This window comes from Miniopterus schreibersii, assembly GCF_964146895.1.
Source record: "Miniopterus schreibersii genome assembly, chromosome: 12".
In the NCBI taxonomy this organism is placed as follows: Eukaryota; Metazoa; Chordata; class Mammalia; order Chiroptera; family Miniopteridae; genus Miniopterus; species Miniopterus schreibersii.
In genome coordinates, this window is record NC_138112.1 from 10,208,746 (window position 1) to 10,280,834 (window position 72,089).

General features: G+C 41.3%; 1 protein-coding gene across 1 annotated transcript; it reads right to left on the reverse strand.

Annotated features, from left to right (window-relative positions):
* Nucleotides 1–14,355: 14,355 nt before the first annotated feature.
* Nucleotides 14,356–44,134, reverse strand: FDX1 (ferredoxin 1). Its single transcript, XM_081154781.1, has 4 exons — nt 43,754–44,134; nt 38,257–38,381; nt 22,248–22,377; nt 14,356–17,435 (listed from the first exon to the last, which is right to left on the reverse strand). Exons 1-4 carry the CDS (start codon nt 43,936–43,938, stop codon nt 17,321–17,323), a joined length of 555 nt encoding a protein of 184 aa, XP_081010907.1. The 5' UTR covers nt 43,939–44,134; the 3' UTR covers nt 14,356–17,320.
* Nucleotides 44,135–72,089: the final 27,955 nt, after the last annotated feature.

Below are 72,089 nucleotides of genomic sequence, written 5' to 3' on the forward strand. Positions count from 1 at the left end.
GTCACCTTATTTTACTTAATAATGGCCCCAAAGCATAAGAGTAGTGATGCCGGCAATTCGGATATGCCAAAGAGAGGTTGTAAATGCTTCCTTTAGGTGAAAAGGTATGTATAACACAATATTTTGAGAGAGAAAGAGACCACATTCACATAACTTTTATTACAGGATTATGTAATAATTGCCTGTTTTATTATTAGTTGTTGTTAATCTCTTAATTGTGACTAATTTATAAATTAAATTTTTTCATAGATATGAATATATAGGAAAAAACAGTCTATATGTAGTGTTCGGTACAATCCGCAATTTCAGGCATCCACTGGGAGTCTTGGAATATATCCCCCTTGGATAAGGGGGAACCACTGTAATTCTGCTTAAGGAAGGAATTGTCTGAACTTAGAAAAATGCTTGTGAGTCCTGGAAGCAATAACAGCTAACACGAATTGGATACTGACTACATGCCAAGATTACTCCGAGTTTTCTGTATTTATTTGCTCACAGCAAATCTTATAAGAAGGGTGTGCACCGTTGATTTCGCCCATTCGTGGGTAAGGAGACTTGGTTATAGAGATTATGAATAACCTGCTGGAGCTCTTAGCTGGAAAGTGGGCGAGCAGAGCTTGTGACTCCGTGCACTTTGGCTCCAGAATTTGGGCCTGAACCACCATGAGATGGGTGGTAAGGCCAAGGCTGAGGGCTGAGCTGGAGAGGCAGGTCAGAGTTCAGGGATGAGGGCAGAACTGCCCAGCATGAGACAGGGAAGAAATTTATGGTTGAAGCAAGAGAACGCGGTGGGGAGAAAGACTGGAGAAGAGAACAGTCAAGGGATCATGTGAGAAAGGCCAGGAGAAGACCGTCCCCATGGGGGCAAGCCTAAAATACAACTTGGGAGAACATTTCTACAAGGAATGGATTTTTTAAAATATATATATATATATCTTTATTGATTTCAGAGAGAGGAAGGGAGAGGGAGAGATAGAAACATCAATGATGAGAGAGTCATTGATCGGCTGCCTCCTGCACGCCCCCGAATGGGGATCCAGCCCACAACCCAGGGATGTGCCCTGACCGGGAATCAAACCTCGATCTCCTGAGTCCTAGGTGAAGGCTCAACTGCTGAGCCACACTGGCCAGACTACAATGAATGTATTTTTAACAACAGTTTTATTAAGGTATAATTGGCAAACTGTGCATATTTAAAGTGCTCTATTTGATAAGTTGAAACCATCACCACAATCAAGTTAGCAAAAAATGCCATCACCCCCAAAGTGTCCTCATGCACTTTATATTCCCCCAGGCAACCGCCAATCTTCTTTCTGTCACTTATAGGCTAGTTAGCATTTTCTAGAATTTCATATATGTGAAATTATACAGGATGTACTCTTTTTCTGTCTGGTGTCTTTCACTCAGTGTAATTATTTTAAGCTTCATTCATGTTTTAGTGTGTATCAATAGTTTATTCCTTCTCATTTCTGAGAAGCATTCCATTGTATCAATATATCAAAGTTTGTTTATCCATTCACCTGTTGATGGACATTTGGGTTGCTTCCAGTTTGTAGCTATTACAAATAAAGCTGCTCTGAACAGTCCTGTTTGTCTTTGTATGAAAAAAAAAAATGCTCTCATTCCAGTAGGAGTAGGATGGCTGTGTCATATTTTAAGTTTATGTTTGACTTTTTAGGAAATTGTTTTCCAAAATGTTTGTAGCAAAAATGTATGAGATTTCCCATTCCTGCACATCCTTGCTAACACTTGTATCATCAGTCTTTTTAATTTTTAACATTATAAAGGTGTAGTAGTATTTTGTTATGATTTTAATTGGTATTTCTCTAATAACAAATTATAGTTGAGCATCTTTTCATGCACTTATTTACCATGCATGTTCACTAAAATATTTTTCCATTTTTCTTCTTGAGTTGCTTTATTGAGTTTTGAGAGTTATTTATATATTTGGACACAAGTCCTTTATCAGATGTCATTTGCAAGTATTTTCTGTGACTTTTCCTTCTATTAACAGCGTCTTTTGAGGCAGAAGTCCTAAATTTTGATAAAGTCCAATTTATCCATTTTTTTCTACTATGGACCATGCTTTTGGTGTCATCACTGGAGAAAAAAAAATCTTTGCCTAACTCAAGGTCACAAAAATATTATCCTATCTTTTCTTCTAGAAGTTTTACTGAGCTCACAAACCCCTCTCAGACAACTGTGACGGCAGGGAGTGGGGGCAGCCTTGCTGTAAATACATATATTAATAACACCTTTTTTACTGAATTTATTGGGGCGACATTGGTATTCATGACATCTTGAAACAGGCATTTCAGTAACCCACCTAAATGAGAACTCGATCGTTTACTTGTTTAATGTGCTTTGAACTGTGGGCACAGAGGTGGAGAAACCTCTGCTAGCACTTGGCAGAGCCCAGAGGGCACTGCTGCCCAGTGGTGCCAAGGGCTGGCGTCAGAACTTCTCTGCCATGAAGAGCAAGCGGTGTGGCGCTTGCCTGTTCACCACTGGCAACCTCCCCGTCATTATCAAGGAGGAGAGAAGCCCCCCCAGCGAAAAGCCCAGAGGTGGGTTTTATCTGATGTAGTGGTCACATAATACTGCTGATCTCCCTCGGAAGTTCTATTGCAATGGGAACACTGCGGCATCACCAAAAGTAAGTAAATGAATAAAACTCTGGCTCTGAGCTTCCCTTCGATTTGCTTAGAGATGCCGCAGAGATTCCGCCAGGCTCAGAATCCTGTCCCGGAGGAACAGACACGAATCCGCGGAGAGAACTGGGAAGTTGCTGTTACCACGTTTCCTTTTACACAAGGAGGGCTTTGTTTGCGAGCAGTGGAGAACCACCCTGTCGAGAGCCAATTGCTTCAGTAGCAAAGCGAGCCACGAGAGGAGAGAAAAGGAACTTTTAAGCAGCACCCTGGCCTCAGGATGGCAAGGCATCCACGTCTAAGAGAAGGGGAAATACTCGGCACAGTGCTCTGCTCGCCAGAGGGCTGGGGATGTGAGAATCCTTCCCCATGGGGATGTGAAGAACCTCTGACAAGTTAGCAGGATGTGACAGGATTAAGGGACAGTGCAGTCCCTTTTTTTTTTCTGTTTTTGTGTTTTGGGGAGTTTGTTTGTTGCTTGTCCGCCTATGCAGCTTAAAAGCTCTGAAAGAAAACCGGCTCTAAAGAGGTCTCAGTGGCCTGGGAACATCCCAGAAGAGCCTCCTGGTTCTTCTGGGCAATGCGCTGTGTGGACAGAGCTTTGGGCCTGGGGCAGGATTCTACGTGGAGACTCGGGCTGTGGCCTGGAACCGTCGCCCCAGGCTCTCTTACCCAGTTTATCTGCACAAGGCCAAGCAAAAGAGAGAATTTCCTGTTACGCCCCATCTGGCGCGGGCCTTGGCCCCTGGCGGGCAGGGTCCCGAGCCTCGCCTGTTTCTAACTCCAGCGCCGCCTGCAGCCCAAGCGCCAGCGCGCAGTGGGCTGGGGAGGGAGGTTCAGAAGCTGAAAGACAAGCCTGGCAACAGCAGGCAAGGTGTTCAGCTGCGTTTCCTGCCCAGGACCAAGACTGTTTACTTAGATTAGAACAAGTCCAGATGTGGTGAAGCTACCAAAGTGCTGTAAAAACACTGACAGGCGAAGCGCAGTTCTATCTGGGGTTTGCTCCAAAATAACCCAGCGTGTGGGCAGGAGGTAGGATGGGGCTGGGGGGCGGGGGGGAGCCGTTACAGATAAAACAGTGATTGCAGGAGTTAATACTTGTTGGAACTGGGTATATGAGGGTAATATTCTTCTTATAGAATGGGTGTGTGGCTCATACAAGCTAATGGGTGCAAAGTACTTGGCATACAGTAAGCGCTTACTAAAGAGGAGTTATTTCCCTCACTTTACACTTGGAGGTCAGAGAAGTAACTCGCTCGAGGTCACAGTCCTAGGAAGCGGTACAGCAGGGTCTCTAAACTACTCTTATCTTACTCCAGAGCCTGTGCTCTGCGCCACTCTCCTGTTTAGTAGATACTGTACCCAATGCCCAGCACAGACTACAACTATTTTTCCAGGTGCCACCCACGGTATTAAGTACTTTGTATGAATTACCATCTTTAATTATTGCAGCAGCCCTATGATGAAGGATATTAGCATAGACATTTTACAAATGAGGAGACTGAAAGCACAGAACGTTTGAGCAATCTGCCCAGGAAAAAGGTCGGGAGGGCGGAACCAGACATGGGGCCCTGGCACTGGCTCGGAACCCACCCTCCTGACCAGGGGAGTGTCGATGCTCGCTCTGGGTTAGGTTGTGTGCAGAGCCATAAGGGGGGTGGATAGTGGAGGAGGCCCTGGTGACCCCTGGGCTGTTTTGGAAACTACCAACAAAAACTGTGTTGTTTAGAAACATTCAGCCCTTATTTCCTTCTCAACACTTTTCTCACCCCCCTCACTACGGCAACCTCCCCGTATTCGCCCTGTACGGCTCTCTTTCCTCTACCCTTTTTCGGTTTCCATGGCTCTCCCCTACTTGGCTCTTCTTTGACCTTCAAAACTGTGTTTGCTTAATTCTCCCTCCACGAAGAGCCCTGAGTGGACCCAGGCCTGGTCATGAAGTCAACTTTCTCAGTGATTCATTCAGCTAACGTTTGATGACTGACACTGAATGAGGTGCTAGAGGTGGCAGGGATGCGGGACCCAGCTCTCCAGGGGTTCAGTCCAGTGTTTGCAGACAGCGGTTAGTCAACAGTTACAGGACACCTGCCACGTGCCCTGCAGGTCTTCCAGACCCTGGCGTGGAGCATGCACAAATGAAAAGCACGCAAGGGCCCTTGCATTCAAACTGAGGAGTGTGAGGTACAGGTGAATTAGAGAAACCGGTAACTAATAAATGTGGGTGGGTGCTGCTCCTGTGTTAGAGGCAAGAGCAGGGCACTCCACAAACACAAGAAAGCCAGACCCGGGTTGCATCTGAAAGCACAGGAAGCCTGGTGAGGAGGGTGTGCGGCCACAGGGTGTGTGGGGCCGCAAGCAAAGGCCTGGGGTCGTGCAACAGGGTGGTACATATGGATGTTCCGCCTGAGCCAAAGGTGTGAGCGAGAAAAGGTGGGGTTAGAAAGCAGTGAGGCCACAGGAAGCCTTGTGTGCAGCCCTGAGGCTCCCGGGCTCTGTCTACCTTGTTGGCCTGCGTGCGTGTTTGCTAAACTTGCCTAATGAGAATCACCCAGGGCGCTTGTTAAAAGCTGCTTTCCAAGTTCTGCGCCAAGCCTGCTGCATGCGGCTTCAGGCGAGAGAGAGGCTTTGAATGACTTGGTTTAAGAGGCCTCAGGTGGGCCTTAGGATCAGGCGAGTCTGCGGACAGCCTGGAGGTGATGCGGGGCAGTGGGAGCTGCTCCCAGGCCAGTTCTTGCCTGAGCCTGAGTGTCTTCATCTCTCCCCTTGCAGAACAAGTCCTTGAACTTCCACAGAGTCTGAACAGTGAGTAGGGGCCGGGACTGACCTGGCCTTCTGACTTCTGGACTCCTGAACTAATAAGACGGTGTGTGGCCTTTGCCGCCAGGGGCATCGCTGCAAAGCAGTGTATTTCCACAGGCAGAGATCAAGCAGCAGACACGAGAGAAACGGGATCTGTTCCGCTTCTCCTTCCAGCTTCCCTTCCTTGTCATTAGGTTCCGAGGGCTTGTGTTTGCAGCATGCGCTCGGGGCGCAGACGGACTGGACGTGGCAGCGATAAAAGGTAGGAGGAAGCGAGAGGCTGGGTCCTGAAGAGGGGTTAGGGTGGTGAAGAGAAATGTTTATGGGTCAGAAAATTATGTTTGTAGCTACTTGGCAAATGGTACGAGAACAGGCCTTGATGAAGAGACAAACAGTGTCTCCTTCCAGCGTTCTCGGCAGTGCTGGCAATAGCTGCCTCAGAGAGAGCGTGGTGAGGGACTCGACAGCACAGATTCTCTACATGCTGCACACGAGTGGGCTAGGGATTCGGTTTCATAACCCAGTTAGTGTTGCTAGCACTCCCCAGGATGGAAACATGCTCTCGATGTTCAGGGTCTTGGCTTCGAACTGTTCAGAAAGGATTAGTGAGAAATTCTCTTGCAATTCATGGTTGATACAAAGAAGAGGTGGGGGGAGGAGGGAAGAGAGAGAGAGACAATGCCAAAAAATGAAAACTCATTTTAGCTCTTCTATTAAAGCCAGATGTATTTTAGGCCCTGTTTCTAGGCAACGCATAATGGCAATATTCTTGAATCCCTCTTTTAAAGACCCACAACTGTCAGAGTCAGTAAAGGTCAGAAGGTAATTAGAGAGGCAGTGTCACTCCAGCCGAGCTCGGGAAGCAGCATCGTTTTGTCTTTTCCATTCTTTTTCAGAAACTCTAAGATCTTCCTCGGGGCCCTTAGCCGTGGCCCTTGGGTAAGACCGGACGTCTACAAGCCATCCTGATCGCGACATTGACGTTTAATCTGAGCATCCTATGATCGCACCTCTCGGGTCATCCTTTGGGGCCTGGTGACGCTCCCCAGTGTGTACACCCCTCCACTGGTTGAGGGGCATGACAGAGACCTAGGACAATGTAGAACCAATAAAGAACTTTCTAACTGGTAGCTGCCTTAGAGGGCGGCCCAACAGGCTCGGTACCCAAACAGGGAAACTGAACGGGAAGACAGCAGGGGGAAGAAGAGAGCAGGAAACTAAAGTCTACGCCGCGAGTGATGTGCCTGGTTTAGGCCCTAAGGTGGGGGCCGTTGTCTCTAGTGTTGACTTTGTCATTGCATGTATGACCTGTGACAAAGAAGACAATGAACACTTATTGAGTCCCTCAAGCACTCTGGCAGGCCCTTTTTTACCATTTGATTTTCACAATAACTGTAAACAGTTTACAGGTATCACTCCTACACAGAGGTTGTCTTCCTGACTCCCACACTCGCTGCATACCTAACCCTGGAGAAGGGTCATGGAGTCCTCACCTGCAGTGACATTGCACAACCTGCAGGGCACTTTATAGGATTAAATGAGGTTGTTTATATGAATACCTAGCACAAAAAGCTGTGCCTATGGGTCAGAGCATCGCACTGCTTTTCTCAAACCTTCCAGGGGCTTCCAAGGGCCAAGTCCTTGCTGTGCCTGCAAGGACTGATTGCCTGGATCCCAGGTCGACGCTCAACCGCTGAGCCTCGCCCGGCCGGGCTGCTGCTGTTGTTTTTAGTGTTCACATGGCTTATCCCCCTAGCATGAAGGCGCCCACTCCCTGCTTTCTGACATTTTAGTACCAGCATCTATGGACTGCCTAGTGTGTCAGGCACAGGGTGTGCTGATGGCTTAGTGGCAGAGACAAACACCACAGCCCATCTCAATACGCTAAATGCTAAGATGAAAGTGTATCGTGGGGGCCTAGAAAGGGGACATTTAGCACCAGCTGGGAGTTTGGAGAAGACTTCCCAGAGACGTCTGAAAGAGCATCAAGAGTTAGCCAGGCCCAGGAAGGGCAGGAGGGTGCTCCAGGGACCAGCCTAAGCACCTGCAGTCATGAAACCGCTCGATGGGCGCAGGGAACTGCAGGGGCTCTGTTACCGGGACGCCACGTCCGAGGCTCGAGGTCTCTTCCATTCTGTACGGAGGAGCTTGGACTGCACTTGTGGAACGTGGAATGATCCCCTTTGTTCTTAAATTGACCGCCCTAATGGACGGTACTTCTAATCCAGGCTTATTAAAGGTTTCTTAGGTCTGTTAAAGCAAGACTTGGTGAAATCCTGGATGACACACCTGGCCCTTTTCACATAGTGACCGGAGAGAACACAGACCTGTCAGAAACCTGTCAGGCAGACAGCCTAGACGGGCCAGGTGATCTACTCTAGTCCGTGGTCAGCCTACATGCTCACCCCAGGTCAGGCCAGCAGGTGAATCCGTTTAGAGGTTCCTTAAAAATCAAATTCACTGAGAGAGAGCCATGTTGACACTGCAAAGGCTTCTGAGTGTAACGAAAATCCTAGTAATTAGGGCTCAACCTACCCACTTCTTAGGGGTTCTGTAGACAGGGTGTTGAAGGTGGCAGCCCACTGTATCTGCTCGTGGCTATTTTAGTCACCCCATAGATTAACAAACTAAAAGTACCTAAAGTTGTCTTACACAACTTTGCAAACATACAACCACCATATTTCACAGAAAATTTTGGGTCCTAACTTCTCTGGGGGGAAAAAAAATCTGAAAAACCCTGGTCTGCCTTCATGTTTGGCAACTGGCTGGCATGAGGCAGCTGTCGCCACCCTGGTGGCCTCCTCCGTGGGGCATGATGTCACTTGCCAGTCCCAACACGGGGCCTTAGAGGCAACTCCTGAGTCTTCAGACTGACCCTAAACATCCTGGGTGTCTCTTCCTTACTCAAAATCATAGCCCCTCATCTCCAGTCCAGGTTTCTCAACTGACCAAACTGAGTCAAGTCCTAAGGAGTCCTACCAATAAGCTTTTCCCAACTGCTCGGGGCTAGTATCGGAGGGGAAGATACCTTGGAAAGGAGGAAACACCAGGCACCCCGCTACACAAAGGGGAGGGCAGACTAGGGCAGGGGCAGGTGGGGAGTGGGCGTAGGTGGACCGCCACCCGGAGACTCAGACCAGGGGGCTTGAGGAGCTGGGTCAATAGAGAAAGGAAAGACCTGGAAGGGGGAGTGGGCCGGCCAGCGGAGGAGATCGAGTAGAATTAGTATCTCGGCAGGACTTGTGAGCGCCAAGGGACCACGAGGGATTCCTCTCCTTTCCAGGCCTCATGGACAAATGTTTAGAAGAAAAATGTTAATAGCCATGCACTTCTAAGTTTTATTGCTAATTAGAACTTAACGTGCTTGGGAGTTTTGAAAGAGGTGTTAAGTGCTAAGTATGTTAACTTGGGCAGGGATGAGCTTTTTCCAGTTCAAAATTAATGCCCCTACAGAAAAATAAGACTAATGGAATGCTTCGCCCAGATGGTTTGGCTCTTTGATATCTACAAACATTTTGAAAACACTTAAAATATTTTCAACTTTTCTGCGCAGTTGCATTAGGTGATGACTGTTGGCTTACTTATTTCCTGTTTGGTTTTCCCTTTGCTCTCTCTCCAAATAACTTTTGGTTTGGAGGCTGCAGTCAGTCCACAGAGCTGGACTTGTGGCCTAGAAAAGTTGTGTAATAATGGAGACACGAGTGCCAACAGGTGGTTTCATAACCTAATGGCTTATGATAAGCTCTGTTATCCTGCCGCTTGGCGCGAGTTCTGAGCTTGGCGATGGCCATTGTGAGGTGCGCGCATTAACCATGGCAGGACGAGGCTCTGACCCGAGGACGGGCTTTCGCTGGGCTGTGGAAGGGCCCACGCCTGTGCGTGGCTGCTGTGGAAATGCAGCCGGCCGGCGGCCGAGAGCTGCTGCCAGTCAGGCAAGCGTTTCAATCCCTGGTGGAGGAAGGAAAACGCAGGCAAGTCAGCTTCCTGGGGCCACCCCCCCCTTGTCCCCTCAGTACCAGAAGCCTCCCCGCACACCCCAAGGCCTGATCACTCGGCGGGGCACCAGCACACGCGCGGAGAGAGGCTGCAGAGGCGGGTGCCGGGTCAGAGCCCGTCCACGCCACTGCGGACGTGAACACCGTTCAGTCAGTTCCGGCAGCGTCCCTAAAAGGAATCATCATTTTGTCTTCCTGAAGAGTTCCACTGTCTGGCAAAAGCAACAAAAGTTAAAAAGCACTTCAAAGTTTGTCTCCTTGTCATCCTGGTAAGAGTTATAACCCCAGGCTTTAACCTCAGCAGCTGTCGTTGGCACCTAATCTTTCTGCTTTTCTTTGCTTGGTTTAGCAGACTCATTTAACATAATTACACTTATTTATTTAATCTAAAGCTCTAACTTGAGATTTTCTCCTCCCGGGCCTCTGCTTTTTTACCCCCAAATCCTTTCAGGGCACAGAGCTGGGCAAAGGAAGGAGGTCTTTTCATAGGAGCTTTGCTTAACAAATTCACCCAATACTGATTAACCACCTATTATGTGCCAGACACTCCTCGAGGCATTTGGAGTATAACAGTGAATACGAGATTGGAGTTTTCAAAAAGACCCAGGAGCTGTCACTTCTGATTTTGTAATTCACATCTGATCTCAGGTAGCCCACATCACTTGAAATCACTGTACACCTGAGAATCTTACTGGCAATTTCGCAGCACACAGCTCAAAACGGAATGGCCAGAGCATGCACCTCCCCAAACAGGTTGGAGGGAAAACCCTCCTGGGATTATTACAACTTTCTCCAGTGTTTTAGCTTCTGCTCAAAAAAGGCTTATCTATCATGCAAGATGTATCCAATGATCATAGTTTTAAAAAATTAGGTTGAGCTGTCAAGAAATGTTTAAAATATTTTTGAGCTTGATTAAAATATATTTTTTAACTCTTGTATATGCTTCAATTTAGTGGGTGCGGAGTAAGCTGATCACCAGTAGAGTAGTCATCTCTTTCAAAACAGGTTTCTACACAGCCACTTGTTTGGGATATCGAAAGGAGCTGTGTGGCTTGGAAGAACTGATGCTGCTCTAAAAAGTAAATAGTCCTATCTCCACCTCAGCAGCACACACTTCTCTCTTGGGTTTACTGGAAGTATCACCTCTTACTTTTTCTTTCAGTACAAAGGCAGAGTTAGCTCCAGTCCGCATACGCAGCTATATTCTGGTGCTTGCTTCCTTTTGTAGTTACTATAGCCTAGAACTTTTCAATTCATAACTTCTTGAGGAACTGATATATGTGGTTATCAATGGAATATTCCTCTAACATAAAGTATTATAATAAAGCACTTCCATTTTTAGTGCATTCATCAGATGGGTAGACTTAAAATTAATCCCTTTCCACATTTGCTTTTTAGAAATAACTATTCTAGATGTAAAAGTTAAAGAATCAAGCCTCAGTTTGCAATTCATATGTACCAGGACTTCTACGTGTGCTTTAATGCCTAAGGGCTAGATTCCGTTCAGAAGCAACCACCAGCATCACGTAGTGCTTTGCAGTTAACAAATGCAGCGCACATCATCTTTTCACTTCAATAACTACAAAACTCTGTCCAGTGGATATTACTGTAAGGGTGAGAGTAGTCTGGCTGAGGTGTGGGTATAATTATCTCTTCTTAGATAACCAGAGGCTGAGCAGGATTAAGTGATACCTCAAGACCGAACATAATGAGGAGGCGTAGCCAGGCCTTAAGCCGTCACTGTATAATTTTACATAAATTATAAAGGACTCTCATACAACATAGAGAGTGAGCATGTGCCAAAGATTTAATTCACTAACAAAGGACCAGCAGAAAGACAAAGTCAGTTAAAGGGGAACATGAGGAACTGATACACATGGTGGAAAAAACAAAGCTGTACGTAGTAAGACCCCAGAGACAGACACAAACCTGGACAATGCCTGGCAAGGCAAGGAAACCCCAACTCTTGGAGCTGCCTTCTCTCCCAAACTGAAATCCTGTGCAACGTATCAATCTTCTCTAAGTCATTTCACATCTCACTTTAGAGGCACTGGGTCCTAATCAATAATAAGTACTAAGTCAAAGTTACCTCCCCTGAGTAAGCAAAAAACAAACAACAAAAAAACCTCAGAGACAGACAACAGTAGGGTCATCACCAGAGGGTAACGGGGAGGGGAGGCCGGGGAGTCGGTAAAGGGAAGATAAATGGTGCTGGAAAGAGAGATCACTTGGGTGGTAGGTGGTGAACAAACAATACAACGTACGGATGATGTACTGTAGAGTTGTACACCTTAAACCTGCATAATTTTATTGACCAATGTAACCCCAATAAATTCAATTTTTTTAAAAAAAGTTACCTCCCCTGGAGCAGGGGTCACCAAACTTTCCCTGTATAGGGCCAAATAGCAAATGCAGGGTGGGGCAAAAGCCGGTTTATAGTTGGGAGTACAGGAAACAGTCTATTTTCTATTGTTATTTATCACTATTATTTCCCACAGGAACTGAAAACCTATGTCTGCCCCACCCTGTGTTTCAGGCCTTAGAGGCACGTGATCTCTGTCATGACTACTCAACTCTGCTGTTGTAGATGGAAAGCAGCCACAGGCAGTAAGTAATGAAGGAACAGGGCTGTGTTCCCATAAAACTTTATTTACATACAACAGATGGTGGGCTTGACTTGACCCACAGGATAGAGTTTGCAAAAGCCCCAGTTACACAATCCTCTGAGTACAACTTTGAAGAGACCTGCATTAACCTTTTTGCTTTATTTTCAAGTTTAGGTAATTTTTTAAACAGTACCCAGGTCTTCAAATAACAAATCCCTTGTGCCCCTCCCCCCCCCACACACACACACACACACACACACACACACACACACACACACACACACTCCTAAGAGACCTTACTCTGAGTCTCTCTGAGGCCCATTCAGTCTTTGGAGTTCAGTTAAAAAACAAAATTAGACTCTACTGAAGAGAGAACATTAAAACAAAACTATTAAGAAGAGCATCTCAACATTTCTGTCTTTGGCTCATTGGTTTGGGAAAATACTGTGAGAACAACCTCTCGCTTTTCCACTGCCTTGAGGGATCCTCATCAGGATCAATAGAAAGCCTTATGCTGAGGAAAAATTGGGGGGGGGGGGGCTATCAGAAATACACGATGCCAGATACTTGCAAGATGAAGGAGCACCCATTTGTCACGGTCATGACAGCGTCCCATGATTCCAGAGGATGGAATCCATGAACCACCCATAGGACCTCAGCATTCAGATTTCAAGAATCAACAACCTACAAGATCTAAGACCAGCAGAGGGACCAGCATTCAGCCCATTCAAAAGCTGTTTCACCCACGATACGTTAAAAAAAATTATGGCAAGTTGAATACATTCCTCTTTAATATAGTGGAAATTACATGATCTCTCAAGAAAACACTCCCATGCATCCTGACTCCTGTGAAGTTGGGGTTAGGATGCAGGCTCAGCATATAGGCCTACACTGAGCTCAAGTAGCCTCATCCACAACGGAGCAGTATGCTAGAAGCATATTTCTTATAAGACCAGGTTTTGATTAATTCACATATATACTGTATACCTACCGTGAGCTAAATACTAAGATAGACACTGCAGTTACACAGTTGAACACAACCCAGTCCTCACTCTTAAAAAGCTTAATCTACCAGGGAGAAAATGTAGTAAGTGTGAATTTTGCTTTGTGGAATGTTACGTAACACATGCTGTAAATGCTATGAAGGGCTGTGTGAGGCAGAGCACTGGGACAGGTGAGGGAGCGATGGAGACACTGGGGTAGGTCAGGCCGAGGTAACGGTTTCAGAAACAACTAGTACACAAAGGGAGCCAGAAAGGCACAATGGCTCTGCTTAATTTTATAACACTCAAGTCTAAAAATGAAATGACAAATAATAAATACATCCAGGTAATAAGATAAATAAGTGAGTCTGACCAGTGTGGCTCAGGTGGTTGAGCACTGTCCCATGCACCAGGAGGTCACCAGTTCGATTCCCATCAGGGCACACGCCAGGTTTCACTAGGGGGCATGCAGGAGGCAGCCAATGGATGTTTCTCAGCAATTTTTCTCTCTCTCCTTCTCCCTTCCTCTCTCTTAAATCAATAAAAACACATTTTTAAAAAAGATAAACAAATGAGAGTCAAATAGAGAGAAGTAAGACACTGATTAGATGATTTATTACTAACAGTTTTTGCAGAAGTAGTGCATCTCACTATAAAGATCTTTCCTGTCAACTTCTCTCCTAAGGTGCTTCTGGGAGATTTAAATTATCTTCTAACTCCCAGCCACATTTATTTGTCTTCAAGTGATCATGCCTTCCTTCCTCCAGCTGGTTTTCTAATTCTTCAGTTTCTAGAAACTCATAAACAGAAAAAAAGCTGATAAAAATAACTTGATATCATGTGAAGGGTTGCCGCATTAAAGGAATCCTTTTGTTGCTTAACAAAGATCTTATTTCTATTCTTAAATAGTTCTCTAATAGGAACCGAAATTGATATGTAATGTTTGAACGACTTTGAATGGTTTACACTTAGGTTTCATATGCTATTTTAAATGTACATATAACATATTATTCCTATTTTTTTATTTCACAGAGTTATAAGTTATCCTATGAATAAAAAAGCCATCTAACAAATTCTGATCCAAAATGAAGTTTACCTTATACCTTGGTTTCAGAATGTATAAAGCTTTCGCCTTTTACAAAATGTGGTTAACCACAATATTTCAGGTAGTTTAATGGAAGGAAAAGAAATTAGAAGAGTTGTAAAAAGGAAGAAAAAAATATGGGAAAACGTAATGAATCTAAGTTTCCCTTAGAAAACAACCTTTCAAGTGAAATGTAACAGTTCTAACAAATGCTGAATGACCATTAGAGAAGCCACATGAATTGCCATGAGATCCTTTAATGGTTATAAACAGGAAAACTGTCCTTTAAGACAAAAATTAGATATTTTCACAGTGAAAGTTAGGCAAAGGTCTTGGAAATTTTTAGAATGGTTTGCTTAAAAAACTCATCGAGCAGTTCTGAATTACTTGATTACAGATTGGTTTTCTCTGTGAAAACCACATACAATATGAAGTATTAGCACGTAACCAACAATCACATAGCGTATTATAGCAAAGGGAGACGCCTCTCCTGATGGCAAATGACGAGAAATGTAAACTAGATGGCACGGCATTGAGAGACAGCCCACCATTGTTCCCTGTGATTTAAATCATCTGTCAGGAAGAAAACACTGAGTTCGAATGAAACAAATAAACCGACATAATAAAGACACAGAATCTTTCAAAACACAGTACAACAGTAAAATCTAGCCCTTCTTAAAAATATTAGAACACCGTTAGTTAAAAGGCCAATTTTCACAGGCAATAATATAAGTTAACCTAAAATAACGGTTACTGTGGTGGCTCTAAAACATGTATGCAGCCCAAGCCAGTTCTGCTCAGTGGTTAGAGCATCAGCCTGCGGACTGAAGGATCCCGGGTTCAATTCCAGTCAAAGGTATGTACCTTGCTTGGTTGCAGGCTTGGCTCTGGTTGGGGCTCGAGCAGGAGGCAACCAATTGATGTGTCTCTTTCATGTCAATGTTTCTCTCTCCCCCCCTTCCATTCTCTCTGAAAAAGCAATGCAAAAAAAATATTCTCAGGTGAAGATAAAAAATAAAACATGTATGCAAATTCTCTGACACCCCTCTCTTCAAATGATGGGCCAGGCTTAGTGCCTCACTTCTAGTGAAAAAATGTCAGATGTGAGGCTATGTAACTTCCATGACTAGGTCATTAAAAGGATCCCGCTCCTGCCTGGCATGCAAGCTTTGTCATGTGCTGGCTCTTAGAACCCAGCCATCACATTGTGAGGAAGCCCAGGCCACCAGCATCGACGTGCCAGTCACGTGTGGGAATCACCAGTCTTCAATGACTCCAGCACCCGGCCTTTACATCTCCTAGCTCAGGCCCCAGACACTGTGGAGCAGTGATGAGCGTCCCTGCCAAAGCAGGGAATTCCTGTGAATTCCTGACCCATAGAAATGGAGACGATAAAAGATTATTGTTGTTTGAAGCCACTGTTTTGGGGCAATTTGTTTTGCAGCAATAGAGAACTAAAAGTTACCCGACTGCACACACCATTAAACAAGGAAGAATTTTTTTTCAAAATGAAGAAAATAATCTTTATGCCAACCAATTTAGGATATATCTTCCATTTAATAAGTTTGGTCGGTTTTATTTAATACAATTAAACTTCATTAATATAAACTTTTCTAATTTGAAATCTGAGAAAATTAGAATCTAAATCTTAGAGTGTTTAGGCTGAATGTCATCATAAGGTTCTGGAAAGGAGAGTTGAGGTAACCCACGAAAGACTACAAGGAGAGTACTGAAGCTAATGAAAAGAACCGATTATTTTAAAGTATTTTAAATACTGCGCTCTCCACATAGAAGGCACTTGATAGTTACAAAATGTCTAATAAACATTAGAAGCCCTAAATTCTTCCTAATCACCTTTTACATGTTAGTTTTAAAGTATTCTATTTGGCAAACTGGTCAGCTTAGTTCATGCAAATCTATTTGTACATACAGACATTTTATCTTTTCCTAATAAAAGGGGAGCTCTGTGAGGGCATCCTTACTTTGTTCATCTCTGTGTTCCCCAAAGGACATAACACAATGTTGTAGGTCAAATACTGTGATTAACAAATATTTGTGCAAATGATAAAGCTGCACAGATATGCCAAAGCTAACTCAAGTCTTACAGTTCATTTTTTCTTTCACTTATTTGTTCTGCCCTCCCCATGACCACTCCAAGCGAGTTTTATCATATTTCCAAGAGCATGCTGCACACCTCTTTATATCATCTACTAGCTTACTTAGAGTGGAGATACAGATACAAATGTTTGCCGAGCATAACTGGTCATCCGTGGTGATGAAGCCGTTCCCCACATCTCCGGGACTATGTGCTGCTGAGCTCGCTGCACATGCGCAGCTCCGTCCCGGTGGAGGGGACTGGCCCCCTCCGGGGTGGGCAGTGGGGACGCCTGCTCATCTCCTTCTGCAGCTCGCGACAAGAAAACCTAATCCATAAGATCTCTACTCCATTACAGGCAGAGATTTACAGATCAGCATTATTAAAGTATTACAAAGACACGCCATTCTGCTTAGGATAGAAAAGAATAAAGACTGCTACTTTTTTTTTTATTCGTCCGGCTTAGTCAGAATTGAGACCAAACTTCTGTGACAGGGTTATAGCCCCTGTGCTCAGACTTACACTTTTCACTGAATCAGAATCCTGAAATACTTATTTATAAGGTTACAACTGTCTCTGAAATTAATCAGTTCACAAAGCAATAGTTTTCCCATACACATTCATACTAATTACTAGTATAAATAAGATATTCATAATTTCTGCAGTTTCAATCTGAACAGCTAATCTGTAGTAGCAAGATGGAGGTTCTGGAACAGATTTCCTAATTCATTGTATGGCCCTAGACAAGCCGCCAGATCCCTGCCTTCACCCATATCTCACAGGCATAGGACCATTTAAACCTACTTTATAGACAAGTAGGAACAGAATTCATGTGAAAACATTTTGCTAAAGTTGCTAAACAAACATAAGGTAAAATACGTATCATTTTATCACACTAATTTCTAATATTTTATTTGCTTTTTATAATTTAACCAAAATAAAGATTGCATACTTTCGGACTACAAAACACAGTAATTACACAAGGTGAATTAAAGTCGTAAAGCTGGTCATAATAGTAAACCCATTCATCCATTCTCTCATCTAATTAAGAAATAATAATTATAAAAATAGGTAAAATTTTGTGAAAAGATTCCTATTTATTCTATCTTAGGAGTTCTTGCCCATATCGATGGACTGTCTGGCATCGGACATGGCATCAGGTACTTGAACAGTCATTTTGTCCATAGACTTTGTCAAACAGATTTGGCAGCCCAGCCGGGATCTGTATAAAAAAGGGGGAGGGATGATTTAGTATTAAGCATATATTATTCATAAAACAATGCTGTTGTACAGAACATTTTCTTACCCAAAGAAGTTGAGAATTTATTTACCTTTTACATTTCTATTAAGTTGAAAAAAATACATTCAACCCTCAACTAGAGGGTAACAAAATGTGAACATGAAAAGCAAAAAGCCTAGTGGGCCACAGCTTCCTTTTAGTCTTTCATCTCCGTCATCTACTAATTGTTTCACCAGAACTACTGCTTTTTGGTGAAAGGACTGACAAGCAATAAAATAATCAGAACGCACAACAGTGGAGAAGAGAACTGAGGTTTTAGCAATGCCAAGAAAATGACTAATCAATTCCCAGACAATTAAAACCATACAGACCATATAAGAAAGTATCTAAAACAAGAAATTTGGAATAAACACAGACAGAAGTCCTCAATGATCAAATACATATTTTCCCCATGTTTTTTACATCTCTAAAATCAAGATAAGTCTTAAAATCAATGGCATCTAACAATCACTGCTACACTGGGAGGTGACAGTCACATGAGAGCTGCAAACTTGGTTACAATATTCATATAGGTGTCTCTTCAAATGAGTTATGAGAAGTACGTTACTGCTACATGTGTTGAATTTAACTGCCAGTCAAAATGATACTGTTGTAATTAGCTAGTTATTAACACTAGGAAAGGAGCAAAGGAAGACCAGAAACTATAGGCATGTCATCTGGGCAGCTTCACCAGGAAGCTGCAATTTCATACTCCCCAGGGAACCACCAGCCCATCCCCTGCAGATAACTCGGGGAAGGGACTGGACAAAGGGAAAGCTGGGTGCATACACAGTACAGGGAAGATGCCTGTACTGTGTCAGTCAAACCCGGGAACAGAGACCATTGGCCAGAGAGGGCAGGGCCTATGCAAGCCCACAAAAATTTGGGAATGCATAATCCCGCAGACAAAGGAGCTCTCTCTCTTGGCTCGTGTGGCTCTCTTGTTCCTGCTTCCTTGCATTCGCCTGTGTTCCCTCCATATCCATGTGGTCCTATGGACCCCACACTCAATGGACTAATGGGCTGCAGCTGGAAACCCTTACTAAGCTAGCCTGATGCTGGAATGGACACTGCTCCAACACGGAACAAAAACTCTGGACACTGGCTCTGATCTTAGCCCTGCTGAAAATATAATGGGACTTTTTTTCTTGGCGGGACAAAGGGAAATGGGGCTGTGGAAACTCAGGGGTGTAATTCCACAGAAATAAAGCTTTCTATAATACCTCATCCTCCATGGAGGCCTCTGGAAATTCTTATTCCAGCGGCACCCGAAGAACCTCACTGTTGTTAATAAAATGGGTGCAAAAAGATTACAAAAGAAAAAATTAAGAAAACAAACACAGCAGAGTGTAAATGTGATATCTGTAAAAGTGTAAATTTGATATTTGTAAAGCAATTTGTCATTGGAAGAATAGCTGTAATTCCATTTTTTCAGAATTACTACCAATTTTATTTATATTTTCCTTTTTTAACAGTGACATACAAATCTATGCCTAGGTTAATTCAAAATAGCTCTTTTACTATGCACAAAATAGGTTAAGTGATAAGATAACTTTGTGCCATATTTTTTCTACCAGAACTTTTTTCTTTCTTAGTAGCAAACAAAAATAAATGCCATCTTACAATCAAATCATCTTCGATTTGACTGAATGTGATATGGAGGTCTTGGTTTCATTAACATATTTTCATCAAGCATTTCCTGAGCATCTAAAGGCACAGTACTAAATATCAGTGTGGGTACAAAGAACAGCAACTCATTCAAACAGCCCAGTGGTCCAGAATCCAGCCTGAACGTGGTGTGTCCACTTTCTTAGTGCCCTTCCCCAAACACTCGTTTCCTAATCTCATCCTAAAGATGGATAAGAAACAGGTTCTTCACTGGAATGTGGCAAGGACTAGTTGCTAATATTAGTATTAAGGAGTGCAATCTCAATCAAATAGAAAAGGTGAGACCCATTCGCAGATAATATAACATATGAGCTTGTGAGAAATGCCACAGAGAGTGGAAGCCAAAAGGTCTGAGGAGAAAACACTTACTTCTGTCCAGGGGAGGTGGGGTTTAGAATGGGCTCCAAAGGCTGGGTAGGATTTAATATTTAATAAAAGATAAAGCAGAAAGGCATTTGAGGCAAAGGTAACAGAATTCAAGGCAAGTTTGAGGCACTGTGGGCTTTTAGCTTGGCTGGTAAGCAGAGCAAACAAGGACAGGAGAGTGATGGGCTGGAAAGATGGCTCAGCCACAGACAGCTCTGAACAGCAATAAAGGAGCTCAGGTCTTAATTGGTGAGCAATGAGGAACCACTGGGACGTTTTTGAGTGAGGGAGTAAGTGTAACCATGGGAAATATTGATCGCTAATAGAAAAAGAAATCCCCTTCTACCAACAGTTCCCATTTGCTGAATTAGAAACAGCCTTGACAATACTCAAGCGCACATTAAGCTCCATGTGCCAGAGGGAAAATGAGACAAACCAACGTAGACCAATTCATTAGCGCTGTGGTGAGCCCTGGAGGGACAGCCGCTTATTCTTGGTGTTCATATGAAGACAAGGAGGATAATGCTAGTCTTCAAGGAACTTTTAATTTAGTAAGAGAAATAGCCATCAATGAAATGGGGCACAGTACAGTAAAAAGTGTGTCATGGGAACACAGAGAGGGGTGGCACTGAGCCCCTGCTGGCTCTATGACCCTGGAAGATACGGCCTTGGCAGTTGGAGGCCGTTCTCTCCGTCTCCTACCTCTCCACTTCCTTAAGGTCTCCGGCTTTTAGGTCCACCCAGTGTGGCAAATGTCTTCCCCCTCCAGAGAAGGAGACAGCAGTCTTTTTCCTTGATCTCACTATTAGTCCCACAAAATTTTGACATTTGTGCAAACCTTGGAGATACTTTCTCCAGTCACCCTCGTCATATATACCTGGCAGTGGAAATATACTGGGTGTTGTGTTTACTTCTAAGGGTAGAGAAGCTTGAAAACGTAAAAAATCAAGGGCTTTGGGCCCCAAATAAACTGACTGAAATCCGGACCGTCACTCTGTAGCTGTGAGGCCTTGTGCAAATTTCTGATAACTATGCCTTGTTTTCCAACCTAAAAATGGGGATAACTCTGATGGCTAGAAATAATCTTTAAGTGCCTCTACATTATAGTAAGAATCCGACACATAAACCAATGTGATTATAGCTATAATGCTAACAATGACTATCCAATGAATGCTTTCTCCACAGCGCTTCACACAGCAACCCTATGAGGTAGCTGTTCTTATCTTCATCTTACAAACACGGAGACTGAGGACTCTGTGTAGGATGCCCTTGGAAAAGTGGCAGCAAGTGCTGACAATCATCAAATGCAGTCACAGAGAACTCCTGAACCTCTCTCTATCAACCATTAATTCCACAAGTGGTTGGCGATGCCCTACTGTGAATGCCATAAAAGCCAGTCCTTCCTCTTCACTATCTTGTTCTAAAACTTCTGAATTTTATTATCAAGGTTCTTGGCTAGTTCACATTTACATTAGGTCTTTTGTATCTTTTCACATTTGTGTATCTCTTCTAACTGTGGCTCTCCTCAAATTTTCTTCTTTTCACTTAGAGTACTGTCTGTTCCATGCACGGGCAAATGTTATCGAAATAAAAGGGCAAGCACTTAGCCATGATTTACCCCTCTCCCTCCCATTAGGAGATGAACAATTCTTAGGACCAAATTAACACAGTCTTGAGTGTATGAATTATCTTTATGAAAAGAAGGTGGTGATAGAGACTGGTACCTGAAGACGTGAGGGGGCAGGCAGATGGCAGCCGTAAGCTGCTTTGCTTGGGAGTCTAAGGAGACACTACTTCCCCAGTTTCTCCTCCCAGGTATCAGTCTCACCTCCACCAAGAGGGAAATGAACTACGAAAGGAATAAAGTTATTCTTCACCTCTAAATAAATGCCAATGACCTAAACATTTTTGTGAGCATAAGAAAGTTTATGTTTTTAGATAAGATAGTTTGTTAAGGGTCTAACAAAACTGTAGTTATGTAATACACCTGAAATAAAGCTATTATTATTACTGGTTTTTTTAAAATTATTTTTCATTAGGGTTACCAAATTACAGGTAAACACCAAAGCCAACCTTACATAAGTCCTCATTATCTTGCCCCTTAAAACAGTACATCAACTAGCTACTTCCCCTAACTCCAACCAAAAAATTGGACAATTTTTAAGAATAAGGCATCACTTGATATCACTCACTTGCTACTTTAGATCTCACCACTTTTTAAGAGTAATTCTACCTATTAATTAATAACAAGAATAACCTCTGACTGATGGAGTTTAATGCACACTTAGAAATAGAACTATTCATTTTAACATAATTAGTATTATATATTAAGTTTCTTTAAAAATTCTGTTCTCCAGTAGGTAAAACTTTCCATTTTAATTTCATTCAATTATCAAATCTGTCCTTCAATAATACCATAAAAAGCATTAAATTTAACCCTAATTCACGAAACTGTGATAAATATTTATTCTGGAATAAAAATAGACTAAAAGATTTATTTCTTTACTTTTATAAAAAGGAAACTTTCATAACGGCTAGACTTTAGAATAGTAAAAACAAAGAGAAATGTCATGTATTTTATATTCACAGTTTGTAACTGCTACCTATCTACGCAGGAAGATCACTATTACACACACAGGTCTGGTCTCAGATAGAGGTGAACTAGTGAAACTTGTCTCTTGGCCGACCATCAGTACAACTGAAGTGGCCCTAAGATCTTACCTCTCTGTTAGCCCATACGCCAGATCAAGCATGTCGTTCTCCTCATCAGTGATCGCGTCTAACTGATCGTATATGTGCTTCTCAAAGATGAGGTGGCAGGTAGAGCAGGCCAAGGTTCCCTCACATGCACCTACAAGAGCGACAGACATTGAACACACTCCGCTCTGCATTAAACACAATTCAAACTGGGTCTGAATTAAAGTTAATTATTTCTACATTTTAGAATCGGCATTAGCATACACACATAGGGCTTTATTTCTGAATAATAATGAGAATTAGGGACAACCCCGCCCCCCCACACACAATGTGAAATCACTTTCACATATCGTCTGAAAGAGCCCAGTGAGCAAACCTACGTCTAAACAACGGTTCATATTCCTCCCCCTCGGTCTTTCCTTGTGATCGGGACAGAACCAAGTAAGTTCCCTTCAAGAGTCACATTGATTTTAAATAATGAGAAATTTCTCCTGTCCCATTTTTAAGCTATTAATTTAACAGTTATTACCGAGTGCCTATTATATGCCAGGTACTGTGAAAAGGGGGGAACTGAGAAGTCATCTGGTCCAACCAAACCATGACTGAACCTGCTCTGCATATCCTTTGGCCAGGGCCTAGCCAACCTCTGCTTGAAAGCCTCCTGAGAAAGCAAGCGCGCCTGTGTAGCCGGCCAGCTTGCACTGAGCTTCTACCGAGCTAGTCTGTAAGGCTGACTCCCACCTGCTGGTCCAATACTACCCCATGGAATCCAATCCTCACCCCCCTGCAATTTACTGAGATACAATAGACAAATAAAATTGTAAGATATTTAAAATGTACAATGTGATTTTATATACATATACATTGTAAAACTATTCCTCTCATCTAGTTAACACATCCATTTTATATATAAATTTGGGGAGAACATTTAGGTTCTATTCTCTTAGCAAATGTCAGTTATACAGCAGTGTAGTCACCATGTTATATTTTAGCTCCTCAGACCTTACTCATCTCCTAGCTGAAAGTTTGTACCCTTTTACCAACCTCTTCCTGTTTTTCCCACCTCTAGCCCCTGGCAACTACTTTTCTCCTGTTTCTATGAAAATTTTATAAACTATTTAGTGAATCCTTCTTTTAAACAACAGCTTTTCATATATTTGAGACTGTTCTTCCTTCTCCAGGCTGAGCACACTCAAGTCTTTCCAGTTTTGCTTACGTAACAGTTCTACACCCCTTCTCTCAGCCTGGTTGGGCTCCTCTTAAACTATGGCAGCCAAGGGGGTCTGGCAAAGAAGAATGGTGCAGCATTGTGTTCTCGTTACATTCTACCTTAAAAATTGTTTTTCTGGTTTATTTTTTAATACTAATTTTTAAAAACCATTATACAACTTTGTCCTAGCCTATGTGGCTCAGTGGGTTGAGCATTGTCCTGTGCACCAAAAGGTCATGGGTTCAATTCCCAGTCAGGGCACATACTCAGGTTGCAGGTTCGATCCCTGGTTGGGGTGCGTAGGGGAGGCAACCACTCGATGTATCTCTCTCAAATCAATGTTGCTCTCCTTCTCTCCCCCTCTCCCTTTCTCTCAAATAAAAAATCAGAAAAAAAATAAAGTAAAAGAGCTACTTATTAAATAAATACATAAACAAAAATAAAAGCCATAATACAACTTTGAAGATTACAGACTCCTAGGAGCTACTTCAGTTTGATTTAGATTCTCTTTTGGTCAGTAAACAACATATAAAATACGTAAGAAAACTACTATCAATAACTAGTAACCTTAATTTTCCTCTGAATGGATAATTTTTAACAAGAATGGTTCCCTCATAATTTAAACATTTGTTATTCATATTTTGTTATTTTTAAAAAAATCAAGAAAGAAAAGAGAGGCTTCCTTAAACGTTCATTTTTTAAAATACGTTTTTATTGATTTGAGAGAGAGAGGAAGGGAAAGAGAGAGATAGAAACATCCATGAGAGAGAAACATCAATCAGCTATCTCCTGCACACCCCATACTGGAGATGGAGCCTGCAATCCAGGTCATGTGCCCTGACTGGGAATCTATCTGGTGACCTCTTGGTTCATGGGTCGATGCTCAACCATTGACCCATACTAGACAGACAAAAATGTTCATTTTTATAAAATCTAATTCAAAGACATAATAAGACTAAGTAGAGAGAGAACATATAGTGAAGTACGGGAGTCATAAGTGAGGGCTCTGGAGCCAGACTCCTTGGCTTCAATCCCAGCTCCACTTGTACTACCAGCCATCAACTTGAGCTACTTAACCCTCCATACCTCAGTTTTCTCAAAAGTTCATCTGCACCAACATCACATGTTAGTTGTGAGCATTACATATGAATCTGTACTTCACATATGTACTTGCAACCGACTGGTAGATAGTAAGCACTATGTAAGTGTTGGTAATTATTATTACTTGAAAATTATAAGAAATCTTAGAGTAATTCAACTTTCTTTTTATAAACATATTAAGAATTAAACCCAAGAAGTTAAATAAATACACTAAGGTCATACTACTAGTTAGAGATGAGTCATAACTTTAGCTAAGTTTCCCAAAGCTGAAGACAACTAGATCCTTCGACTCAATAATCTAAGTCACCTGAAGTATTAGATATATAAAAATGTATACATATATATAATACACAAATATACATACACACCAATTGGTTATTTGAACAAGTAGCTTAGTTTTCTATTTTTGTGTAAATTTGAAATATTTCACACAAAAGGTAAATGGATATACTTCGCTTAAAAAGGGCATTCTCTGCTTAAAATACACACACACACACACACACACACACACACACACACCATATATATATATAAAGTTTAGAAACCCTGCAGTAAAGGGAGAACTGGTGTAGTGCAGCCTTGAGGTCGGGGCCAGGCTCTAGATGGACCTACCACACCGTCTGCTGTGTCCTGGGCAAGCCTCTCAGGCCTGTTTTCCTCTCATATTTATAATAAGAGATTGAGGTAGATGATCACTAAGGGCCTGTTGCCTCAAATATTTTATGACTCCACAGAGAAGTATTACCACTCTTAATAGATTTATTCCCTAGTATTCAATAAATATATACTTATCTTGATTTCTATGTTTATCTTATCAATACCCAATGCAGACAAACCCAAAACTAAAATGGCAAATCCCTCTGGAAATATTGCAGCACAAAAGTCAGGAAATCCAACCTCCTTTTGTCTTTAAAATATAAAACAATCCTTACAAAATATTCTCAGCAATTTTCTTCAGATTTGTTATTAAAATAACAAATCCTGAGACGTGCAAGCCAAGTATAACAGAAGATGGAAGGAAAACAAAACTCACAGTCCGGGGCAGGATGAGGTGGGGGGGCTGCAGAGGCAGGGGACCAAGCATGGAGAGTCTCCCATGCTTCCCTAAGGAGCCTGAACTTGTTCTATAAGCCAGTTACTCTCCACCTTGTTTCCCAACACACTGGGTGGGTAACAAAGCTCAGTTAACCATCTTTTATGGTGAGCTGCCACAGATATGACACTGGCCAGGGGCTATGAACACCGGTCCCTCCTCTCCCAGATCCATGTAGTAGGGAACCTCTGCTACAGGTTACAGAAAGCTGCCAAAGCAGTTTGAGCAGGAAAGTGATGTGTCAGCTTTATTTTCGATAGATGTCACTGGTGGTTGTGTGTAAAGGGTGGATTTAAGATAGAAAAGACAGAAGCGAAAGCCAGGAAGTTTTACAAAGGGGGAGGGGGAAAAGAGGGAAGGAAATATCAGAAGCAGAGAGCGCCAAGGTGAGACCCCCCTCCTAGAAAGGGAGTCAAAACAAGAATGTCCCAAATGGTAGAGAGAACCCGAAAAGTACATGTGAGAGCAGCCTGGGGAAGAAGAGAGTGCACACAGTATGGTCCCAATCATCTGGGAATGGAGAGAAAAGTTCACATGCCCATAAATCCTTCCAGAAAAATCTAGGACATTCCTTTTTGTACCAACTGATCAGATGACACAAAGTGTTACCATCCACCCAGCTCTTCATACACTTTAAACTCTCTCTTCCCTGGGAAACGTCAATTCTTCTAAACTTTTCTTAAAGGTTTTATTTTCACTCTCTAATATAACTTTTATTGCCCTCTTCTGAACCTTGCCAATTGTTTCCACATCTTGCTTAAGTTGCCAAGCTCAGAGCTGAAGAGAGTATTCTAAGAAGAACTTGACAAATGTTGAGTGTATACAGATTAACTTTTGGTTCCCACACACTAAGTTCCTATTACACATTCTAGTACCATGTTTACTCTTTAAATAAATGGATCACATTCATGATGCCTCCTTATTTTATAGTCCCTTTCAAACTTCTCCACCACAAGCTGTGACCAGGTATGTTCTTCTTAGTCTTCATGCTAGGAAGAAACTCAAATATAACAGAAAGTTTAAGACTCAGAATGAAATACTGAACACAGCCTGAATAGTGACTCAGAGAAACCTAATGTCATATTGTAGAACAAGTCCTACTACAGAGGAAAAAACTGCAGCAAAGACTGACAAGACTCCAAAGTACTTATTAGAACAGACAATCCAGAAAACCCCAAAATAATAAGACAATCTGAGCAGATTTTTAAAGGCTTTTTTTGAGATTTAACCTCTACGTTCTATAAAAAAGGAAGAATTTTAGAGAACAGTGAAGACATGTCTCTAAAAAAAGCATTTAGTGAAAAAAAGATTTTTAAAAAATTGATCTGAGAGAGAGAGAGAGAGAGGGAGGGAGGGAGGGAGAGAGAGAAGCATCAATGTGAGAGAGAAACATTGATTGGTTGCCTCCCTCATGTGCCTCAACCTGGGACCGAACCCACAACCTGGGTGTGTGCCCTGACCAGGAATCAAACCCGCTACCTTTTGGTGTAGGGGAGGATGCTCCAACCAAGTGAGCCACACCAGCCAGGGCGAAAAAAATTTTTTAAGAGTCTAAAATTGTGAGAACAAGAGGTTATTTCAAGGAAAAAAAGTTACTCTGCTTTTATTCTTTATTAATCTCGTATCTCATTAAAAATTACTTTTTCATGATGGCTATTTCCTCCAACTTATTAGTGTCCTGGTCTTGTAATTACAGGTAGTCCCCAATAAATAAGCGTCTGACTTTTGTCTTTTTGACATACGGTTCTATGAATTTCAGCACATGTGTAAGTTTGTGTATGCACCACCACAATTGGGACACAGAACAGTTTCATCACCCCCAAAAATCCTCTTGGGTGGCCCCTTTGGAATCACACCGTCCCCTACCCCTACCCCTGGCAAGCATCACTCTGTTCTCCATCCTATAGTTTAGACTTTTCCAGAGTGTCACAGAAATACAACCATACAGTATGTAACCTTTTGAGACTGGCTTTTCACTCAGCATGATGCTCTTCAGATTCATCCGAGTTGCCCTATGTATCCACAGTTCATTCCTTTTCACTGCTGACAAGTACTCCATTATATGGATGTACCACATGTTTCTAGTAGGTATACAGTGGTATCGCATTGTGGTTTTCATTTGCAGTTCTCCAAAAACTGGAGAGCTTGAATGTCTTTTTTTTCTCTTCTCCAAAGCCATTTGGGAGAATGGCATCATCGTTCATCTCTTGTACCACTAGGACAAAGCTCTAGATGGCACAGAGTTGTGCACACGCACAAGTTCAGGTTCAGCTGCTCCTGACTATCTTTTTATATCCTTATTTGTCATCTTTATATTCTCTTTGGTGAAGTATCTACTCATTATTTTACTCATTTACTAACTGGTTGTTTTCTTACTGTTGAGTTTTGAGAGTTCCTTACTTATTAGGGATAAAAGTCCTTTATTAGAGATGTGATTTGCAAGTATTTTCTCCTCCTCTGTAACTTATCTCTTCCTTCTCTTGACAATGTCATAGGCAGAGCAAACACTTTTGGTTTATAATTTTTTTCTTTTATAGGTTGTATTTTTAGCATCATTTTAGAACTCTGCCTATCCCCAGGTCCCAAAGATTTTCTCCTGAGCATTCTTTTTAATGTTTCAGTTTAACTTTTACATTTAGATCTAAGTCATTTTTTAAATTAAGTTTTGTAAAAAGTGTCACTTTTAGTTTGAGATTTTTTTCCTTCATATAGTGTCCAATTCTTCTAACATTTACACTTTGTTGAAAAGAATATCCTTTCTTCATTAACTGCCTTCATTAATGGTCACAGCAAAGAAATGGAAACCATCCAGATTTCCACGAGGTGATGAATGGGTAAACATAATGTGGCACATTCATAAAATGGAATATTAATATTATTTAGCCATAAAGAGATAGAGTACTAACACATGCTTCAACATAGACGAACCTTAACAATATACTAAAAGCTAGATACAAAAGATCACACATACAGTTCCATTTATATATAGATCCAGAATAGGCATATTTATAGATATAAAAAGTAAATAAGTGGTTGTTTAGGGGTAGGGAGATGGAGGATTGAGGAATAATAGGTAAAGGGTACAGGATTTCCATTTTGAGTGATGAAAATGTTTTAAAATTAATTGTGATGAGGGAATGACAGCAGCAAGAAGGCCAAAAAAGGTGTCCCTCAATCGTCTTCCACTCTTAACAATAATATGGCATCCATCCATAGACAAACGTGCTTTTTCAGGGATCCAAGTAGGAGACTGAAGCTCCAGTCCAAGAATGAGGAGAGCCATTCTGAGAAAATCTGCTATTTACCAAAAGAGACCAATTTCTCTCTTGTCTCATCCAGAGTAGTGAGTTGTGAGCAGCTGGGGGACAGTGAGTGGCTGGTAGATCAGCAGCCAGGGCTCAAAATGTATCAAAGGGACACAGATCTTACTAACCATGTCACAGACACTATTGGGAAGCCAACTCATGAGTGCTGGGAACACCCTCACCCACATATCCCCCCCACCTGTGGCAAACTCCCTGTACATACTCCCAGCAATGGCAATAGTGAGCTTAGGCAAATGGCTAGTGAGTAAGCAGAAAAAGCCAGCACAAATCTGCAGGACTAGGAAAGATTGCCCTCAGGAAAGTAAAAGGGAGGCTGTCAGCACACAACCTGGCTCTGCAGAATTTAGAGAAGGCATATAAGCTTAAGACTTCCACCACAAGAGGGAGCAAGTGTGGAGCAGGTGAATCCACTGAAGGCTGAGAAAGCTCAGAATCCCTACCAGGGCTGATGAAAGGTATTTCTCAGCCAAAGTCAGTCTGTAAAGACTGAAGGAGGTGACTGTCATTTCAGGGAATCTGAAAAATCAAGGAGACATGATACCACCATGAGAACACAAGAGATTTCCACTAGCTGATCCCAAAGACATGGAGATCTGCTATTTACCCAATAAAGAAATCAAAATAGCTGTTTTAAAGAAGCTTAATGAGCTACAAAAACACAGACAAGTCAATGAAATCAAGAAAACAATGCATGAACAATATGGTAAGTTTAACAAAGAGCCAGAAATCACAAAAGAGAACCAAACGAAAATTCTGCAACTGAAGAATACAATGAATGAAATGAAAAGTGCGATAGAGACCATCAACATCAGAAAAAGTCAAGCAGAAGAAAGAATCTGTGAATTAGAAGACAGAACCAGGACACTTGAAGTCATACAGTAAGAGAATAAAAATAATAATGAAAAAGAGTGAATAAAGTCTATATGATCTAAGGGATATCATCAAAAGAAACAATGTCTGAATTATTGAAGTCCCAGAAGGAAAACAGAGGGAAAAGGGGGCAAAAAGCTTATTTAAAGAAATTATGGATGAGAACTCCCCAAATTTGGGAGAGATTCAGACATCCAAGTTCATGAAGCTCATAGATTGTCCAAACAAACTAGACCTAAACAGATTTTCTCCAAGATACATTATAATAAAACTGTCAAAAATCAAGGACAAAGAGAGAATATTAAAGGCAGCAAGAGAAAAGAGGCTTGTAATTTACAAGGGATCCCCACAGAGCTTCCAGTGGATTTCTCAGCAGAAACCTTATAGGCCAGGAGACAGTAGGAGTACATATTCCAAATGCTGACATTAAAAAAAAAAAACCAACCTGTCAACCAAGAATATTCTTTCCGGCAAAGTTGTCCTTCAAAACTGAGAGATAAAGATTTTTCCCAGGCAAAAGCTAAGGGAGTTCTTTACCACTAGACCTGCCTGCCTCTTAAGAAATACTAAAAGGAATTCATGCTGCTGCAATAAAAGGACACTAATTAGTAATATTAAAAAGTATAAAAATAGCCCAGCCAGGCGTGGCTCAGTGTTTGAGCATTGACCTAGGATCCAGGAAATCGGCGTTCGATTCCCGGTCACGGCACATGCCCGGGGTTGTGGGCTGCAGCCAATCAATGACTCTCTCATCATTGATGTTTCTATCTTTCTCTCCCTCTCCCTTCCTCTCTCGGAAATCAATAAAGATATATATATTTTTTTTAAAGTATAAAAATATACAACACACTGGTAAAGGTAAGTATATAGTCAAATTCAGAATACTCCAATACTGTAATATGGTGGTATGTTAACCACTTAACTCTAGTATAAAGGTTAAAGAAAAAAGTACTTAAAAATAGCTATAGCCCTGGCCAGGTGGCTCAGTTGATTGGAGCGTCATCCTATACACCAAAAAGGTTGCAGGTTCAATTCCCAGTCAGGGCATATACCTAGGTTGCAGGTTTGCACCCCAGTTGGGGAGCATACAGGAAACAACCAATTGATGTTTCTCTCACACCAATGTTTCTCTCTCTCTCTCTCCTTCCCTCCCCTAACCTTTCTCTCTAAAATCAATAAACATGTCCTTGGGTGAAGATTAAAAAAAAAGCTACAGCTACAATAAATTTGTTAATGAACACAAAATAAAATGAGGTAAATTGTGAAACATCAAAAACTAAAAAGGGGAGAAGTAAAAGGATGTAGTTTTTGGTATACCATCAAAGTTAAGTTATCAGAACAAAATAGACAGTAATAACTATAAGATGTTTGATATAAGCCTCATGGTAATCACGAAGCAAAAACCTATAGTAGATATACAAACAATAAAGGGAATCAAAGCATACCACTATGTAAAATTATAAGCTCACACAGGAAGACAGCAAGAGAGGAATAAAGAAATATAGGAACTATAAAACAGTCAGAAAACAATGAAACAGGTTGGCACTAGTAAGTCCTTACCTATCATAATTATAATAAATGTAAATGGGTTAAATTCTCCAATCAAATGGCATAGTGTGACTTAATGGATAAAAACACAAGACCCAACTATATGCTACCTATAAGAGACTCACTTCAGCTTCAAGGATACACATAGGCTCAACGTAAAAGTATAGAAAAAGATATTCCATGCAAGTGGAAACCAAAAGAACAGTTATATATACTTTGACCAGACAAAATAGACTTTAATTCAAAAGCTGTAACATGAAATAAAGAAGACATGTTATATAATAATAAAGGAGTCAACACATAAGAAGATATAACAGTCATAAAAATATATGCACCCAACATGGGAGCACCCAAGAATATTAAGCATATAGTAACATATCTAAGAGGAAAAACAGACGACAGTACAATAATAGTAGGGAACTTCATATCTCATTTTCAATGATGGATAGATCATCCAGGCAGAAAATCAATTGGAAAATGTTGGACTTTAACTATGCTTTAAACCAAATGAACTTAAGAGACATATACAGAACATTCCTCCCAACTGTAGCAGAATACACGTTCTTCTCAAGTACACACTGAACACTGTCCAGGATAGAGCATATATTAGATACAAAATAAGTCTTCAAATTTTAAAATTAAAATCATAACTATAGGGTGTCCCTCCAAAAATGTATAAACACTGTAACAGCTGATAGCTCAATTCTGAAAAATGTATTTTAACAAACACTGCCTTTATAATTATTCAGAGTGTGTGTAACACTAGTTGTGCATATATTCCCACTACCAGAATAAGGTGCAAAGTGGAAAAAGGAGTCCCTATAGTGGGGAAGGGGGTATGTGCAGTAGAGGCAGAGAGGGAGAGAAAGAGGGAAATGTGTGTGTGTGTGAGAGAGAGTGTGTGTATGTGTGTAGTAGGTATGTCCAAGAAGTTAAGGTGTCCTTGACTTGACATTAGAAGTTAGAAGTTACAATGCATTTTCTCACAGAAACCTGTAAATGGTGATGAAGCAGTTATGAAGAAATAGTTTCTTCAGGGTTGACCTAAAAATTTTGCCACCATATATAATCTTATTTTCATGGGAAAATAAATTCCAAATGCTAGTTAGCTGACCTGATTGTGCACTTGGAGAATAAAACCTATTCATAAAATAGGGAATATCTGTTGTTTTTATTCTTATCACATACACAGGGAAAAACTCTATGAAACAAGACAATATATAAAAAGGATACAATAGTAACCACCACTACAGAGCCTTAATCTAAAACTAACAGCTGATCAGAATATATGAGTACAGGTACACTGATATAATGACACATGGAGAGATGGGGACTGAAAGTGCAGAAGTTATGTGACTGATGCTTATATACAGTCCCAGAGCAGCACTGGTGGCTGTCAGATTTTAGCATCTTTAAAAAGAGCACTGGCCGGTGTGGCTCAGTTGGTTGGAATGTTGTCCTATATACTGAAAGGTTGCAGGTTCGAATCCCGGTAAGAGCTCATACTTACTTTACAGGCTTGATTCCTGGTTGGGGCACATATGAAAGGCAACCAATCAATGTTCTCTCTCACATCAATGTTTCTTTATTTCTCTCTCTTTCTCTCTCTTTCTTCCCCTCTCTCTAAAATCAGTAGGTATAGCCTCAGATGAGGATTGGAAAAAAAGTAATAATAAAAATTAAATAATTAATTAAAAACATATCCTCGCCCAGGTGGGCGTGGCTCAGCAGTTGAGCATCAACCTAGGATCCAGGAGATTGTGGTTCGATTCCTGGTCAGGGCACATGCCCAGGCTGCGGGCTTGATCCCCAGTCAGGGGCATGCGGGAGGCAGCTGACTCATGACGACTCTCATCCTTTATGTTTCTATCTCTCTCTCTCCCTCTCCCTTCCTCTCTCTGAAATCAATAAATATATATTAAAAATAAAATTTTTTAAAAATAAGTAAATAAAATAAAAACATATCTTCAGGTGAGGAAAATAAATAAATAAATAAAATAAAGTTTGACCTAGCATAGCCAGAAATACATTATACCAATAGGGAGTCAATAAACACGACAGGAATAAATACAGACTTATATGAACATTATCAGGATTTCCCAATCTGAATAATTTTCCTCTAAACAGACATATGAAGGTATAGGTAATGTAGAAGAAAAAAATGAAGTCTGAAATAATAAACTAGGTAAATTTGATCAGAGAGGTGTAACTGCCCCCTAGTGGACAGAATATTACAATACACTCTAAAAACAGATCATAAAATTGTAAATAAGAATGCTTAAGAAAAAAAAAAATGCTTATAAATTTGTGTTGCTTCCAAAATTTATGATTGCCCCTTCGTACTCATTTATCCACTCATCACTTTACTTCATATACAATAAGGGGTAAAACGAATGGTTTTACCCTTCTCTGCAGTCTCTTGGGAGACAGCTGCCCATGCAAAGGCGTGTAATTAACAGACTGTGATAAATGCTAGGAAAGAAGTGAACAGGGTACTGTCCTGGAAAATACTGGGTTCAGGCTAACAGGAGAAACCTGCTTGGGACCCGGTGGCTGAGCAACGCCTCACTGAGGCAGTACCACAACGTGGGGCTAGACAGGGACAGGATTTTCAGATGGCGATGGGGGGAAAATCCCAAGCAGAAAACATTGTAAAGTGCATACAAAGCCTCAAAGGTAAAAATTCTGGGTGATTTCAGCTCTTATGGGGCGAAACAATGCAGAGCCTTTTATTTTTTTATTTTATTTTTTATTTTTAATCCTCAACCGAGGATATTTTTCCATGGCTTTTTCAGAGAGAGTGGAGGGGGGGAGGAGAGAGAGAGAGAAACATCAATGTGAGAGAGACACATCAATTGGTTGCCTCCCACACGCACCCGACTGGGGCTGGGGATCAAGCCTGCAACCGAGGTACGTGCCCTTGGGCAGAATCGAACCTGGGATCCTTCAGTCCGCTGGCTAACGCTCTAACCACTGAGCCAAACAGGCTAGGGCAATGAGAGCCTTTTAGGCTAGGGTAAGGAGTATGGACTTTATCCTAAGTGAAATGGGAAGTTATTCATGGTTTTTAGTCAGGGAATAAGTCTCATGTGCATTATGACAAATCACCCCAACTGCTGGGCTCAGAGCGGAAGCAGATCAGTACAGTTCCAGGTGTAGGGTGACTGGCTAGACCCAAGTAGTGACTGCAGGGATGAGAACAGGACACTCTCTGAGCAGGAGATATGCTCTGGGTTACAACTGACAGAAGCTGCTGCTGGACTGGATGTAGGGGGTGAGGGAGAAGAAAATCGCTCCCCCCCCCCCCCGGTTTCAGGCTTCAGCAGCTGAGTGGGCTCATTACTGAGAAAGGACTCAAGGAAGGACAGGTTCAGTGGTGGAGAGGGATATCAAAAGCTGTTTAAATATGTTAACTCAAAAGACCTGTGCAACTTCCAAGAAGAGCTATAAAGGAGGAAGTTGTACCTGTAGTCCAAGGCTCAGAGGGGAAGTCTGAGCTAATAATGTAAATTTAAGAGTTTATGGGCAACTACATGGGATTTAAGGTCACAGAGGGGATGAGATCACCCAGGGAGAAACTACAGACTCTGCACTTGGTCAGCCTCATCTGAATATGGTGTTCATCCGTGAGCATGACTTACAAGAGCAATATTTAAAGGGTCTCCTGTATTCGGCTTTAGGAACTCATGAAATAGCTGCCCCGTGTTAACAATATCTCTTCTTTATAAGGATAGCATTTCAGGCTTCTTGATTTCTTTTCTTCTTTATTCTATTCTTTTCTTCTTTAGAAAGTGGCTTAGGCTTATTAACGCTTACCTTTTGTGAACCTAGTTTAGCTTATCTCAAGTCTGTATTTACATGCCAAAATTCTGGACACCTTAGGGCCCTTGATCTTTAAAGCCTCTGCTAAGTCTGCTTAAGTGAATGCACAATTCTTATCACACTCCGAAAGACTGTTAGCATTAAATTTTCCATATTTCTGGTGTACTAGGGGAATAAAGATTCTTTTAGCCGTTATCTCTGTGTGATGAGATTATAGGAAGTCTTTCTTACTGTATTTTTAAAATTTGCTATAACGAACAGTGAACCTGTATTAGTAACTATATTAATAATAAAAGCTAATGTTTACTTTAAGCACTTAGTTTTACAGCTACTGTAGTTCAGAGGCTGCCAGTTTTTTAAGGCTTTTGGAAATGGGGAGAGGAGAGTGAGAGTAGGCCAAGTTAAAATGCCACAAATCCTACTGTTGCTACTCCACAGGCACTGTGCTAAGCACTTTACTTTCAATATCCCAGTTAATCTTTAACAACCCAGGAGGTTAGAACTCTTATAAGCCTAATTTACAGAAGAGGAAACTGAGGCATAAAGACATTAAAGTGGCTTGCTCCAGGTCTCATGATTTGTGACAATGTTGATTTATGAACCATAATCTGTAATGAACAGTGAGCCTGTATTAATAACTATGTAATTAATAATAGCTAATTTTTATTTTAAGCACTTGCTTTTTTACAGCTACTATAGTTGAGGATTATGAACCATAATCTATCTGATTCCAGTCTATTCTCCACTACTGTGCTATGAACTACTTTTCATTTGTGAAAGAATAATTCAGAGAAACTAAGTTTCATTAAAAGTATAGCTAAATATGAACTCATACAAGGGAAATCAATTATACATAAATTTTATAGAACATATACTGTATATAAATTATCAACGAGATCTTTATCTAAATAAGTCATTCTTACCCATGGTACGTATCTGAATCATGTAGAGCATTTTAAAAACATAGCTGCAAAACTCCCCTTTCTTCCTCTACTATCCAGGGTGGAACATAATGATATCTGCACTTTTATTTATTTTTAAATATTTCTATTGATTTTTGAGAGAGAAGAAGGGAGAGGGAGGGACAGAAACATCAATGAGAGAGAAACATCAATCGGCTGACCCCTGCACCGCCCCCTACTGGGGATGGAGCCCACAACCCCGGCATATGCTCTGACCAGGGATGGAACCGGGGACCTCTCGGTGCATGGGTCAGCACTCAACCACTGAGCCACACTGGCCAGGGCAATGTCTGCACTTTTAAAAGTTCTGCAGATTCTAACTCAATCCCTGCCAAGAACCACTTCATTAGACTAAAAACTCCTTAAAATCAGTACTATATCAACTAATTCATCACCTAGTTTCTATAACAGTTCACACAGGAAAGATACTTCTTAGAGAAAATGGCATAAAGGAAAAATTAGATTTAGGTTTGAATCTTAGCCTTCTCATTTGCTACAAGTACAACCCAGGGAACATTAACTTCTCGGAACCTTGGTTTCTTCATCTACAAAATGGAGGTCAAAAACAAAACCTGCCCTGGACAGTGTGGCTCAGTTGGTTGGGCATTGTGCCATGCACCAAAAGATTGCTGGTTTGATTCCCAGTCAAGGCACATGCCCAGGCTGTGGGCTTGATCCCTGGTAGGGAGCGTGCAGGAGGCAGCCGATTAATGATGTTTTCTCTCTCTCTCTCCCTTTCCCTTCCTCTCTCTAAAATTCAATAAAATACCTTTTTAAAAAAAAAAAAAATCTACCTCTTACAATCACAGATAACATACGCTGGAATGTAGTATGCCCTCAACTGGTAGTTGTTATAATTAATCCTGACACTGACAAAACAAATATTACATTTTCAGCAAATAAACTGAGTACCAGCTCTGGACAAAGTATACTCTGTGAAATCACCTGAGTGAGAACAGTCTTCTCAGAGCTCACAATCTAATAAGGGAAAGGGGCTTTCTCTCTAAAAAGGAAACTGATGAGGACCAACACAGTAAGGTATACTTCACATATCATGGGCAAATGGAGAAAGAAGAAAGGAGAAAGAACTCTGATGTAGAAATGGTTCTTACAAGTGCAATGTGAACTGTGCCAAGAAGCATAGTTAGATATGCTCCTTGGACCTTAATCCAAACTTGTTTCAAATTTTCACACACATCAAAGTCACATGGAGGGCTTATTAAAACACACACTGCTGGGCCCTACCCCAGACCTTCTGATTTAGGAGATCTGGGGTGGGGCCTGAGAACCTGCATTTCCCAAGTGACACCGATGCTAATAATCAAGGGAACCCTGTTCAAGAACCATCACTCTAGACAGAGAGCTTGAGCAAAGCTTACAAGTGCTTTTCAGGGTATCCTTGAGCTGTATAATATGGCAGTGTCTGGGACATGGGCTTTGTGTGAGTGCTTAAGAAATATCGTCAGAAGTCTAGAAATAAAAACTTTCTCCATAAAGCACTTTCTTCTCTAATAAGAAGTAGGTAGCCCTGGACGGTGTGGGTCAGTTGGCTGGAGCATTGTCCCATACATCAAAGGTGGCGGGTTCCATTCCCAGTCAGGACACACACTCAGGTTGCAGGTTCAACTCCCAGTCACCGCATATGCAGGAGACAACCGATAGATCTTTCCCTTTCTCTTTCTCTCTCTCTCCCCCACTCCCTCTTTAAAAAAAAAAAAAGAGAGAGAGAAATTACCCTTCCTAGGAAGGTAAGCTAACTGTCAAGACTAAATTAAAACTACTTAACTACCCTTGTGATATGACATTTATAATCTCTAACCTACTCTCTTCCAACTCCACTGGCTATTTCCTGGCTTTGCATAACACAGGTACACAGTAAGGCAACGAGGCAACAGTAGATTCGGGGATACAGAGCTAAAAGCATACAAAGGACAGAAATACATTGTTACTCTTATTCTTTAAAACTGAGACTATAACACTAATACCTCCTGAATTTTAATAATTTATTTAATATGCTAGAGGTTAAAATTCTTCAAAAGGACAGAGTTGAAACCTATTCAATAGCTTCACTTATAAATTTTAAGGAATATTCCATACTCACCAAAACCATCAATGTCTAGATTATTTTCAATCACAACATCTAGCAGAGAGTCACCGACTTTTCCTTTGGTTGTTAATATTTCACCATCGCGGTTTAAAAAGTGGACTGTTATTTTATCTTCTGAGCTGGAAAAGGAAGCAGTCCTTTATTATCAGTAATTTCAAAAAGATACTTTAAAAAATTGTTTTAAGAACTTGTAAGGTCAAACAAACAAAAAACTTGTAAGGTCAAAGAAATAGTGGTGGGGTGTATCTGAGGGTGTATAAAAATGCACATGCAAGCAAATGTGCTCTTTTCCAGTAGTTTCTTTTTTTCCTTTTTTGTACTGATTTTAGAGAGAGGAAAAGGAAGAGAGATAGAGAGAAACATCAATTGGCTGCCTTCTGCACACCCCCTACTGGGGACTGAGCCTGCAAACCAGGCATGTGCCCCAACTGGGAATCGAACCAGGGACCTCTTGGTTAATGGGTTGACACTGAACCACTGAACCACACTGGCCGGGCCCAATAGTTTCTTTTCTTTCCAAGGTTCCTTTGGAAAGAAGACACCACAAATCAAAGGCATGTCTATCTGTCCATCTACCAGGAGAGCTCTACCACCTTAAAGGAAATCGGCAACTATGTCACTACCAAGGACATGTACTTCTCTATGTATCATGTCTCCCTGGTGGTCATAGTCATGAGTCACAGTCTTGTGAAAACATTTAGCAATCATTATCACTCATGAAAGTCTATTTTGCTCTCACAAAGCTCTTTGAAAAACAATATCTCTATGAATGTGTCCCTAAAAGACTAGACCCTGGTTGTGGTGAGCTTTAGAAAAGCAAATTATCCTGCCATCAACAAGGCAATTGTGCATGTGTCTGACAGGTACTGGGCTTACAGGCAGCAGTCAGTTTCCTGAGTATTTGAACATCTTATTTTGGCCCACATTGTGTGCTCAAAAATCAAAGGGACTAGAAAATATCATTTGTTTGTTTGAATCTGTGGGAAGATAAATATAATACCTCCTTATGTGTTGTATTATAGGATATTATCTATCAGCTAGCTGACTTAAACTTCTTTCCCTTGTCGCAAACATCACAACAGAATTTGGGGAAAGAAATTATACAAGCAACCAGATCCTTACCCTCCACCACTGGTCATTATAATTTTTACCTCACAACTGAAAATGTGTCCTTCAGCTTAAAATAATCAGTTGTAACTTTCACTATTGCCAGTAGATGGTAATAGTCCATAGCAAAGAAAACTTTAATGTAAGTAAAACCTAGAATTAAATAATTCCAGAACTATAAATATCTTGCAAATTATCAAATCCAATTATCTCATTTCACAAATGAGGCAACTGAAGCCCCTATCAGATAATGGCCTCCCTAATATTTCAAAACTGAAAAAAGAGAATTCCATTAATTAAAAATTATCAAAAATATGTGTGAAAGTCCCTCAAAAGGGCCTGTGCACATCAACTTTTTTTCATCACAAAAACTAATGCTTTAAAAATAAGTATTCTGAATATTATTCATGATATTGCAGGTACAATGGCTGAGAATGAAGATACTCTGGAGTCAGGGGGACCACTTTGTAAGTTATTAAAGACACTGGTTTACGACATATTCAGGAGTTAGAATTAAAAGGTTCTGGTGGCCATCAATATAAGATGGATTGAGAGATATGGAAGAAATAAGTTTCCAGCTCTGGCAATTAGGGGGTACAGTTTAAGGTAGGGTTTGCAAAGGAGAAGGAGCTTTGGGGAAGATGGAAATGAGTTTGAGTTTAGACCTGTTTAATTTAATAATAGAAAAAATAGATGAGAATATCCAGAAGCTAGATGGAAATATGGATCTGAGCCCAGCAGCGCAGTCTAGAGACCTGACATCCACAAACGCCTGGTAAGAGTACAACAGAAAGAATTCCATCATTTGTACTCACTACTGCAAGCCAAAGGTTTTAGGGTTGCTAGTCTCCCAGAGCACTCTAGAGGAATTCAAACTCTCTTTTACATCAGACTCTATAAAAATGGGTTAACAATGTATGCAAAACACATAGCACAGAGTGGAGCTCAACAAACACTGATTAATAACTTTTATTAAAGTCTCAGTCCTGCCCGGCCGGGCGTAGCTCAGTGGTTGAGCGTCGACCTGGGATCCAGGTGATCAGGGTTTGATTCCCAGTCAGGGCACATGCAGGGGTTGTGGGCTCCATCCCCAGTCGGGGGCATGCAGGAGGCAGCCGATCAATGACTCTCTCTCTCATCATTGATGTTTCTCTCTCTCTCTCTCTCCTTCTCCTTTCTTCTCTCTGAAATCAATAAAGATTTTTTTTTTTTTTAAGTCTCAGTCCTTTTGTTGCTAAGGAGCCTAAACTACTGTGTATTAGAGGTGTACAGCCCCACAAAAAAACTGCAGAGTAAGGGTACCAATAGGTTTACCAAAGGACAGGAGAGGAAGCAGAAATGAGAGAGGAAAAGTAATTCTGTAGTTGAAAAATATGGAATGTAAGAATCAGATGTAGATTCCAGCCCCAGTTCTGCCATAGACTCATTAGATGACCAGAGGAAGCCACTTACTTTCTTATGGGTAAGATAGGAATAACAGTGATTTTCCCAAGCTGCTGAGAGAATTAAAGGAGAGAAAGTTTGTGGTAACTGTTTTTCCTTAAAGCATTATACATGTACTTTACCCAAATCACTCTTATCTATTCACCATTAACACTTAATGTTGGTGGGCTTTATAGATTTCTCCCTCAATTCTAAGAACTAGCAAAAAACTTTAAGCTGTTCCCAAGAAGGAAAAGATTCCATGCTCTGGGAAATAATTATGATCATTGCAAATCTTCTATTATCAACTAATCAGCCAACACCACAAACAACTGTGTTCTTCACTTGCTACCCTTTACTCACTGCCATTTATTCTGCTCAACCCCAGCAGACATTTTAACAAAGCTGTCAGGGGTTCCTGTGCTGAAGTTCAGGCAGGGGCATTACAACTGCTGATACCCACCATTTCACCATATAGAGTAGCCTGGGACCGCTGGTCCAGGAAAAGGGGCACCCATCTAGGGCTCTCTACTTCCATAGCTACCTGAACTCTTCCAAATGACTTCATTGGCTAAAGAATTACCAACTACTATAGTGCTCAAAAAAACAAACAAAAACTGCAAGAATTTTAGTCCTAGTTTTGCCAGCAACTTAATATGGAATTTTTATTCCCACTTATCTACCTCCTAGGATTTTATTAAGAGTCGAGTGAAATAATATATGGAAAGCTCTTTGCAACTTAAATCACTACAAAATATAAAGTATTATGCCAGGTTATTTGGAGTTAAAGGAGTTTTTCCACTCTCACTGACTGATAGCTTATCTAAATGTTAAACTTCAAAGTCTGAATGACAGCTTCTAAATTGCTCTGTCCAATTGACCTTTGTATGTTCTGTAACTGCGATGTCCAATACAGTAGCTACTAGCTACTGAGTACTTAAAACTTCAACTGGGGCCCTGGCAGGTGTGGCTCAGTTGGTTGGGCCTCACCCCATACACCACAAGATCACTGGGTTCGATACCATTCAGAAATATGCCGGGGTTGCATATGTGGGCTCAATACCCAGTAGGGGGCATGCAGGTGGCAACCATTCAATGTTTCTCTCCCTCTCCCCTCCTCTCTCTCTAACAAAAATTTTAAAAAAAACACTTTTTTTAAAAAGTTCAACTGCAAAACTGATTTTTTTAAAAATATATCTTTATTGATTTCAGAGAGAAGAAGGGGGAGGGAGAGAGAGAGAGAAACATCAATGATGAGAAAGTCATCATTGATCAGCTGCATCCTGCACACCCCAGACTGGGGATAGAGCTGGCAACCCCAGGCATGTGCCCTGACCGGGAATCGAACTGTGATCCCCCGGATCCTAGGTTGATGCTCAACTGCTGAGCCACATCCGGCTTGGCACAAAATCGATTCTTTAGTTTTATTTAACTTTACTTTAAATAGCCACACGTGGTTAGTGGTGATTGTATTGGACAACACAAATCTCAGATAATACTAGTTGTAGCTCCAAAGTCTGTGATAGGAAGCACAAGGCCATCAATAGAAACTGTGCCAATTAGGGGGAACCAGGACTGTGAAGGAACAGAACAAATGTGCTTCCCTTTCAGACGACTTCATAACGCCCAAATCCAAAACAATAAGTTTGGGGGAGATAATCCCATTTACAAAAGCATTTGTGTTCCTTTAAGCACTAGTTACACAAGCATGTTCAATACATGTCCCAATTTATACAATTTTTCAAGAAAGCATCCATCGTAGAAAACAAGGCATCTGCCTGGAGGGAGGTCAAAAGCAGGGAAGTGTAGGGAAAATAGGGACAAATGAATCTGGCTCCTTCTCCACTATTTCCTTCACAGTTAGTGCAACAGATTTATTGAGCACCCACTATATAAAAAGACAAAGGGGAAAAGATGAGTTAGTCCTACACCCTATTCTCAGGTACCTCAGGAAGAAACTAGAAAAGGTAGAACACAACTCCAAGTTCCTCCCTCCCTCCAGTTCCAGCTTCCTATCAGGCCAGCAGAGGGCCTGATTGCGGTTCTGCACCATAGGGCCCCGTCTAGCTCCCACACTCTGCAATCAGTCCGCTTTACCTCTCATCATCTAAGGAGGCTGTGTCTTGAAAAACAAATACTCCCAGTATAAAATTTCAACGTATTGGGGGAAATTTCTTCACATCTCTTTCAACATTTAAAACAAAACAACACTGCAGGCCTAAGAAGCTGCTGCTGCTAACAGGTGACATCGACTGAGCCCTGGGTTAGCCAGGCGCAAGACCCCCTGTGCTACCTGTATTCTCTCACTTAATCTTCAAATAATCCTCCGTTTACAAACGGGAAACCCGAGGTTCCTGGAGACTGAGGAAGCCAGACAGCAGGTGCCGAGGCCCGCTTTAGAGGCCCGTCCAGCGCCTCCCGGGCCGGGGTTTGAGCGCCCGCAGGGGAGCCGGGTCGGAGCCGGCGTGTGCGAGAGGGACCCTCCCCGGCCCGAGCGGGGCACGGCGCGGCCGAGCGCGGCCACGAGGCCCGGGGAGAAGCCGCGGGCCGGGATCTCGGCGCCGCGCCTCTCAGGAAGGTCACGGCTGGTTCCTGGCGGAGCAAAGGTTCCATCCGAGCCACACCACGGGGACGACCAGCGGCAGCGGAGCGCCCGGCTTTCCCGGGGGCACAAGAGGCCCTCGGACAGGAAAACCGAAGGTTCCGGGTTCCCGTTTCCGGCCGGGCGTCGGTGGTTCGGGCAGGAAGCTCGGCGGCGCGGCGGCGGGGAGCCGGGGACAGCGCCCGGAGACAGCCCACGGCCGCGGGGCGCGCCGCCGGGAGGAGGGGCGAGAGGCGGGCGGTTCCGGGCCTGCGCCCCACACGCAGGCGTAAGAGGAAAGCAGCGGGGCCCGAAATCAGGCCCGGGGCCGCCCCTGGGTAGAGGGTCCCCGACCCGCTCGCGCGCCGGCCCGCGCCTCACCTGCAACGCGCCGGTGCCGACACGCTCAGCGGCCGCCTCGCCGCCGCGCCGCCGCCCGGGCCCCGGCTTCCCGGGAGGCCGGCGGCTCCCGCGCGGGCCCCGGCGAGGAGCAGCCACCGACGGGCCGCGCCGCCCAGGGCCGCGGAGGAGACGCGCAGAAGCCGGGCGCCCCCCGCGGCGGCCATAGCGGGCGGTCGGGTAACTACCGGATGCGACGCGGGCGGCGCTGCAGCGGCCGCGAGAGGCTCCCCGAGAGCGGGCGGACGTGGGCCGCGGCGAGGGCGGGCAGGCGGGTGCCGGTCGGGCCCAGCTCGTGCGGCGCGCCGGCCTCCGCGCCGACGGGGTGACCTATAAAGCCGTCCGCGCCGGAGCGCGGCCCCTCCCGCGCCCGTTCCCACGCCTCCCGGAGGGTTCCGAGGGGCGGGGCTACGCGCCGAGCGTCCGGCTTTTAACCTACGGACCAGGTTTCGGCTCAACCTTGGTGCTTTGCTGGGCGTCTGGCGTTGCCGCGCAGAACCACTAAGTTTTCAAAGATAACTAAACGTCTGATGGAAAGATACAGTAAAACAACGCCAGTTAAATAACCCATTTTCTTCTCTTCCGCGATTTCCGCTGCCTCCTCCCCCTTAAAAAGAAAAAACAAGCAACGGAGGAGATTTTGCCACCTTGCAGTTCAAGTTTTGGTAAAAGGGAATTCTGGGCATTGTCAAACTAGGGCAAAAGGAAACTTAAGAAATTTCAGAATGTCCGTAGGCATGGAACCCAGAGGAATAATTATGACAAGAAAGTTATAAGTGCTCGCAATAATGCATAAATTTGGGGATACTGGAAAAGGCAGATAATCCTAGGCCTGAATGGCAAATGCTTCCTGAGTACTTGAAATCCACGAGACTTAAAAAGAAACTTTGGTAAACTGAGATTTTTTTTTTTTAAGATTTTTACAAACACCAGAAAGGGGAATCTAAAATATACTTTATCCTGGTTAATATATTGTGGTGGAAAGAGCATGAGCTTTGAGGTCAAAAATTAGCAATATTCAAATCCAAGGTCGACCACTTTTGAACCCTGCTGAACTCTGAGACCTTGGATGAGTTATTCTGTGAGGATCAGAGTTTCCGTAACACTTTCAAGGATAAGATGTTCCATCCTTCAGGGCCATTCTGAGGGTTAGACAAACTAACACGCAAAACACACACCCGGCCCAGTGTGTCACAAGCAATGATCGATAACTTCCTGGGCCTTCCTCCTAAGGCTCATCTTTTTTATTTGCTTCCTTTCTTTTCTTTTTATGAGAGTAAATTTATTAAAGCTTGAGACAGGGGAGCAAAGGAGGGGCCCCTGGAGACAGGATCTGGGGTAAGCCTTGGACGAGCTGCCTCTTCCCTTTGTTCCCCTGGGCACAAGTCTAGAGTCCCCTCAAGACCCTGAGAGTTTAGGACAGGAGAAGCAAAGTACAAGCCTGAGGAAAGGTGGGGCATGCTCAAAGAAGAGCGTGCCCCTAAGACTACTAAAGGCCAAAGTCAAGTGGATATTGCAAATGTGCTAAATACAAGAAAAGATACGTTAAAGAATATTCAGAACAAGAGAGTATATAGTGGACGTTGAACCTAATGTCAGAGAGACAGCAGTCATTCGGCTCCTAAATTGCCTGTCTGATGCTATGGAGAGAAAGAGTTCAAGTTGGAAAGGACACAATCCCAGATAAGCAATGTGAAAGAGGAAGTTGTAAAAGACCAGTTAATTTTTTATAGGATTAAATCTCCAAAGTCCGATGAATTAATTACAGGAAGAGTACAGGGCGGGGGGGAATGCAGATGGTCCCTCTCCTCTTAGCCCTCCTATCCAGCTTCAGCTCGGTTATGGCACTTAGAGCTTTCTGCTTTGTAGAGCAGTTGTTTGCACAGACAGTTCATCTTAGTAGCCCCCACTCTACCGGGTACAGGGCAAGAGTTCAAGAAGCATTTGTGAATAGGTTTGTCATATAACTTCCCACTACCAATCATCAGCATTCATGAAACATGGCCATGAAAATTAAAGATGGAAAAAATGTTCCACAGATTTTCAAAGGCAGTTAAGGGTTGATTCCAAAGATTATAGATATCAAAATTCATGAAAGCAGTATTTCAAAGGAGATTTATAAAAATATGGTTCATGAACAGAGATAAAAAAGCAATATGGAATTGCTGAGGACAAGCTTTTGCTTATGTATTTCTCTTTTTTATGAAATTCCCACCTCTCCATTTTTCAATCTTGTCGAAATCCAACCATATTTTAAAACTCATCTCAAATTCTACCTTTCCCATGAAGTCATGCCAATTCATCCCAACAGATCACCCCTTCCTCTACTGAATGCCTAAGACCTTTGTTTATTCTTGTAAAATGTATAGTATCTGTTGTTTCAAATAAGATAATGTTCAGGAAAGTGTTTTGTGTAGCTCTTCATATTTCTAGCTCCTGGCATAGTGCCTGTCACAAAGCAGTCACTTAATAATATATTTGTTAAGAACTGTCTTTAGGAACTTTCACAATTTTTATCCCATTTCATCACACTTTGAATCATTTTAAAGTCAGTATTTATTAACATACAATTCATTTTCAAAATTTAAAAGAATTTACAGAAATGAATAATTTTTTTCATCGATGCCTGTTTTCAAACTGATACCATCCTGGTCCAGGCACTGCTGATAATGGGAAACAATGGAATTGAAAACATCAAGAATAATTTAGCTCAGCATTTGTGTGCCCTCAGTTGGTCAACTGTTGCCTGTTTTGTACCATAAACTTTTTTTTAAAAATATATTTGTATTGATTTCAGAGAGAGGAAGGGAGAGGGAGAGAGAGATAGAAACATCAATGATGAGAAAGTCATTGATCGGCTGCCTCCTGCACGCCCCCTGGTGGAGAGTGAGCCTGCAACCCGGGCATGTGCCCTGACCCAGAATCAAACCGCAATCTCCAGGGTCATAGGTTGATGCTCAACCACTGAGCAACATCGGCCAGGGCTGTAAACTTTATTTTTTATGTATCTCAATAAAAATGTCTAGTGGAGCCCTGGCCGGTGTTGCTCAGTGGTTATAGTGTCAGCAGGTGGACTGAAGGGTCTCGGGTTCACTTCCAGTCCAGGGATGTACCTGGGTTTTGGGTTCACTCCCTACCCCCTGTTGGGGTGTGTTCGAGAGGCAACCAATAGATGTTTCTCTCTCCCAACCCCCATTCTTTCTAATAAAAAACAAAAACAAACAATGGAAAAAATGTCCTCAGGTGAGGATTAACAAACAAAAGGTCTAGTGGATTAATTTTCTTTGTTCAAAGCTTAGTCTGGCTTCACCCATTATTTCAAATCAGTTAAACCTGAAAAGGAGTAAAACTTAAGTGATTTATTAGCTATTAAAGTGTGTATACATTTTGAGAAGACATTAAAAAAATGCATACACACTTTGAATAATTATAAAGGCAGTGTTTGTACTTCAACTGCATTTTTAAACTTCTAGTAGCATTTTAGGATGAATTTTCTTTGTTCAAAGCTTAGTCTGGCTGGAAAAGAAAACATCAATTGAGCTATCAGCTGTTAAAATGTGTATACATGTTTTTGGGACTCCCTGTATGTTATAGATGTATATATCTCTCATGTATTTTTCAACTCTACATTCAATAGTAGATGCTTAAGATTTACATTACCCATATACAGGCATACCTCAGAAATATTTCAGATTTGGTTATTTAACAAAGCAAGTATTACAATAAAATGAGTCATAATCTTTTTGTTCATAGAGGTTTTGCCTTTAGTTTGTAAAAAACACACCACCTGTGAAGTCCAGTAAAGTAAAGAGTAATAAAATGAAGTGTGCCTATAATTTAGGGATAAAGTCAGAAATTATCATTAAATTTTTACAAAGCATATGAAATTAGACCTAATTATATTTCACCCCAAGAAATTACTCACTATACCCTCCAGGTGATTTGTTAATATGGCAGATGATATTGCTGAGTTTCCTAAATTTAAATTAAAGATACAACTGATATTTATATAAATTACTATCTTGGTCTTAATTGATCGTCCTGCTTGAAATCTTATCTTGTTCTAAGGCATCCTCCGTACTGCCAGTAGGCTGATCCTGTTAAAATGCTGATTTATTTGATCTCGTTACTTTCTTGATGAAAATCCTTAAATAACATTTAAATGACATTCCATCACATCATCAATGGAATGACATTCCATCATCATTTATATCTCTTTTAAATATTTATTTTATTATTGATTTTAGAGAAGGGGAAAAGAGGGGGGTGAGAGAGAGAGAGAGAGAGAGAGAAACATCGATGTGAGAGAAATACATCAATCAGTTGCCTCCAGTACTTCCCCCAAACAGGGATCAAACCTGCAACCTAGGTATTCCCTGAGTGGGAATCTAACTCATGACCTGCTGGTGTATTCGACGACACTCCAACCAACTGAGCCACACTAGCCAGGGCTATCACCGTGTATTAACAGAATAAAGCAAACTGCTCAGCTGGACACACAATGCCCCTCCAGCTCTTTCCACTGCCCACGGAGCATCAGTCCTGCCTCAGGCCTTTCTCTGCAGGTTTTGTATTCCACTGCCTGCGCCTGGCTAATGCACAGCCAGCCTCCAGGACTCAGTTCAGTCCTTTGCAGGAACCATTCTCTGGCACATGCAACTTTTGTGAACCTTACACGCTATAAATCACTCTATCATAGCTGACAGTTGAATATCATATGCAAAAAAGAACTTGATCAAGTGGTTTGCTGGTTTTCAGGTCTCATTTCCTTAAGATTATTTTTCGGGTAGTTGTTAACTTTTTAACATGTCCCTCAAATGTTAGTAGTTGGTTGTCTCTTTTTGTGATATTAGCCACTCCTGATGAACAGTTCAGTTGGGGATGCAAATTGCTGATACTCTAATTGCCCTTCCTTCTTAATTGAATACATAGACTGCTTCTCTAAAGACAGGCTTACCTTCATCTTCTCTTCCAGTATCCTGAAGGAGAGCCTGTATAGGAAAGGCAGGAGAAATGCTTGATTGTTTCCCTTTATTTATCGGTCATTCTTACGGGCTTATTCATGTTTTCTATTTATTCACAAGCTGGTTTAGAAAGTTATAATTTTCTAGAAAATGGTATATTTCACCTACAATTTCAAAAATCTGTTGGCATAAAATTTTTCCTACAATTTATTTATCTTTTCAGAAAATCTCTGATATATCTATAGCTACATTGCTTTTTATATTTCTTGTATTATTTTCTGGCTCTTCTCTCTTTTTCCTTTCAGTAATCTTGCCAAAAGTTTATTTTATTAGTCTTCTCAAATAATAGCTTTGGGCATTAATCTTCTGTGCTATATATTTGCTTTTGAATTTTACTTACTTGCCTTTATGATTTTCTTACTTCTAAGTTCTTTAGATTACCTGTTCATTTTTTAACTTCTTGACCTAGATATTTAGCTCCTTAATTTTTAATTTTGTTTTTAAAAGTATCTTAATTTATTTAAATTTAAATTCCCTCTAGTTAGTATGTTTGATTGTGTCCAGAGTTTGAAATACAATAGTTTCTTTATTGTTCAGTTTAAATATTTTCAAATTTCCACCCTGTTTATCCTTTGATGGTGAGCCATTTGGAACTGCTTTAATTAAGGTTTCGAGAATTTCCTCAACATATGTTGTGCCTACTATGGGTATTATGTCCAAAAATTCTACAGTCACATGACATTTCTTACTAATAAAAGAATGAAGATAATAGCTATCATTTATTGAGAGCTTATTCTGAGCGAAGTGCTGTTCTAGCTGCTTTACATGTTTTGATTTATTTAATCTTTACAAAAACCCTATGAGATAGGCAGCAGTGCCGTTATCATTTTACCGATGAACAAACTGGAGCACAGTTTCTATTTACATAAAATGAGGTTTTGGGTGTTACCAATAGAAATTATACTTTTATAACATACAAACACAACAGATACACTATATATTTTATATTACATCCTACCAACAAATGAATTTATTTACCTTTAGAGTTGAGAGGAAATGTAAAATGGAGTCTACACATTTCATTCCTTTGAATCTGAAAGAAATGCTGCTGCTGGTGGTGTGTGAGTGAATTTAATTGACTCAATATCAGAAAGGATTTCCTCCAGTTGTTTTTCATCGTTTGTACTGTTTTTACTCTTGAGTCTGTTCAAAACATTAGATGTGTATTATTTTTCCTTTGGAGTTTATTAATATACAGTTATTACTTTGGAGTTAGTAATATGCAGACCAGACTAGAGCTTAGCAATAAAGAAAATTTAGTTAATGCTGTGGGACAGCTGAAGGCCAGTCTGCAGGAATGCAGCATTTAATCTCTGGATTAAGATTGAGTAACCAAAGAGCAATGCCAAATTTCCTTGAACTTAGTTGACGTAAAGCTTTGAGTTAAAAAAATATATTTCTGTTTTGTTCCAATGTCATTTGTTATTTACAGGAATTTCTGAGTATTAGTTCACTGCAAAGCTTCAGACTTGAGGTCTGCTTTGAAATATCCATTTCTATCAAAACTTACCTTAAACGTTGACCAGCATTTCAACTTCCCAACTCTTTTTTAAGAGCTCCATCTTCATGCAATTTAAAATCACTCTGCATATCATATTCCTATTAGATTCTTTAACAACTTGATGTTGGTGAAGCAGTGGGGAAGAGGTCCTCTGTCCTAGGTGATGTGTAAAATGGTCCAGCTTCTGTGGAGAACAATACGATAATATTTATTAAAATTAAAAATTTATTTACTGTTTAATCCAGGAATCCCCACTTCTGGAAATTTGTCCTACAGATACAGCTGCATATGATAAAAAATGATATATGTACGGTGTCATTTGCAGCATTGTCTATAATAGCAAAATACTAGAAATGCCTTTCAAATGTCCTTCATAGGGAGATTAAACTATGATACAGTAAGTAGTGTCCCGTTATCTGTGGGTTTTGCTTTATGTGGTTTCAGTTACCTGTAGACAACTGATATCCAAGCATATTAAGTGGAAAATTTCAGAAATAAATAATGTGTCAGTTTTTTGTTTTGTTTTTTCAATATGTTTTTATTGATTTCAGAGAGAGGAAGGGAGAGGGAGAGGGAGGGAGAAAGAGAGAGAGAGAGAGAGAAACATCAATGATGACGGAGAATCATCAGTCGGCTGCCTGCTGCACACCGCCTGCTGGGGATCGGGCCTGCAACACATGATGTGCTCTGACCAGGAGTCTCGTGATCTCCAGGTTCATGGGTCGATGCTCAACCACTGAGCCACACCGGCAGGGCAACAACCATAAGTTTTTTTGTGTGGGGGGGTTTTTTTTCTGGTTAGTTTCATTTTTATTTATTTATGTTTTTTACTTTTAAAATTTATCTTTATTGTTGAGAGTATTACAGGCATACCATTTCCCCCTCCCCAATTGATCCCCTCCACTTCCCTCCCACCCCCTTCCCATGCCTTCACCCAGTTATTAACTGTGTCCATGGGTTATACATATAACTTCTTTGGTTAATCTCTTCCTACCCTCCACCCCCTTCCCTCTTTTCTCTGAAATATGATCATCTGTTGCATGCATCAATGTCTCTGGATCTATTTAGTTCATCAGATTCTTTTGTTCATTAGCTTCTTCTTAAAGAAGACCCTTCAACATTTCCTGCAGTGCTGGTCTGGTGGTGATGAACTCCTTTAGCTTTTCCTTGTCTGAGAAGCTCTTTATCTGACCTTCAATTCTAAATGATAGCTTTGCTGGGTAGAGCAATCTTGGTTGTAGTTCCATGTTTTTCATCACTTTGAATATTTCTTGCCACTCCCTTCTGGCCTACAAAGTTTCTGTTGAGAAATCAGCTGACAGTCGTATGGGTGCTCCCTTGTAGGTAACTAACTGCTTTTCTCTTGCTGCTATTAAGATTCTCTCTTTGTCTTTAACCTTTGGCATTTTAATGATGATGTGTCTTGCTCTGGGCCTCTTTGGGTTCCTCTTGTTTGGGACCCTCTGTGCTTCCTGGACTTGTAAGTCTATTTCTTTCCCCAGGTAGGGGAAGTTTTCTGTAATTATTTTTTCAAATAGGTTTTCAATTCCTTGGTCTCTTTCTTCCCCTTCTGGCACCCCAATAATATGAATGTGGGGCCTCTTGAAGTTGTCCCAGAGACTCCGTATACTATTTTCATATTTCTGGATTCTTTTTTCTTTTTGCTCTTCTGGTTGGGTGTTTTTTGTTTCCTCATGTTCCAAATTGCTGATTTGATTCTCAGCGTCCTCTACTTTGCCATTGATTCCCTGTAAATGATTCTTCATTTCAGTTCCTGTAGCCTTCATTTCAAGTTGGTACTTTATTATGTTATTGATTTTCTCAGTTATTTCCCTAACAGTCTGCTTAAACATCCTTATAACTAAAATTCTGAACTCTCTATCTGTTAGCTTGCTTGGGTCTATTTCATTTAGTTCCTCTTCTAGAGATTTCTTCTGTTCTTTCCTTTATGACATGTTTCTTTGCCTCTGCATTTTGTCTGCTTTCAGGTGTTTGTTTCTATGTAGTAGGTAGAGCTGCTATGTCTCCTGGAATTGGTAGAGTGGCTTTGTATAGTAGGTGTCCTGTAGGAACCAGTGGCTCAGCCTCCCCAGTCACCTGAGCTGGGCCTTCTAGGTGCTCCGCTCTGTGGGCTGTGTGCACTGTCCTGTTGTAGTTGAGCCTTGGTTGCTGTTGGCGTCCCTGGGAGGAACTGACCCCCAGGCCAATCAGCTGTGAGGAGCAGCTGCAACTACAGCCAGAGAGCTGCTGTGCTGGAGACACCACTATGGAGCAGGATTTACTTCAGTGGAGCTTTGGTTCACCAAGTGCGCCCCTTGAGTGTCACTCGTGGATGTGGTTGGGTTGTAATCCAGCATGGTAGAGTCTGATCACCAGATGCACTGTCTCTGGGGCCTCCCGGGAGGTGCAAAGTCAGCCTGTGCCAGTGCCTTGCCCAGGGCCACCCAGCATGAGCTACACAGAAAACTGTAGTTGGCTGCTCCTTGTGCTGGGCTTGGAGGTGTCCAGGAGAGGCCAAGCTATGAGCCAATGCAGCTGCCGCTGGTGCCAGGCCTGGGGCCGCTTATCAAGCTGTATGGGGCCCGCTGCTGCTTGTTTGAGAGATTTTAGGAAAGTCCTAAGCATGAGGCTTGAGAGGACACTTGCACAGAAAAGCCCCTGGAAATGGCCTGGATGAGCTGCAGGTGGGGAGGGGCGGGGCCTCCGGGAATCACGGGGCGGGGCCAAAGGTGAGAGTCAGGTGCTGGCGACTCAAATATGGCGCCTGCCTGCCGGCTGTGTGGGGCGGACTAGCCAAAGGAGCAACGGCCTCTGCCAGCCCTTCTGCCCGGGAGGAAGCCGCCCCTCCGCCTCTCGCCCGACTTCAGGCAGGTTAGTTCCTCCCGAGTGTCCCGGGTCCTTTCAGGCTGCTGCCCGGCGCTGGGCTCGGAGGGAGCGTCCGAGTGAGTCCGTGCCGGGCCCTTTAGAGGAGCTGCTGGGGCTCCCGCAGCCTCCGCGACCCTCAGGGACAGTCCCCGCTGGTTTCACAGCCCTGAGTTGTGGGAACATCTCTTCCTGGCCTGGAGCCCTGGGCTGGGGGCCTGCTGTGGGGCTGGGACCCCTCCCTCCTCCGGGAAAACTCCCCCACTGAGATTCCCTCCCGGGTTTCACCCGCGGCACCAGGTGTGGGCCCGCAGCACGTCTCCGTGATTCAGCCCCGATCCGCCGGCGTCTGCGCCCCTCCTGCTGGTCTCGGTGCTTCTTCAGGACCCTGGTTGTGGGGCTTCTGTGCAGCCAGATTTCAGGAGGCTGAGAGTGATGGTGGTTCTGTGTTTAGTTGTAATTTTGATGTGGTTGCGGGAGGCGGCGGGTGCAGGTGTGACCTACGCGCCATCTTGTTTTCCTCCATGACACCGTAAGTTTTAAATCACTGTGTGAGTAGCATGATGAAATATCGCTCCTTCCCACTCCGACCCGCTTGATACAAGAATGGTCTCTGTCCAGGGTATCTGTGCTGTGCACGGCCCCCCATCGGGAGCTGTCTCCTCTGTCACATCGACTGTGGAGGTTTGCAGTGCTTGTGTCTGAGTCACCCTTATTCTACTTAATATTGGCCCCAAAGTGCAAGAGTTGTGATGCTGGCAATTCAGATATGGCAAAGAGAAGCCATAAAGTGCTTCCTTTAAGTGACACGGTGTGTATGTAGGAAAAAACATAGTGTACGTAAGGTTTGGGACTCCCCGTGCTCTCAGGCGTCCTCTGGGGGCCTCAGAACGGATCCTCCACGGAGAAGGGGGCCTACAGCACTGCTCCGCAATTGGGATAATATGCAGCTAGAAAGTCAGTAACGGAAAGGAAGCTCTTTGTGTACTATGCAGGGTAATTTCCAGGGTACATTGTTTTTTGTTTGTTTGTTTTGTTTTTTTAATTTCCGACAAGTTTACTGCACTTTTTATTCTTTAAAGTTGTAACACAATATCATAAACATATCTTTGTTAGGGGGGGAAAAGCCACTTAAAAAAAAATCATGATGGGGACCCAGATTCTTTGACAATGGAACATAATATATAAAATCCTAAAGATACTGCGAACTTTAAATCATGAGTAAATTCTATAACCTTTCTCCCTTTAAATATGGCTCTCTCCTTTGATGACGCTAACCATTACAGAGGCCAGGAAAGTGAAGATCTGAGAAAAGGCTGTGTTAGTTATTAATGTTATAGTTGAAGAAGGCCAGTCAAGAGTAATCACACTTTTACTGCCATAGAGGAATCTAAACCTCACCAACATATGTCAGCTCAACCACTGTTCTTTCTTTCATTCTATAGTGAATGTACCACTTTCCAGAACTGGTGATACAGTTTACCACTTAATGCAGAGCTAATATCTGCCTGCCTGATATTTTCTCAGCCTAAGCTGGGAAGCCAGCTTCCCAAAGAGCAAGTCCCACTCTAATGAGAGACAGCGTTACCGAGCAAGCTGTGTATCTGACGGGTCGCTTGGCTGTCCGCAGCCCTTCTGCAAATGTGCATTCTACACAGCTCCGATTGGGGGGAGGGACAACTTACAAAGTGTTTAGAAAAAGGTTTTTTGAAATAGCATATTTTTATGCAGGTCAAAAAATAGATTTTCATTAAATTTATTTTTATTATCATTATTATCTATTAGATATATTGCTAAGTGAAAAAAGCAAAGTGCGTAACGGTGAAAATAGTGTATCATCTTTTGTGTTAGAAAGGGGGGAAAAAAGAATGTTTATATTCATTTTGCTTCGACTTGTGTAGATGAACACTGGAAAAACAAATAGTAAAGAAATAAACGAGGGCATGGGGAATAGTCTAGACAGGGGCAGGGCAGGGAGGAAAACTCTTCAGCATATGACTTGTGATAGTATTTTGACTTTTGGACAATGGAAATGTACTTCCAAACAAAAGAAAACAAAATAAGCAAAACTTTTAAAAGATTCCTCTTTCTGTTGTTCACAGATTTTTCTAAGCATGTTATACTTTTTTATAATCTTGTTTATGAACTCAAGGCATTTAGTAAGGAGGGAGCAAGGGCAGAAAATGCAACTGTCTCCTATAGAAGAAAACTTCGGGCCAGCATATGAGAGAAAGTTAGATCCAGAAGATCATAAAATGACAAAATGGCATAATTTTCTAGCTAGAAGGATCTAAATGACACTTAATCATTTTTATAAATTAAGAAAACTGAAGCCCAGAATGTTAAGTGACTTTCCACAGTCACTGAGACACACAGAAGTCAGGACTAGAATTCCTGGTTAACAATCTTAATATTTTTTCCTTTATATCTTGATACCTTCTATTGATTAATGATACCCCTCTAATGAGGTTTAAATAACATGTGCAGAGTGCTTTAAGCATTTTCACAGGCATTAACTACTTTGATTATCTAATTATATTATCATGATAAGGTAGTATAGTATAATAGTTTAGGTCATGCTCCAGGGTTAGACTTTGAATCCCTGCCTCATCACTTGTTGTATGAACTTGAACAAATTACTTAACTTCTCAAGCCTCAGTTTCCTCATCTGTAGATTGGGAATATAACAGTACCCACCTCAGAGGGTTAATGTGAAGAGTAAATGAGGGAATGCACATTTAGGACTTAGCTGGGGACCTAAAATATGCTCCCTAGATGTTGTTATTACTGCTTTTATTTTATAGACAAAAAGTGAGGTTTAGGGAAACGGATGAGTATCTTTCCCAAGGTCACACACTTACAAGTAAGTGGTAGATCAAGAATTTAATCTCGGTTTTCTCACTTTAAAATTTCATACTCTTTTCATCCCTATGTAGGCTCGATGCACTTGGTTTTCCTCTAACTCATTATAGTAGCTTTTCTACTTTGACTTGCAACTCAGTCAGTATGAATCCTTTTACAGAAAATAATAATAATAGTCTGATATATTTGGATGGGAGAAAAAAATCTCTTGTATTCAATCAGATTTTATTTTGCTGTCATTACAAAATCTAACAGATTATAAATAAATATTAATTATTTTGTGTGTTAGCATAATATTCCTTGAAATTTAATTGGTCATTAGAAAGGTTTTCATTACATAAACAAATTTCATCCAGATAAGATTAAATATATAATAAAGGTTATAATTATGTAAAACTATTCATATACAAATGATATAATAATATATTTTATATTGTATACTTTACTATATATCATTTATATATAATTATATAATATATAATTTATATATTATACATAAGTATGTAATAATTATATAAATTACACACAGAAATAGTATATTAAATTATTTATTATATACTATTTTTGTATAATTGTCATATACAATGTATATTTTATATATACATTTACATATTTACAAATTCATCTTAAAATGGTTGTGCAGCAATTCAATAAAATATCTTTGAATTATAAAAATGTGAAGAAAAAAATGTGAACTGATGTAATGGAGATACTGTCATTTAATAAACCTATATTTAAAAGCTTTTCCTTCTGGACTTTGCAAAGCCTTCTCAGTAAACCCGTTGCAAAGCATTCTCTGGCTCGGCCTGTGTGTGTGTACTGTATTGTGCAAACATGAAAACTCAGTTTCCTGTGTATGTGTAAATAGCCTGATCATCAGGCCATTTTCAGTCAATAGTCACATCCAGTGCAACTTGGCATAGAAGCCTTGGGATGTGATTTGTAAGTATGATCTGTAAAACAACTGGGATGATTTCAGATATATACCTGTATAAATAGATATTTTTAACTGAAAAGTACTTTAAGAAAAGATAAATCTGTAAATAAACTGATTTATAAATTAACTTTTTTTTTGAGATATAATTGACATTATGTGAGTTTCAGGTGTACAACATGAAATGTAGAAATAATGATTCTATATATATTGTATATATTATGAAATGATCACCACAATAACTCTAGTTCACAGCCATTACTACAAAAATTTTTATATGCCTGTGTATATGCTATACTCATATATACATATATAAATATATTTGTATATATGTATAAAACAACTGCGGTATCCCATCAACAAGTAAATAGATAACAAAATTATGTATACCCATACAATAGAATATAAGTCAGCAGTTTAAAAAACAAATGATCTGCTGATAAACACAAAAAGGATGAATCTCAAGAGAAAGAGGCGGACACAAAAGATTGCTTATTGTTTGACTCTGTGATGTTAAGTCTAGTATCGGCAAAATCACCAGTGGTAGAAATCTGATCAGTGGTTGCCTAGGGTTGGGGATGAGGGAACGCTGACAGTAGGAAACATTAGGGAACTTTCTGTAGTAATGGAAATATTCTATATACTGATTGTACTGGTGGTTCCTAAGGTATGAGGACTTGCCAGAGCTTTCATATCATAATTTGTGCCCCAACATTTGGATTTTTGCAGTTTGAATTCTGAGGCTGCTTACACAGCACAGTTCTGCTCCTTGGACTTGGTAACTGCCTGCAGAACAAACAGTCTTTCTGTGCTGTTTGATTTCTGTTGATAAATAACCCAAAAGCCTTTGTTCTACACTCCTCAATTATAACTAGGACATTGACAAATGCCTAATCATATGTTACCCATTGTTCTGGTACAACAACCCCACTTGCTGACTACTGAGAAAGCCTAGATTTGAATTTTCCAAATGCCCCCACCAATTGGAAGTGATGTAAGTGTGTGGTCTCGTCTCCCCTAGCAACCCATCTCTTCAATCATTCCTCACACTTTTGCCTTTAAAGACCTTACTCTATTCCCCCACTTTGGAACCTGTCTTTGGTTCATACTAAGGGCTACACTTCTGATTTGCCAATCATATATGAATAAAATTCTTTTAACTTCTTCTGGAATTTTTGCTAACAGATGTATACATTTGTCAAAACTCATAGAAAAGTACACTTAAAATGTAAGCACTTTATTGTATGTAAATTATGCCTCCATGAAGTTGATTTAAAAACCTATTCCCCCTGGAACTGAGAGATGATGGTGGAGTAGGTGGATCTTTCTCGCACCTCCTCCCAGAATCTAACCCAAATTAAAACTAAATTGGGAAATAGTCACCCTGAATTACTAGCTGAAGACGGGACTTTTAAACAAGGAAGGGCAGAAACCACCTGGAGACTGGTAGGAAGGGCAGGGACACAAGAGGCACTGGCAGGAGCTGTGGGCCAAGGGTGAGTGAGGACGGCTCCCCCAGAGAGGAGCGAGGCCTGCACCCAGCTGGGACAGCCAGAGCCTGAGACAGCCAAAGCCTGGGACAACCGCCCACACAGCAACCAGCAGCCGGCTTCTATCACCCAGGGAGCTGAGCCTCCCCGAGATAATGCCACTTTTTTTAAAGTGTTGGCATACAAGATTTTTGCTCCCAGCAGCTCACCCTTGGTATTGGTGGAGGGAGGGCGGTGTGGACAGGACTCTCCTGCAGAGTGACACGGGTGGAAGGACTTGGGGAGAGGTACAGGGCAGGGCAGCTGTGGGGATACCTGTGCCCAATCATCCCCCCCCCCCGTGTCACGGGCCATTTTTCTCCATAGGCACAAGCCCCTCCCAACAGCAGAAGCCTAGGGAAAAGCAAATATCTTGTCCTCTGGGATACAGCTGGCCCAAACCTAAGGAAACCTTGGGGATCCAGCACACCCCACCCTGCATCTGGAGGAGGAGGCAGCAGTCTCAGGGAGGGCAGGGCCATGCCCCATTCCTGGATCCTGGCTGGCGCTTCCTTATCACGGGACAGCTGATAGAAATCCTGGCTCCCAGCCGACCCCACCAGCCTGCCTAAGAGGGGCTCTTCCCTGACCAGGTCAGGGACATGTTCCCTGAAGTCTGAGATTTTGCTGACCCACCTTAGGGCCCTGTGCTGCGAAAAAGCCAGCCTAGGATGGCAGCTTGGCCCCCTCCCCTAGGCAGCCAAACCTAGTGGATGTAGCCACAAGTTGTGGGTCACTTGAAGATTCAAACAGGGGGCTGAGAGCCAGATGTGGACAGCTTCTGACAGTGGTTAGCACAAAAGTACCTCCCCGGAGGCCCCAAATCAGCAAACAAAACAGCCTCAGACAACATGAGAGCAAGATCTAAAGGGCAATCCTAGTAGGCACTAAAATCTACCAAGACCAACTTCACTTGGTTGGGTTTTTTTATTGCTTTGGTATTATTGTTATTATTTTTCTCTTTTCTCTCTTGTTTCTTTCATATCTCTTTGAAAAGATAAACAAGATTGGTGAACCTTTAGCCAGACTCATCAAGAAACAAAGAGAGAGGACCCAAAAAAATAAAATCAAAAATGAGAGAGGAGAAGTAACAATCGACACCACAGAAATACAAATTCCTGGAAACATACAATCTTCCAAACCTCAATCAGGAGGAATCAGAAAAACTAAATAGGCCAATAACAGCTAATGAAATTGATGCAGAAATAAAAAACTCCCAGCAAACAAAGGTCCTAGTTTGAATTCACAGGTGAGTTTTACCTAATATTCAAAGAAGAATTAACACCTATCCTCCTCAAACTGTTACAAAAAATTCAAGTGAAGGAAAGACCTCCAAGCTCTTTGTATTAGGCCAGCATTATCCTAATTCCAAAACCAGAGGAAGACATGACTAAGAAAGAAAATTACAGGCCAATATCCCTGATGAATATAGGTGCTAAAATCCTCAACAAAATATTATCAAGCTGAATTCAGCAATACATTAAAAAGGTCTTATACCATGATCAAGTGGGATTTATTCTGGAGATGCAAATTTGGTACAATATGCACAAAACAATAAACATATACACCATATAAGCAAAATAAAAGATAAAAATCACATGATCATATCAATAGATGCAGAAAAAGCACTAGATAAAATCCAGCACCCATTCATGATAAAACTTCTCATCAAAGTGGGAAGAGAGGAATCATACCTCAACATAATAAAGGCCAAATATGACAAACCCACAGCCAACATCATACTCAATGAGCAAAAATTAAAAACATTCCCAGACCAGGAACAAGATGAGGATGGCTGTTTTCACCACTATTGTTCAACATAGTAATGGAAGTCCTAGGCACAGTGATCAGACAAGAGGAAGGAATAAAATGCATCTAATTTGGAAAGGAGGAAGTAAAACTCTCATTATTCACAGATGACATGATACTGTACATAACAAAACCTAAAGACTCCACTGAAAAACTACTACATTCAATAAATGAATTCAGGAAAGTTGCAGGATACAAAATTAACATCCAGAAGTCAATGGCATTTTTATACACCAATAATGAACTCAGAGAGAGAGACTACATCAATCCCATTTACCATTGCAACAAAAAAAAATAAGACACCTAAGAATAAATTTAACCAAGGAGGTAAAAGACTTGTACTTGGAAAACTATAGGACATTGAAAAAAGAAATAGAGGAAGCTATAAACAAGTGGAAGCATATACTGTGTTCATGAACTAGAAGAATTAACATCATTAAAATGTCCATACTACCCAAAGCAATCTACAGACTTAATGCAATCCCTATTAAAATACCAATGGCATATTTGACAGAGCTAGAACAAATATCCCAAAAATTTATATGGAACTAAAAAAGACCCCAAATAGCCTCAGCAATCTTGAGAAAGAAGAACAAAGTTGGAGGGATAACATTACTGGATATCAAACTATACGATAAAGCCATTGTAATTAAAACAGCCTGGTACTTGCACAAGAACAGGAATATAGATTAATGAAACAGAACAGAGAACCCAGAAATCAACCCAAGTAATTAAGCTGAATTAATATTTGATAAAGGAGGCAAGAACATAGAATGGAGTAAAGACAGTCTCTTCAATAAATGATGTTGGGAAAATTGGACAAGTACATGCAGAAAAATGAAACTAGACCAACTTACACCATACACAAGAATAAACTCAAAATGGACAAAAGACTTAAATGTAAGTTGTGAAACCATAAAAATCTTAGAAGAAAACATAGGCAGTAAAATCTCAAACATCTCATGTAGCAGAATTTTTGCTGATACATCTAGAGCAAGAGAAACAAAGAGAAAAACAAATGGGACTATACAAAATAAAAATCTGCACAGCAGAAAAAACCATCCACAAAATGAAAAGGGAGCCCACTGTATGGGAGAACATATTTGCCAATGATACATTGGATAAGAGGTTAATTTTCAAAATATATAAGGAACTTATACAACTTAACAAAAGGAAGACAACCAATCCAATTTAAAAATGGGCAAAGGACCTGAATAGACACTTCTCCAAACAGGACATGCAGATGGCCAAGAGACAATTGAAAAAATGCTCAAAGTCACTAATCATCAGAGAGATGCAAATTGAAACTACAATGAGGTATCACTTCACCCCTGTCAGAATGGCTACCATGAATAAACCAACAAACGACATGTGCTGACAAGGGTGTGGAGAAAGGGGAGCCCTAGTACACTGCTGCTGGGAATGCAGACTGGGGCAACCACTATGGAAAACAGTATGGAGTTTCCTCAAAAAATTAAAAATGGAGCTGCCATTTGACCCAGTGATCCCACTTCTAGAAATATATCCTAAGAATCCTGAAACACTAATCAGAAAAAATATATGCACACCTATGTTCAGAGCAGCGCAATTTACAATAGCTAAGATCTGGAAGCAGCCCAAGTGCCCATCAGTAGATGAGTGGATAAAAAAAGCTGTGGGACATCTACACCATGGAGTACTACGTGGGTATAAAAAAGAAGGATCTCTTATCCTTTGGGACAGCATGGATGGACTTGGAGATTATTATGCTAAGCGAAATAAGCCAGTGAGAAAGACAAATATCATATGATGTCACTTATATTAGAACACAATGAACAAAATAAATTGACAAACAAAATAGGTACAGAGACGTGATGCATGAACAGACTGACAGATCTCAGAGAGTAGGGGGTGGGTGGGAAGAGATTAACCAAAGAATGTACATGCATATATGCATAACCAAAGAACAGAGACAGAAGTGTGGTGAAGGCCTGGGGGGGGGGGCAGGGGCCAAGTGGAGGAGAGTAAAGTGGGGAAAATGGGGGACATCTGTAATACTGTCAAAAATAAAAATTTTTTAAAAAACCACAACATATCCTTCTTAAGTACAGCATTGGGAATATAGTCATAATATTATAATAACTATGTATGGTGTCAGATGGGTATTAGACTTATTGGAGTGATCACTTCATAAGTTATGCAAATGTCTAATCACTATTTGCACACCTAAAACTAATATAATATTGTATGTGAATGCAACTGAAAAAAATTATTTTAAAGGAATCTGAAAGCATCTCAAAATGAAACAGAAAGGGGATTTTCTTTTATAGATCGGATGAGGCGGAGGCAAGCAGAGATAAGCAGAATTTGTGGAGAAGCTAGACAAGCAGGGGAATGGCCTGTGGGTCAAAACAGAAAAGTGCCCATTGAACCTGAGAAGTGGGGCACCTTCCACAATTTCTTTTGTGCTTCCTCAGGCTTGGGGGCAATCAGAGTCCAGGAGCCTATAGGAAAGAGAGAAGAAGCCTCACGAAAGTCTGGCTAACAAGCATTTTGTTCCAATTAATCGTTTATCAAACAAAGAATGAGAATTTGGAGGGTCTTTGACCTTTTCATAGGCAAAGGTCCTATCTAAGTTATATGTCTGCAGTAAGCTGTTTTCCAGAACACAAAAGAATAAGAGAATTGCTTAACCTTCACTTTTTACCAGGATTACAGGGCTCGGGTAAAATTCACTATCAGCTGGGACCATTTAAGGAACACTCTGACCCATATCCACTGAATTAAATGTCATGTCTGTCATAAAAGATCACAAATATAATTCACTTAATCTAAAGTCTATTGTGTCTCTGTAACCTAATTTCAGAGGATTTTTGTTCTTGCAAATTTATTTTTTTGGAACTCTGAAGTTCAACATCATTTTATCAAGTTTCAAAATAAATGCTACCCTCCAACTCCTCAAAAAGTCCAACAAAGCAAAACTATTGTGATTCTGATTTGAATTTATGTTAATATAATGGTTTGGGAGAGTTGATGCTTTCTTTAAAGTTAGCCTTTGTATCTAGGGAGTTGATGTGTCTCTATTTGATTGTCTTGTATTATATGCTGAAGTGATATTTTATAGTTTTCCTCTTTTAAGTCCATCATCTTTTTTTGTAAAATTTATTCATAGATATTTGTAGTATTTTTCTTGCCATTGTTGAGACTTATTTTTGCTAATCCTATCTGCTTACTGCTGCTAACATAGGAAAAAGGTACCTATTTTTGTATTGTGTATCCAAGTCCTTATCAACACTACCAATTCTGGTAGCTTCTTAGTGTAATATTATCAGATATAGATGTGACTATTTCTTCTCTAGGTTCACTGTAGTAGCTGTCCTAGACAACAGACATTAAGTTTATGTGGTTATTTAAATTTAAATTTCTTTAAGCTAAAAAAAGTGTTTTAATTCAGTTTCATAATCACCTAGCCTCATTTCAAGTGCTCAGTAGCTACATATGGCTAGTGGCTACTATATTGGGCAGCGTTAAATATAAAACATTTCCATCATTGTAGAAAGTTGTTTTGGATAATGCTGAGATAGAGCCTTCAAAATAATGTTGAGTTTGACATGTCCCCCTTTTCTTTCCTCAAGGGGTGCACCTTTGCTCTCGCGCTTAAGTTCCAAAGGCCCTATTTTCACCCCTGTAATTTGTTTCCTGAGCCCACACAGCCCAGCCAGCTCACCTTTCTACCTCTGTGACTTTCTAAATAAACAACAAAATAACAGCAAAAAACACAAAATAATGTTGATGTTAATAGAGCACGCTTATCTTGTTGCCAACTTTAATAGAAATGATTTTTTAAATGACTTAAACATTTTACCATTTAGTATAAAGTTTTCTGGCAATTTTTGGAAAATGGTTTTTTCAATTTTACATAGTGTGTTACTATGGAAAAGTAACCTCACAGGGTGACCTGATCATAAATTCCTAACTGGACAGGTCATTGTGGGTTGTCACGCCCAGGCCCCTAACTTATGTAGTAAAAGGAGGCTTATCTTTGCCTTAAGCAGGTCCTGTCCATTGTTTCTACAGATCTAGATTAACACACCTTTGATATTCTCCCTTTCATACCCCTCCTTCTAATACCACCCAATCAGACTCCTCCTAATACCATCCTCAAGATAGCACCTGTCATTAGATCCTCTAGTGACCGCCCTCAAGAGTCTACCTGTCCTGTGATCCAATCCCCACCTTGCTTTCTCCCACTTTCTGGTAATCATCCTTATGCTCCTCCTTAATTTCAAATGCATAAAAGAAACTGCAAACTTATTTCCAGAAGCATTTATCTCAGTCTGTTGAGATCTTGTTTCCAGGTGCATCCTCTGTTTGGCTCAAATATATTTTTATAAATAGATTTGGACTTTCTTATGTTGACAGTAGTTTCCTTCCATTGTTATTCTGAGTTTTTATTATTAAAATAATGGTCACTGAATTGTATCATATACTTTTTCATGTTAATTAATAGCATTGTGAGGCTTTTCTAAAGTGTTGGTGTAATGAATTACTTTGATCAATTTGCAAATATTAAACCATACTAGCGTTTCTGGAAAACAAAACAAAACAAACACATCCTCCAGCTACTGTTGTACTTCTCTGTCCCCATTTACAGAAAAAGCTCTGAGAGTTATGCACGCTGTCTCCCATCTCTCTCCTCCCATTCTCTCTTTAAACCATTCAAATCGGACTTTCACTTCATCACTTCACTGAAAACCCTTGAGTCATGATCATCGATGACTTCCTTGTGGCTAAGTGTTATGGTCGATTTTCAGTTCTCTCCTTACTCGATCCATCAGCAGCATTTTCTCATCGGTTCCTCTTTCCTTCTACAAGTGCTCCTTCCATTGTCTTCAAAGACACATTTCTTGGTTCTGCTTCTTCCCTGTCTCCTCATGTCCCCAACTCTAAATGCTGGAGTGCCTAGGGATTAGTCCTCAAACATTCCCTCTTTCTGCTTGGGGACCTCACGCAGACTCCTGACTTTAAAACATGCCTATAATCCTGTGTGCTGCTGAGCCATAAATTTATATCGCCAGCTCAGGCCTCTAGCGTGTGGGTGAAAACAGGAGTACACGAGTTCAGTGGCCGAAAGTAACCTCACAGGGTGAACCGATCAGAAATTCCTAACTGGTGAGGTCATGTTGGGTAGTCAAGCCCAGGCTAAAACTTCTTCAGTAAAAAGTTCTTAAGCAAGCCTAGGCCATTGTTCTTGTGCATCTTGATTAATACCTTTGAAATGCCAGAAGTATCCCCTTTTCCAGACTCCTCGAGTTAACTACCCTGTAACCCAATCATAGAGGCTGCCTGCTTTTCCCCATGTTCATATAATCTTCCTTACATTCCCTCCTTAATTCCAACTGTGTTTTAAAAACTGAAAAACTGTCATTGTCCAGAGCAGTTGAGATTTTGCTTCCTGGCATGTCATCAGTTTGGCTCAAAGAAAAATCAACTCATTAAAATTCTCTACAGGCTTGGACGTTTCTTATGACAACAAACCTGCATTCCAAAACTGATTTTCCAACTACCGACTCAACATCTCCACTTGAATGTCCAATAGGCCTCTCAAATTAACATATGCTAAATGAAATTACTGATTTCTGAATCTTCCCCCATGAAAATAACTTCCTTTCCCCAAGGTCTTCTCTGTGTCAACTAATGGCAACTCTATCTTCCGGCCAAAAATCTTGCGGTCTTCCTTGGAGCCTTCCCTTATCTCTCATCTCACACCCAGTCCATCCGTCAGCAAATCCTATCAGTTCTATCCTTAGATTAGATTAAAGTCAGACCATTTCTTGCCCTCCATCTTCTACTACCCTGAGAGAGCCCACCACCATTATTTCTTGCCTAGATTATTGCAGTAGCCCCTGTTGTTTTGCTGGGGCCCGAGGCAGGTCACCCCAAGGTATCTCATATTGATTATTCCGAATTAAAATCACTTGAGAAGCAGCAGGAGCCGGTGGAGCTCTCTAACTCGCCTCTGTCTCGAAATGAAGCAACTCTCCCTGTGATTGGTGCTCTGCCCACTCCTGAAGGACTGAGACAACCTTTTCACGAGCATTATGAAATCCAGAGTTGAAAAGGCCTGTATAAACAAACCTTGCAACTCTTTTACTAATTTACTAGGTAAGCCAAAACCCTACTTAGATTCCTTTCTAATGAACACTAACTTTGTTTGTCCTGTCAATGTCTCACAGATGTATTGTGTCTCTGTCTAAATACTCAAATGGCTTCCCATCTCATTCAGTGCAGAAGTGAAATCCTTAAAATGGTTATAAGACCCCACATGATCTGCTGCCTTCTGCCTCTGTGATCTTCCGTCTCGCCTATTCCTTTCCAGCCACACTGGCCTTCTGCCTCAGGGCCTTTTCACTTGCTGTTCCTTCTGCCTAAAATGTCTCTCAACTTAAAAATAAAAGATCAAAGTGAGAGGCAACAAGTATTAATTTGAGATCCAAAATAATTACTATTCAGGAAGCACTGATTCAGGTAGAAACCCAAATACTGTTCCTATTAGGAGACAAAGGCAAGGGATATTTATGAGAAAGGGAAGGGGAACAATCACATCAATAGGGAAAGGCATTTCTATTGACGCAGCTAAACCAACATAGTGGTGCTAATTCTAAACAATGGTTTTAATTTTCAGTTAGGTGCTCATCAGTCCTATACTCATAATATCTGCTGCCTTGTTATCCTTGAAGTTCTTTGAGACGCAATGTAACTTTAGGCCCAGTCTACGGATTATTTGTCCTGTTTAACATGCCAAAGATTTGATTCATAAGATGTTCAAAGCAGTTCCTCTAAAATGGCATCTCCAACTCCATTTTTAAAGCGACTCCCTTTATGGCAGCTCCAGCTCTATTTTTAAACTGGATCCCTTTATATTATTTGTTCTATGCATTTCTCCCAGATAACCACATGCCTCAATGCCTCACTTTCTTTAGGTGTCTTTTCAAATGTCACTTTTTTAGTGAGGCCTTTGTAAATCATAAAATAATGAATGCCTATCCCCCAGCCCCCAGCTCCTTTTCCTTGCTTTACTGTTCTCTACAGCGTTTATTGTCATCTTACGTACTTTATATTTACTTAGTCTGTCCCCATATCCATCCTTCCCTTCCTCCTAGAAGATACAGCTCTTCAGGAGGGTAGCAACTTTAGTATACTCCTAATAAGAGTATATTAAATACTCTTATTTAAATAAATCAGTGTTTTGCCCATAGTAGGCATTTAATAAATATTAGTTGAAAGAATTAATAAGCTGAAGATACCAAGTGTTAGAAATACGTGGATAACCTGGTGGACCAGATTTCCTTGAAATAATCAGGCAAAGGGACTGGAAGGCTACACAGGTTCACTTAGAACCTAAGACCCAGGTCAGTCCCTGGGATTCTCATAGAGGCAACAATTATCAATCGAAGGTCTTCCAGAAAGGCAAAGTTTGCATATTAAAAACAGTAATTGAGGAAGAGTGAAAATGAATGGGAGGTTATAGCTCCCATAAGCCCTTACTAGCCAAATAATTAATTACTACTAAGGGACACCAGAGCTTCCCTTCAAGAAAAAAACGTGTCAAGGAGGTGTGATCAAATACCATTTAAACCCCTTATGTTTTGGAGTAGAGCTTGACAGAGTCAAAGTTAAGTATAGTGTTAAGGAAAGGTGTGTTAGATTTCCACTTAATTTGAAAAACGCAAACAAAGCAGTAATGGAATAATACAGGCAGCATTGCTCATTTCCATCCAATAGGTGGAGCCAGAGTAGAAAGGAATCCGTTTGGGGCACATTCAACTAAGAGTCCACTGTGGATACTATCCCATAATAGTCCATCAGGGCTGGATGTTTTGCTTGCTTATTTTGTTTTTTAGCTTCCACATATAAGTAAAATCATATGGTAATTGTTTTTGTCTGTCTGACTTATTTCACTCAACATAATACCCTTTTGCTGTCCATTTGCTGTCACAAATGGTAAGGTTTCATTTTTGTTTATTTCATTGTATATATGTACCGTATCTTCATCAGGTCGTCTGCTGATGGGCGCTTGACTTGCTTCCAAATCTTAGCTATCGTAAATGGTGCTGCAGTGAACACAGGGGTGCATATACCTTTCTGAATTCGTGTTTTGGATTTCTTCAGATAAATACCCAGAAGTGCAATGGCGAGTCATAAGGCATTTTTCTTTTTCTTTTTTGAGGAACCTCCTTACTGTTTTCCATAGTGGCTGCACCAGTCTGCACTCCCACCAGCAGTGCACGAGGGGTTCCCCTTTCTCCACACCCTCGCCAACACTTGTTGTTTGTTGATTTGTTGATGGAGCCATTCTGACAAGTGTGAGGTCATATCTCATTGTGGTTTTAATTTGCATCTCTCTGATGATCAGTGACGTTGAGCATATTTTCAATTGTCTCTTGGCCATCTGTATGTCCTCTTTGGAGAAGTGTCTATTCAGGTCCTCTGTCCATTTTTTAATTGGAGTGTTGTTGTTTTTTTCGTGTAAAGTTGTATGAGTTGGCTAATCATTATATTAAAATTAAAGTCATAAGTCTGTGGTTTTATGGTGAACATGTGTATTAGAGGGAGAGAAAGGAAAAAAAGTATAAAAAAGGCTAAAAAATAAATAAAAGTCAGTTAGTAATTCCCCAAATACCTGTGGCTAATTAATAATCAGATAGATAAAGTTTTTGTAAAATTTGATTATTGTGATGCTAATATAATTTATTGAATTTATTTATTGTATTTATTGGTGGATTATAGTTGCTGGGTGTGCTTAGTGCTCTACTACTTTTTAAAGAAAAATTTTATTAATTGGTTTTAGAGAGAGAAGAAGGGAGAGTATATGAGAGAGAGAGAAATGTTGATTTGTTGTTTCACTTATCAGTGCATCCATTGGTTGATTCTTGTATGTGCCTTGACCAGGGATCAAACCCACAACCTTGGTGTATCTAGATGATGCTCTAGCCAACTGAGCTACCCAGCCAGGGCCAGTGTTCTACTACTTTTATTTATTTTTTATTTTTTTTAACAATTTTTTTAAAATATGTTTTTATTGATTTTAGAGAGAGGGAGGAAGGGAAAGCGAGAGAAACATCGATGAGAGAGAAATATCAATTGGCTGCCTCCTGCATGCCCCCTACACAGGATCAAGCCCACAACCAGGGCATGGGCCCTGACCTTGAATCAGACCAGGGACCTTTTGGTACATGGGTCCATGCTCAACCAACTGAGCCACACCAGCCAGGGCAGTGCTCTACTACTTTTAAAATACTCTCCCATACATCATCATCAGAGCAAAGCTCAGAGACAGAAATGAATGATTAGTAAGTTCCTGTTAGCTACCAAGAGTCACCTGTCCCCTTAATTCTTTGAACAAGTTTTGTGGCTTCTTTTTTTTTCTCTCCCTTACTGCTTCTTGGCCCAGGTCTGTTTTCTTGCAAGCAAGAAAGTAGGGCAGGGGGATTTGAGAAGGGATCCCGGTTCCTTTCAGCTCCATGGTGGGCTGCAAAGGGATCTTAGGTGACCTGACCGAGACTGGACAATAAGAAGTGAGCCAGGAAAGGATGTGGGAGAAGGGGCGGCCTGTGGAAAGGTGGGAATGGCCTTGGTGGGAGAGGGAAGGGAGTGTGGGGAGAGGTCAGGTTTGGAGGCAGAGCCTGATCACATGCAGAGGCCTCCTAGCTGTGTAACCCAGACACACTATCCAGCTGGTTTTGTGGGTTGGACTGAGAAAGGACACACTTCAAGAGAAAGGACTATGCTCTGAAGAATGAAATGGCATATTGTGCGTAAAGAGAAAGTGACAGGAAGGGGAGCTGGGGATGAAGTGAGTTTGGACTCGCAGGGCTGCCCTTCTCTTATCCACCTGCGGGGGGAGGGGGCAGAGGTCATGAAGCTCCAACCCCTCTCTTCACCAACCTGCAGCGAGAGGAGTGGAGGAGAGAAGGGCCGGGAAAATCTCACAAGATTTCTGGGCAGCGTAAGGTCTTCCGTGAATTGAAACTGAGACCAGTCAATGAGGTCGGACGCTATTTTTCCACTACAGTCCGTGGGTGTCGACATGGAGTAGGACAGACAGCTGGATTGAACGAAGTGGGCATAGGGCCAAGTGAGTAGAAAGTACCATGAGATGGACAAGGGAGTTTAGAGTGTATTCCAGAGGGTGATTATAATGGTTACGTGACCTTAAGCTGAAGAAGGAGGTCGATGCGGATGGAAAGGCACAGGCACAGCCTGAGCCTACTCTCAGGGACCAGGGACACAGAAGGACACATGCCGTAAGAAGACAAGGAGGAGCTGGCACTGCTGGCCTCTGACAGTGAGGAGCATCCTATCCCTTTCTAAGCCAGTGTCCCTGTTTCCTCTGCCTGAAACAGCTCTTAGCAACTGCGGGCTCATTCTCACCCTTCAGGCTGTGATTTTTTTGTGACTTCCCCAGCTAACGTTGGTCCTCCCAACTGTTCCTGGCCACATACCCTGTTTATTTCGCTCTGGTGCCTGTGATTATTTAATTGATTTGTTTACATGCCTCTCATCTACTTCTGATAGACTGTAAGCTCCAGAAGGGCAGGGATCTTACGTCTCCAACACTACAAGATGCTCAGCACCTGGCAGACAGCCTAGCACATAGTAAACATTTAATAAATATTCATTAAGTAAATTCATCGATATTCTGGGTTGGTTTTGCATACATTTTCTCCTCTCATCAGATAAACATTTACTGTGGAAAAGCTAAAGCTTAAGGAGGTTATGTAATTTGTCCAAGGTCACATAGCAAAGCTGAGAATTAAATCGGAAGTCTAAACATCTCTTCTCTGGCCTTAGCAACTTTCATAACGAAAAAACATTTTGTAAGCCGGGCAATAGCGCATTATGCTAAGGTTTTCACAACAAAGCCAAGGAAAAGAGTAGGAGATGCAAGAAAAGTATCTGTGGCCCTAAGTTCTGTTACTGCTCATACATTTGCTCCTGTGCCAGGAGTTCAGTATAGTTCAAAATTCAATGTATTCCTGATATTGTGTCCGATTTCAAAGAAGGAGAAGGCACAAGATACTTCTTTAAGGGCCACCACTTCTTCTCTTCATAAGGGAGAGAAGAGAGAAACATCAATGTGAGAGTGGAACATCCATCAGCTGCCTACTGGGAATCCAGCCGCAAGCCAGGCATGTGCCCTGGCTGGGAATGGAAGGGGCAACCTTCAGTGCGAGGGACTACGCCAACCAACAGCCACGCCAGCCAGGGCTCTTCCTCTTTCATCTTTGTTCACAGATCCTGTTTCCTTTCAAACTCACCATCTCCGTTTTGGGCATACTCGAAATGAAAGTAAAGAATTATAACTGAGTTACTGTACTATTAGAAGAAGGGAGAGCTGGAATTGGACACATATCAGATGGTCACATTTAGATGAAGAGGGATACTTAGAGGGTATGAAAATTAACAATAGAGAATACAAAAAAATTTAGATCACCCACACAGAAAGATCTAGAATCCCAGAGATAGATATTATATGTGAGTGGGAGATAGGTGGTTCAGGAGTGGAGGAGATCAGAGCAATGTGATAATGACCCACCTATTAAAGCAATCCTATTGTGAAATTGAGAAGCAGCTTGTTATATTTGTACTTGGGACAAAAAACGTTATTCAAATTCTGACATTCTTTTAATAACACGAATGTCTCAATTAAGATAAAAACAAACAAGCTAATAGAAACAAAAGACCCAGTTTGAAATCTCAGGTTTTCAGAAAAAATATTCTCCTATTTATGTCTCCCAGCACTGCTGCAAAAAAG

Excerpts from the sequence above, each read along its gene's own strand:
- FDX1 (XM_081154781.1), bottom strand. The coding sequence starts at position 43,938 with ATGGCCGCCGCGGGGGGCGCCCGGCTTCTGCGCGTCTCCTCCGCGGCC. Across the intron at positions 38,382-43,753 it reads TCGGCACCGGCGCGTTGCAG|CTCAGAAGATAAAATAACAG; the intron begins GTGAGGCGCGGG and ends TTCCTTTTCCAG. Across the intron at positions 17,436-22,247 it reads GCGTATGGGCTAACAGAGAG|ATCCCGGCTGGGCTGCCAAA; the intron begins GTAAGATCTTAG and ends TTTTTTATACAG.